This window comes from Sebastes umbrosus, chromosome 7 (genome assembly GCF_015220745.1).
Source record: "Sebastes umbrosus isolate fSebUmb1 chromosome 7, fSebUmb1.pri, whole genome shotgun sequence".
Lineage (NCBI taxonomy): Eukaryota > Metazoa > Chordata > Actinopteri > Perciformes > Sebastidae > Sebastes > Sebastes umbrosus.
In genome coordinates this window covers 20,538,781-20,610,869 of record NC_051275.1, presented here as the reverse complement: position 1 = coordinate 20,610,869, position 72,089 = coordinate 20,538,781, and the positions used below count along the sequence as shown (strand labels likewise).

Genomic DNA, 72,089 nt, shown 5'->3' with positions numbered 1-72,089 from the left:
GTGTGCACTAGGACATGCATTATCATAATAGAATGATAGTTCACACAGGGTTATTCTATTACTGTGCCAGTCAACCACAGAGTCTATAACTGCCTCCTAATTTGAGGTTCTTCGTCCTTTGGAGTCCACATTTGAAGAATGAATGCCTCATAAAGGCTTGACAAGGCTGCCTCACTCCAAATGCTGGTTCAATTTTAGCAGAAAAATACAACCGTTTGCCCGAATTCACAAAATGAAACCGGTGTATCCTTTATTCCTTTCAGTATAATGGTGTATTCAGCAATCCTTGTTATTTTTTGTTGGGAAATATCAGTGACAGTGACAAACAGCATTTACCTTCAAGTGGTAAATACATCATTTGAACTGGATCAGTGCCATAAACGCACAATTTTTTTTTTCCCAGCATCTGAATACACTATTAATCGTGGGACATTACAGATAAAAGTAACATGGTAGTATTTTCCAATAACTTGGTGAAGTATCCTTACACAGTGGTTCGTCTCATTCCTCATTTTTTTTGTGCTTCTATACGAATGTCCAGCAACAAACGTGTCAATTTCCGCTCCAGTTTTTTCAAAATAAACTTCCATCTTCACATGAAACAACTTAGTTAGGTTTAGGTTTAAATAACTGCGGAAGTGGCGTAGTTACGTGACAAATAAATCAATGTTGACTTCTGGTTTTACACTAACTTTGTCTGCACTTTGAAGGCAACTAAGAAATAGATTTGGGCTGTGTCCTTTGAAGAATGCAATCCCTGAATTGGGATGTTGCTTAAGGGAACGGGGTGTAACATTTAGGGGGATCTTTTGTCAGAAACACTGGCTCTAGATAGGGCCATTCGCGTTTTTGCGTCGGCCACCGTAGTTACATGCTTTGCACATGGGAGGAGTTTCAGATTGTTGCAGTCTGCAACCTCAAACCTCTAGATACTGCCAGATCTAACCCTGTCTCCTACAAAATTACATTCCAGTACAACTAAACTGCATTCTCAGTTACATTTCGAAGGAAACATATTTCCCCCCAGGATTCCGGTACAGTTTCAAACACGTGGTTAACGTTGTAAATTGAAACAAAACAAAAAAAAATTCAACAACACTACTTAGTTAGGTTTAGGCAACACAACTACTGGGTTAGTTTTAGTAAAAAGCATCATGGTTTGGCTTAAAATAACTACGGGACATGAAAAGCGGTCTCCTGGTGGAAAGTCCTGTGTTTGTTGGACCCATCCGCCTCCCCACCAGCCCGCCAGTATTGGACTTTCTCGCTTGTTATATTATACCACGTAACTTTATTAACGGTCGCTCGATATACTACGCCACTTTGCGGCTGTCCGCAAACGTAGAAACGAATTTGTGATACGTCAGAGAGAGAAACGACAAAATACGTCTCCCTCCAAACATAACTGAGAATGCAGAACGTAGTTTTTAGGAGACAGGGCTGCCAGATCCTACACACTGCACCTTTAAGTTGTTAAATTGGTTACATCATAGGCCTGTTAATGTTGTTTGCCAGGATTCAAGGTGAAGTCTAGTGCAAACATACAGAAAACAATGTGCTCATATTGTTCTATGTCTATGTGTGTGTAAATGTTATTGATGCGTACAGCTTTTGAATTTGTCTGTCCTGTCCAGAGAGCTTTGCAATGCAGCGCCGGACGACACAACTGGCATTGGACAAACACTCATCCACACAGCATTGTTATTTAAACAGACATGTGGGCACAAGGAGGCATCATGCATTTCAAGTTGCTCCCTTGAGGGACAAACTCGCAACCTCTGGATTAATAACGCAAACAGACACTCATGCAGCTTGGCACACATGAGCGCGTGCACAGGGAGGGACGTACGAATGTCCACACAATCCTAACTCCCAAACACACATTGGCATATAATCCAGATAACACATGCTGCTGATACAGAACATATGGAACGCGGACCGCAGAACTCCAGGGAAACCATAGCAACCACTGATTAAAGAATCTGCATTCTTAATTGAGCAGCTGTTTTCCCACAATTCACCGCCCTGTCAAATATTGAATATGATAAGCCAGCACAAATATGGTGACTAGCCAGCCCCATACTATAGTAATGCAGTAAAACTATTTAGTTTTTGTCTGTGTTTTTACTGGTCCGCTGCCCATAGGCAAGGACACATCTTCACACTGTCCTCCAAACCAAGCTGTTGTGGTGCTGAATTAGTTCTGCTGCGGCGTTAAATTTATGATCAGATGGGAAGTCCAGTTTGGTCCACTGATTCTCACACAGAAAACTTATATGTATAAATTATCTAAGAGCTTGGATGATATAAATCATCTTTAATGCCGCAGCACAAATAAAACTAAGCACAGACAGCAGGGCTATGGAAGGGAATGCAGATTGATTTAACCAGAGTGGCAGCCATCCAGCTATGGTAGGAGTTCCCAACCATACATACAGTACAGTAGGGCTGGGACGATACACCTATCTCCCGATTCGATATGATCACAATACTTGGGTGCCGATTTGATATGTATTGCGATTCTACAAGTATTGCAATTTGATATTACGATTTATTGCAATTTTTGTTAACTTTTTTAACACTAGACCATGGTAAAAGTTGAATCATACACTTCTAGGGACTTTTAATTAGGAAAATATCTAAATGATACAGTAAAAATGTTTGATTTTCAGCCTGTATGTAATCAGAGATGTCCTGAAGTCAAATATATCAGTCATTGTCAGACATATTATTTTTTATTTCTTTTCCAGCAATCCAAAAATCAAAGAATAAAGACATTTCCCTCACAAACTAGTGGTATTTTCTTTTTAATTTATAAGGGACATGTAGTGTTTTATACTTCTGGTGAATATAATCCAATCAATCTTATTTCCATATATGTATTTTGAATATACAATTCCCTTTGTTAACACCTTATTTTGAAAACCGGACGTACTCACACGTGTATACTTCCTGTAACTTCGCCAAGTTCATCACTAGCTCTCCCGTCAGCTCCGTTCTCTTTATACATCCATGGTGAGCTCCGTCGGGGCCATTTGAATGCATTTAACATACATGTCAGTATATGGGTGCTCTACAGTTGTAGCGTCGGCCGATTTGACCACGGACATGAGAGTGACGGCTGGCTTGACTGCGCGTTACAATACAATAACATTTTCTGTCAATGACAGAGTTAGCATGCAGCTTTAGCCATGATGTCTAGCTCTGCTTTTCCTTGCAAAACCCAAAGTGTTTCCATACTTTACTGTATGTGTAGTGTTTACCACAAAATTTAACATGTGAGGGTGCAGGTCATATCCACGTGGATCCTCCGCCGTTTTGTACTTTCTCATTGTGGCCGGCTGCAATTTGTTTTGGTGATGGATACAGAACGGCTATGACGTCATGTTACTCAGAGTACAACAATAAAAGCGGTAACTTCCTTCTACTTCTGCATAGACTAAAATTAAGCACATATATCGATTCTGGCATTAATAAATCAATTTAAAAATCATAACCAAATAAATTGTGATACATAGATGAATTGGTTTTTTTTCCCCACCCCTACTGTACAGGATACCCTCCACTTTTTTAATGCTTTTCTTACAAACAGCTGCATGTGTACGCTTAAACCACAGGTCCAGTTTTCAAACTGTGCTTTACAAAGGTGTAACACACCACAGGGCCTCAACCTAGCAGTGGATGAAGGTGCTACAGTAGCTGTTTGTTTCTGCATGAGCTGCTGGAAGAATCGCATCATCACACTGCAGTCCTCCACCTGGCAGTCGATGAGAGCGCTGCCCTTATGACACAAAGCACAATAGGTGCTGACCGAAGTCTCATCCTCTTTTACCCTTGTGCTGTGTTGCCATCCTGGATACTGACACTGCTGTACTGTAGCATCATCTCTTATACTGGCATCATCTCATGATAAGTTTTCCACCTCCAACTAAAGATTGGAGAGCTGCTGTCCTGACTATAGAGTGGGAACAATTGAGTTCTTCAGTCAGAATTGGTGGAAATATTCTTGGCAAAACAAGAAAGACATTGCAGAATGCTTTAATGCAATGCAATTTAAACGTACCATATGGAAAAACAACGACAAAGATACAATTTAACCCTCCACAAGCTAAACAGAAATGAAATATAATCAGATGTTGACACTGACAACCCTGTGTTTTCACATGAGAATCTATTTTCTGTAGCCGGGGAACAAATGCATAGTAAAATCTGAAATATGCTTTGAATCGACTTAAAAGGTTTCTTTCTGGCAAGAAAAGAAAAACAATATTAAAAATGTTGTTTAATTACATTTTGAATGAGTTGGCTACATTTCATAACATCTTGTTAGGGGAAACAATAGATGGAAAGTTGTTTTGGTTTTTGGTGCTAATTAGGTGTTCTTAGGCTATAATTCCCTGTGTGTGTGTGTGTGTGTGTGTGTGTGTGTGTGTGTGTGTGTGGGTGTGTGTGTGATGCTCTGGCCACACAAAGGTATTTCTTTGTTCATTTAATCAGGTGAAGGAGGTAATTTATTTGTAGGATTGGTGGCTCTAGAAACAAATGTGCAGTTGTACAAGGCAACTTGTTGCCCTGATTCTGTCTCCCACCTCCTCAGTAGTACATTTAAATACATGTTGACAGAGCGACCACAGAATGACATGCTAACATTCACACTGGGGGCTGTGAACCGTGCAAGCGTATAGTGGTTAAACCAACCAATTTCTGAGGTTGGGAAATAGGGTATGATGTTGTGATACTCACTCAGCCCCATTGGTAAATTCAAATTAGTGCTGACATATGAAGAGTAGTGTACTTAGTAGTAGTGTAAAGGGTAAAAACAAAAAAATTGTATCCACTGCGAGGGTCGTAAAGGACAGAGGGTGTCATATTTCTGATTTGTCATATTAGCTACATGAATATAAGTTACTTGACTATTGCAAATTACCATTAAATACAGTAAGAGATTGCTCTTCACTCCTTCACCACCAACACCAGTGCCAAATTTGATCGAAAATGACTTTATTATAAACATTATTTTCCGCTATTTCCCAATAGCTGGTCATTTATTTATTTAATTTATTTAATTTCCAGAAAAATAATACTAAGTTAATTGATATGCTTTATTTCCATAGATAATAATTAACAAATAACTTACTTGAAATTTCTTAAAAAACTTCCTGAATCATTACATTAGCTACCAGGTTATATTTGTGTAAACAATAAATTAGTCTACACATTAGTCTCCTGTTAGTTTTGGTTTTCCAATGAAGAGCAGCTCACCACCGCTTCTCAAGCCTAAGGGCCCTATTTTAACAATTCTATGCTATTTTTTAGCATATAATTATTAAATTATATGTATAATAAAGTAATTTTTGATAAATTTCGAGGTAAATGTTGGTGTAATTTGGCAGTAATTCCAAAGATATTTCAAATAGGTTACTTGCTAATCATCACCTAATTTCCATGAAATTTGCAGAGCTGTAAAATGAAGTGTTACCAGAAGAAGAATTCGTGGAATAAAAAAAAGACTGTATCTTTGGTTCTGCTGCATTGATTTTACCATGAAACAAAAAATATATGCCTGAGACTTCGCTCTTTCAGGATCAGAAAATACTTTATTGATCCCTGAGGGTAAATTTGGTAAATTCATTTGGTATGCAATTTTTAACAATATGATTCGTTGGTCCCAAGATATATAAAAGAGTGCAAAAAGTGTGACAAGATGCCCCAGTCTTCTATATCACTAATCATTACTGAGATGATTACTATGAAAGTCATATTTGCTAACACAATGAATATATAGTATGTTGTCATTTGGAGGATATCTGTGCATATTTTGATACAAAAAAAAAACTGGCTAACTGAGTTGACAGAAACTCTGCATTTAGAGAGAATTCGATTTCTTCTTAAAAACAAACTCAGAGAGTTTGACAAGATTTGGCACCCATTAATCTCCTACCTAAAAGGCCAAAATAACTCAAATCCTACATGCAACATTAGGTAACCCTCCTGAGGAGGGTTGAGGGCTGTACTCTGTGATGTGAAGACTATTTCTTAAGTAATTCACCTCACATACTGTATATTAAATACTGTGATGTTTTTTGTTGTTTGATGTATGTTTGTTTGCTTTAAAAATAAGGATGCATGCTTATCTGGATGCCATATATAATACACATTTTTCAAACAAAACAATTTCCATAAACTAGGCCATGGATACATGTGATGTTATGTGAACATATCCTACTGGGACGTTCAACATGACCAAGACGGGAAATAAAATAGCAAAAGGAAAGTGTGTTTCTGTTGCCAAGGCTCAGAGGATTCCTGGAGGGAAATTGAAGGTGGTGCATAAACATTACTGCTCCAGACACAGTGGAATACTTTTCATAGAAACTACAGTATACATACTGTATCCCATCAGAGGAAGATAAAAAGTGCAACTCCCTTCTCACTATTTATTCATCCAAATCAACAGCATCTTCAAGGAGTCGTGGGCGATGTCATTTTTCACCGAGTTGACTGAGATTAAGGAAAGCTTTTTGTGTATTTAAAGACTATTATAATCAGTGCAGTTTCCATGGCAATACCTGCTTTAAAAAGAACTAGCATCAGGAGGCTGTCGACGCCGGGGTTAAGCACAAAGTTAACACACTAACTCATTAATCCCCCTTCATGAGACTCCTGATGATTGTAGTTTTTACCATTTTCCTTTGAGGACCTACTGTAAAAAATAGAAAAAGAAAATAGATAAATTTAAAAAGATTTCAGCCCATTGTGCTCTCTCGGAGGTGCTGTGGGGTTCAACAAACACACCACAGTCCTATTATCTCAAATCTAATGGCCAACCACTGACTATGTATGTCAAGGTAGTATGTTTTGCTACGGTAGAAACGAAACACACAGAGCCAATAGATAAGAATGTACCACTCTTTTTTAGAAGGATTTGTAAAATCAACATAAAAACTCAAATGAAAAATAAAAATGCTTTGTATTTTACAGCAATCTAAACCATAGTTACACTGGGTCCACCGGGTGTGTACAGTAAAGGCATGGTAACACGTGTGAAATAAACATTTGCCTCCCGTTTATTCCCATTCTAAACGAGCGGAGGGGCGAAAAATAATTTGCTTCCGGTTGTGAAGCAAATTCGCATCTTTGCTTTCGTGTGGAGTTCAACTTTGGTGAACTTTCAGTTCGAAAATCACCTCGGCAGGCAATGGTCGCTCACCTGCATTCGCATATGTGTGACAGTGCCTTAACTTGTGAAGACCACTGTGTTCTTAAAAGAATTTGTTCCAAGCTATTTCACTGAATAACTGAAAACCTATTGACCCACTGATGGAACTAGAATAAAAGTCAGTCAGTCATCATTTACCACAAATATAGCTAAAAGCACATGAAGCACGTGTCAATTTCTCTTCGAGTCTTTTCAAAATAAAAACTACTTAGTTCGGTTCAGGAAAAGATCACGTTTTGGGTTAAAATAACACCGAAAGTGGTGTAAATTAAGTACGTAAGTTACGTGACAAAACTAGTTAATTAGGTTTTGGAAAAGATCGCAGTCTGGGTTAAAATGACACAGGTAGTAGCGTAGTGTTGTTTTTTATCCACACTGACGTCCACCTGGCGTTTGTCTCTCTTTATATTTCCTGGTTCACAATTACGTGGAGTACATGCAAATTGATTTTGTGTGATATATACAAATTACAGTGCATTTAAAGCCTCCACTTGTGTTTCTCTATCTTTCATTCACTCAGCATGAGACAGTATTCTCAGTCTAATTAGGAAGGATTTCCATTTTTAGATGCAATTAAATAGATATAAATAATAAAAAAGAAGCCTTTTTTTCTGCTTGGAATTGAGCCTCAGTGTTTCTTCTGCAGGATTCCCCCAAGACAGCGGTTCTTTATTCCTCATCACTGATGAAGACAACAGGGATGCTTCATCAAAATCAACCTCCCAGTCAAACACTTTTTGTTTTGCTGATGAAGTCACTGGACAGATAATTAGATGTTCCTGCTTCGGGAATTTAACACATTGAACACTTATTTTACGCTCAGCTTTGAGGATAACAAGGTTTTTCCCTCAAGTGACAAACTATCACACTTTTTAAATTGATGTCGCTGACAACACGTTTTACCTCAGTGTGTTGTCTTCTACTTTCTTGCTCTGTGTATTTCCATCTCTATATGTTTCTTCAGCAATCTGATTGATAACATATCCACCTGAGATTGAACAACACACACACATATTCTCTCAGGGTTGATAATGAACAATCTGTTTCTATATATTTCCTTGTTTGGGAGTTTGTTTGCCGGCTGTTTGTCTGCAAAGTGGTTGGTGTTTATCGGAGAATACCGAGAAGGGAAGTAAGATGTGCGTCAGTCTTGCTGCAGATCGGCACGCTCATCTGTCACTGCTAATGTTTCGACGTGTCACTGCAGATGTTCAGGAGAGCACAGGATATTAATGGAGTGTTGTCTCTCCACCTCATTTCATCTGATGAATATCAACAAAGATTATAGACAAGATGGAGAAGAGAGAAGGAAAGGAAGGAGAGCAAGGGGGCAGATAGAGATAACAGGGGAAGTAAAAACATGATATTTTGATGGTGCCATGTCACTATTTTTCAAAATAGCTTTCAATAAAATGTCATTGATTGTGATTTCTGCAGGAGTTTCAAGGAAATAGTCCTGGAGAAAGAACGACACTGATTCCTGAAATGTTAGAGTTGCGTGTTCCCTGCATCACGCCATGATCCATAAATTATGAGGGATGCATGTCAGTGCTTCAATTAAACATTGTATTATTGCCAGTGCCAGTCAACCTTAGGAAGGGAAGCTTTATTTAAACCTGTAGTAGGCAGAATATTTTTGGCATCATTGGGCAAAAATTCCATAATAACCTTTCAGCATTTTGTAATTCAAGTGTTCTGAGAGAAAACTACACTCCTGCACCTCCTCATGGCTCTGTGAAATCCTTCAGATGCTGTCAGGAGCACAGGAGGACACAGAGGCATATGATTTTTTTTTTTTCAGATTACCTGTCTCATGCACTACTGTCAGGATATAGTGAGCGTTTTATAAAAATAACTTTTTTTAATCATATTTGCTCCATTCATACCCACTACAGCTTTAAGCACAATGTAAGTATACGCTGACAGACGGGGCATTTCACTCAATGTCAGCGTGCTACTATTAAACAGGAGGTCCTGGCATGGACCCTTCATTATACTTTAAATCTCCTGATGCATCAATATTTAAACTCTTTTCTCTCAACGCAGTCAGCCAGCGCAGCACGCAAACAGACAAAAGAAGAAGACAGCCCTAAACAAAACAGACAGTCACGCAGCTTTGATGCACCGTTTGCTGCCAGGCTCGTTAGCCACGCTCACTAAAAGAGACTTTTATGTATTCCCACCAAGCCGTGGCTCTCAGGAAAAGGTGATGCAATTTGAAGGTATACACACACTGTGTATTTATTATCAGTCATCCTACGGGGACTTTTTCTTCATATACTGTCTTTGAATGAGCAGTTTGTGCAATTAGTTTTGCGTCCGCGCAACAAGCTGGATGAGAAAATCGATGTTGGGAAGTGGGACCATCAATTCATGACATTAGCCTGCAGGTCCACCGCGTGTAATTGCTGTGCCTGCCGGGGAAAAATCCCCCTGAGATCTCCCTCTGCTAGATTAACCTTAACCACATACCAGTCCATATCTCCACACGTCACAAGGATTTAATTTATGCAGCACAAACCGTTAGCAGTTAGTGAATTGATTAGTGACTGTCTCTATGGCTTAGTCACAGTCACTGTGACCACTGACCACTCATGCTGAGCCAATGAAGATATTGATATATGTGTTCCCCAAAGTTTTGCTCTTGATGAATCTACAAGCGCTAGACTTTTCATGTGGCAAAATGGGTAAAAGAGATGAGATCAAATTAGCAGGTCCATCCACAACAACTTTCCTTTTGCTGTTTCTGTAATAAAGATAAAATAATAATCAAACAGAAGAAAACAGCCAGACACCATGAAAACACCAGCAGAGCAAACATAACAAGAATAATACGAAAGGGGTCACTCCTAGTGATCCCATAGAGAATTATCACCCGACTCACGCGATTCCATTTAGGAGCGTTTTGGTGTCTTTCAGCTCGTTGTTTTTGTTTTACGGTCTGCAGCTTTACTGTTTCGGCTCACTCTCATCAGCCTCGTCTTGAGGGACCAGCAGGCGGGCAGCTCCTCTGTGATCACTCAGTATTCATTCATTCAGTCTGCTCAGTGACCTTGCATTATTACTAACTCTCTTCTCATTCCAGACCCTGCCACTGCCTCCTGTCCTCCAGTGACCCCTTTCCACGCCAGTTCTCCCACCTGACCTGCTCCACCCACCAAATCACCTGCTTCCCATTCACCTGATTACCCTTCGCAGTTTACACCGGCCATTTTCACCTGCTCTTTGCCGGATTGTCTTTTTTGTTAGCTTAGCGTTCCTCTTGATCCTCACTACCTGAACATCTTCTTGATTTCTCTGACTTTGATTCCTTCCTACTCCCTGCGTGGTGAGGTTTGCCTTTCTTTGTTTGCCTCTCTGGTTTTTGACCCCTGTCTGTTTTTGGAATTAACCTTTTGGATTTAGAATTTTACTTGTGTCTCTCTGAGTCGTGCTTGTTGGTCTCTACGTGTTCTGTGTCCAGTGATTGTTAAGTTGTGTTCACACTATACGAGCGACACAGCAACAGGCTTCAAGTCATTTTCAATGGAAGCCGGTGACATGAAGCTACAAACTGATGCCCCCGACACTTGACGTGAGACGCTACGAATCAAAGTTGAGCTGGTCTTAACTGGATGTTGAAGCGCCAACCAACCAATCTTTGTTCACCCTGTTCCGTTCCATGTAAAAGAAATACTGTTAGCCAGTTCCCAGTGCTATTTAACAACAAAACACATCAACAAGCGCTTGAGCAACTCGTAGTGTGAACACAGCATTATAGATAAACCGTACGCCACCTGTCTAGCAACGGCGGGCAGAAAAAAAGCACTAAATCTGAAAAATATTGGAGCATTAATCACAAAACAGCAAAATATTTCCCTCAGGAGTTGGAGATTAGAACAGAGTTAATATGAGAGTGAAATATTGCACTTATCTTTGCCATATGGACAACAATATGGCTCCATATACAGTAAATACTGATGCTGCTCTTTTTCTGCTGCATGTGTCATAGCATTTTTTTTTAGCTAATAAGTTCACCACATCAACTTTATCAAGTGATATTATCTTAACGTGTTTCACAGCAAAATACTCTGCCTTCAAAGTGGCTCAAAAAATCTAATAATGCCGGTTTAACATTTGAATTTCACATGTGTTATGACATAAATGTCCACTTTGGGGGTCAACTATCCCTTTAACAGCATAATTAAAGCAATACTGCACTGTTACAACTTCAGGCAAATCTTGTACATATATAAAGATGTCTGAACATATTGTCACATTGTGTTCATGTTCTCTGTCTCTTCCTTTCTTGCCCTTCTGGTGAACTTGGATCTCAGTTTTGCTTACAGTTATGTTCTGCCTGTCCTCTGGAAAAGTGTGCCGCCCTGCCAACACATTCCCAACACACAGTCTCTCTGGTATCTCACACGCACACATCAATATGCCTCTATGTCCTCGCTCCCTCTGTGTTGTCTCTCTTCGCCTCTCACCCAGCCACCCCTTTGGCGGCAGCTCGTTTTTTTTGTTCAGCAGTAGTGTGTGCTTCTGGCCTTTGTTGTGTCATAGTGTTGCCAACTGTCTCCTCTCTCTCCAGGCCCGTGGCTATCTATTCCCCGTGTCCACCCCCAGTGTCCCTCCTGCTCTTGTTGTCTCTCTCTCCGTCTTTTGATCTCATGTCCTCCACTGTACTTGACTTTTTCCTAGTGCTTTTCTCTCCTTCATTGTTTCCTCTCCTCTTACCTCCCGTCTGCTTCCTTTTCTTTCTGTGCCTCACAGGACCAAAAATATGTATAGCTCAGACACAAATGCATTGTAATATAATAGCAGACTATAAATTGTATGGTGTGCACGTAGAGGTGTGGGTGTAAGTTTGTGAGTTTTTTAAATTATTTATTAGTTTTATTTGTCGCAAACAAGTCTGGAAATAACACTTGACAGATATAAAGATCACAGCCCATCACCGCAAGAGTGACATTTAATGAGACATAAATAGACATTCAAGGAGGCATAAAATAAACATGATTTAATCAATTGTATTTCTGCTCTATCACAGTGACACTGACAAGCACTTCTTGCTCAAAACAAAAGGACCATTACCGGGGACTGATGCAGGTGTTTAAAATCCCACTTGATAATATCTGAAGGCACCTGACGTCACTATAATGTGTAACCGTAACATTTGGTGTCCGTCACATTTATCTCTGTCTTAAAGATGGCAGCTTCTAAAAATTGGTTGTCAAGCTGCATAGGTTGTTTGGCAGCGAGGAAAGGTCAACGCATGTAGAAAAAATTCTGAAACGCCAGAAATGTCGATGCGCGTTGTCACTCTTATCAATCCGGCGATCTGAAAGCTGTGTACCATGAAAAAGATCACCATGCACCATAACCGTAAAAAACATGTCAAATATAATTGCCACATGTGGGTTTATAGTTTAACAGATGACTCCTCCATTAAATCAGTTTGGTGGATACACATCTGTATTTCACTGAACAGATCAATAAAAAATAAATCACAACATACAAAGAAGTGAGCTGACAACTGGTTGTCACATAGAACCTCATCACTCATCTCGCTCCATTCTTTGCTGTGTCATTCTTTACACAGTATTACTGTCATCATCCGCCGCCTGTTAGTCAATAATCCCCTCCTTTCTTCCTTCACAGTCTTTTAGTTGTGAAAGTCTGAGTCAATTCAGCGGAAATCAACGATTCAGTGAGCCGACATGAACCCTAAACTCTAAAATAACTGTAATTTTAGGTGACAACCTCCAGTGAATCAGGATTCCTGCCTTTTCTGTGGCGCTCTCCGCTGTTTGCACCGACTGTTTGGGCCAGTGGGACTGATTGTATCGCCTGCACTCCGCTGCGCCCCACTGCACTGTTAAGACTCCATTTTAGCTGCAGGGCCTACTGTACTCGAATAGGAAGCCTTTGTCACTTAAAATAACACTTGTATTGATCCCTGAGGGAGGAAATTCAAGTGTTACAGCAGTGCAGTCTTTTGTCAGTTTCACAGTTAGTGCAGAGGCTCGTACAGTCGGGCCAGGGTCAACGTGAAACCACCTTGGAAATCATCAATGACAGGAAGAGATTTAGTGTGAATGTTAATGTTAGTACAGTATGAAAAGACCGACCTTCCTCAAAGTATTCATATTTTCTGAGTGTAAGACGTATGCAGAAGACGTTACCCGTGGCCAGTGTTGGATTGAAGCTGGAAGCCAGGAGCAGACGGACAATGACTTGGCCACCAACTGGAGAGGGTGGTTAATAATATTAAAGCATCACAATTTATAAACCTTTTGATAAGGTTATTTGGACTGTTGTCAGTCACAAGAGTGTGACCAGCTCAAATTGGGATCTTTGTTGATTTGCAACATATGTTACAATTAGCCTAATAATTTCATTAGAAACATTTTAAAGAAGATCTGGCACTTCATATTGCTTACTATAAAAGAACTTTCAAACCAAGCAAAACTGAACCGATTCAGTCCATTTAACCCTGATCTAGGTCAGGGTGATTTTGCAGTGTAACGTGAATCTGATGTTGAATGGGTTTCAGCTCCAAGGACAAATTTCTTCAGAATTCTGCTGGGCTTCATTCAAATTCAAACTCTTAAACATAAAACCATTTGAAGGGACTATTTGTAAGATTCAGAAATGCTGCTTAACAGCGACACCTGCAGCCTTGAAATCAACGAAAGTCAGCGTCGAGCTCGCGCTTGCTCGCTCTACATAAACATGAACGAGCATCGCTCAAAACAGTGAGGCGACACACATCAGCTAAAACCACAATATCACTCTATATTTCACCTGTTTGGCAGTAATGTTAGCTGACCAGACGGAGGTTTCTCCATGAATCAATGCTGATCCTAGTGTTGGCTTTTCCTGCTCAGCGCAGGCTTCAGCAGCGGGGCTCCTCAATGAGTTACGTTATCGCCTCCCGACCGCAGCCGGCAGCCGAAGACACCGGCACCCGGTCGGTAACGAGACGATAACGTAACTTCACAAGACACGGAAAACCTCTGTTGGTCTGGAGGAGCTGCAGCAGTTATTTCTGCACAAACGTCCACTCTACATTCACTAGATATTCTCAGAGCTAAACTAACTCTTCTGCAGTGTGGAGTGAGCGCGCGTTCACGTCTAGAGGTGGAGCGAGATAGCGAGGACGCGCGCGCTATCTGAGTGAAGGAGAGCAGGCAGCGGAGACGAGGCTCCGGCCACACGCGAGCGCGCATATGCGAACGCGCATGTGTGCCGACCCGCTACATTTATACGCTTAAAAAGTTACAAACAGTCCCTTTAAAAGACAGTCACTTGTAATTCTGAACCCTTTTTTACAATCAAAAACACTTCATAGATATTTATTCATCTCCATCATCAAAAAAGTTTGCAAATATTTGCATTTGACATACATCTCCTGTTGTGCAGCAACCATTTGACAACACTTGAAAGTTCACTTGAAGTTTATCTCAGACGTAATTAGCGATACGTACAGTTTCAGCGATTTATGCCAGAAGCTGAATTACTAAGGTCTCTCATCGCCTTTCTACTTCCTCTCCTCTGCCTCTTGTTCTTGCCAACCACTATTCTCTGTTGAGCAAACTAACGAACAAACTACTGCTGCAGCCTTCAAACACATACTGTACACACTGACACTGAGAAAAGAGCCTCACCCAGATTCTACGTCTGACTGAACCACACTGGGAAATACAAATATCTGCACGGTGCATAAGAGGAGCGAGAGAAAGGGGAAAGTGTGTGTTGAGATCAAAAGCTCTGCATATATGTGTGCATGTAGTTATTCTTTCTGTTTGGCATCTCATTTGGCTGTAAATGGGCTCCCTGCTAAATGAGAAGTTGGGCGTTTTAATGCCCACCATAAAACCATAAAACAAATGTTTCCCAAACTCCTGCCACTCTAACATCATGTCTCTTTCTCACTTTTCTTTCTTTGCTACCAAAATAAAAGTCAAACAATTACACACAATCTATATGAAGAGTAGAGAACACCTTTTTAGCAAACTAATGACAGGAAATCTTCATAACAATAAAAACAATGACAATATTCTTTAACCATAACTTATATTTATGTCGTGAGTTCAATTAAACACACCCATTATAAACACCCGAACATTTCTTTATTACTTTGTTTTGGGTTTTTTACCTTTTTTAAACATCTACATTCTTGTTTTGGATATGGACTGACATCTTTGTAACAATATGCTGTATTAACAAAGATAAACCGTGGATCAGTCGCAGTGACTGGGAAAAAGTCCAGCAATGAATCAACAAAGTTAATGACTGTGTAAATTAAGGGCTTTCTATTCAACCCCATGACTCTTTCCATAGCACACCCAAATCCTTTTTTGTCTCTCCTGTTCTGTCGTTCATCCAATTACCTCCCTCTCTCTCTCTCATCCCTTTGTTTCTTCTCCTCATCTCGCTCCCTCTTTCCTCCTTTCTCTCTCTCATTATTGTCCACTCCTGTTTTCTCTCGCTCTTCACCCCCTGCGGCTAAACCTGAATGCCAGTATGCATTTGTATGGCCTAATTTGTGTGTGTATCTGTGTATTTGAGGGTGTACGTGTGTGGTTTGCATACTCACATGCGGGGTTTGACCTTGTGCAACCAACCGTATCAGAGCTTCTCTTTATTTTCCCACAGGTGTAAACTGTAGGTGTGTGTGCATGTGTGTGTGTGTGTATATATATATATTCATGTGTGTTTGTGTGGGCATTTGTGTGTGTGTCCTTTGTCCTTGTGCATTCACGCATATCAGCACTTGTTATAATTTTTCACAGGTGTGTTTGTGTGTGTGTACGTCTGTCTTTGTGCACGGGCTTGTGTGCATTTGTTTGTGCGTGTGTGTGTGTGTGTGTGTGTGTGTGTGCTGTGATGCTTACACCAACGGGGCACCTGCAGGTGCAGTCTATTCAATTTAGCAGGTTTGGGAGAAGAGCAGGTCACCAGTCAGACATTGTTTAGTCAACACACACCACGCTCATACAGATGCACATACACATCACAATGCAAACAATAACTGGAGAACAATTCAATATGAAAATATGAGATTTCTATTTTACCTGACATTTGATTCACTCTTTATGTTGGATTTTCTCCTTGCATACTGCATACACTGCTGGAAAGGCAAAGTGGCCCACAATTTGGTCCATAGACTGTATGGACAAAATTCATATAGATGGATGACGCGTCTCCACTTCCTCTACAAAAGTCCTCTACATTTTTTTTCACAATCTATACACAAGAACAAGTAACACTCATATAAGCAGCAAGAACATCACAATAACATAACACAAGTCTATTACAGTGTGCCCAGGCTGTTTAAAGCAATGGCTGAGGGCACTAAACTCTTCCCCTCCGTGAACATACATCAGCGTGATAAGAACTACCTAAAATGACAGAAACCATCTTTGGGAAAAAATGTATTTGACGTGTTCTTTGACTTTTTAGTTTGGCCCGTGTCCCATCCACTAACATGGAGGGGGCGGAGCTTTGTGGCCTATACTGCAGCCAGCCACCAGGGGGCAATCAAGATGTTTTGGTTTCACTTTTGGGGAGCTGTCATGTCGTCCATCTTTATATGCAGTCTATGACTAACACCTGTGCTTTTCCTAGTTAGTCAAAATGTCTGCTGTGAAAAAAGGCCTTCTGTATGTGTGAAGATTCTCAATCTGGCCACTAGAGGCTGGCTCCAGAACCAAAGTCAGTACGTTATGGTCATAAAAGCTACTTCGACAGTTCATCCACTGTGTGTCTTTGTCAGTTTCATTGAAAATATTAGGGCTTACAGGTATGTTTGGGAGTATGTGCTTGTTTGATGGGAGTGTTATGATTATGATGGTTGCACTTGCTCATCCCTCTTTAGGGCACCCACTCAGGCTTTTATGGTCCCAGTGATGCTCAAAATCCAGGTTTGAAAATGTCCTCTCAAAAACCATCCATCCATCCAGGTCATTTTGTCCTAACACACCTAACTTTGTTTACGTGTTTAGATTCTGTTACCAGAAACCATTGTAACTTTGGTCATTTTATTTAAAGGGGTAGGATTGGAGTTAATTTGCACTTCCATTAAATTTGGTGACTCACAAGAGACAGATTAAAAAAAAAGAATGATCAAAATCAAAGCAGTAGAGGCTGAGATATACAGACTTTTAGTCTCTCGCAGGGTCTTTTTATCTAATGCATCTTGATAGAATATTTCTTTAGACTCCCCTGCATCATGAATACTAACTTCTTTTAAAACCCATATCCCTGGGTTGTAATGCGAGCTTCCTGTAAACAGTCTCAAACCCAATCAGAGATTTTTTTTCCACCTGAGGAAGCTCTCTCCAGAGCCCCAGAAGTTATTATACAGCTGTTTCTGCAGGCTGAGAAGTAATCCTCATGACAAGTTAACTGAACTCTATGTGTAAAATCTGTGGAGTTTCCTTTTAACCAGTAAACGGCCTCACAAAAATAAAAAAAAATCTCTTTTACAGCAGTTTCTTCACAAAAGAGGTCAAATGGCCGTGCTGCTGAAGACTCTGAATCCCTTCCAGTTTCAGGAGTCACTGCGTTGAAAAGAGTATTCCCTTTGGGGATCAACTGGAAAGGTAAACTATCACATCAGTGGATGCTTGTGCTGTAGCTGTGGAATCCATGTGTGTGTTTTGATGTGCTATAAAATGATGAGATGGGAGATAAATGTGAAGCTATCTGCCAGGCCGTTCTTGTGAATAAGAATTTAAGTGACCCTTCTGGGCAAGTAAAGCGAAAGGCGAAAGCTGAGCAAAATATGCTTGTGATTGAATTTGTATGTGTGTGTTTGTGTGCTTTTAGCGTAACAGAAGCTGATGTAATCTGAGGAAAATGTGGGTGTGTGTGTGTAGGCATCCAGTACTCGTTCAAAGCAACACAAAAAGTGTGTTCACATTGTTTATGTTTGGAACAGTTTAGTCAATCTCTTGAGCATTTTCTCTTTTAGTTTGGTTCAATTGGAGGGTGAGAAAAAAACAAACCCATAGGAACATTGTACACCCACTGCAGAGGCCACATGAAAATGTGAGTCTCAGTCCTTGATAAAATGAATTCGGCTTGATCCATGAGGAGTATCTAGTGCTCACCTGAGGGCTTCATTTTCCGCTTGCGTTCCTTTTTCTTGGTTTTATGTGGTATCATCACCACAGAAGAAAACATGCTTTTTTACCTCACAAACTGGCGTCAAAGGTTGCCAACCCTTGTCTACCCTGGCAACATATTTTCACACAACGGTTCGCATGATATCTTACGAAAAGTTATTCCTCATTTTTTGAGCGTTTTCCTACGAATTTCCGGCAACACGTTACAATTTCCACTCCAGTCTTTTCAAAATAAACTTCTGTCTTCACAGGAAATAACTTGGTTAGGTTTAGGCAATAAAACTACTTAGTTAGGTTAGGAAATGATCAACTTGGTTAGGTTTAGGCAACAAAACTACTTATTTAGGTTAGGAAAGGATCGACTTGGTTAGGTTTAGGCAACAAAACTACTTAGGTTAGGAAATGATTGACTTGGTTAGGTTTAGGCAACAGAACTACTTAGTTAGGTTAGGAAATGATTGACTTGGTTAGGTTTAGGCAACAAAACTACTTAGTTAGGTTAAGAAATGATCGACTTGGTTAGGTTTAGGCAACAAAACTACTTAGTTAGGTTAAGAAATGATCGACTTGGTTAGGTTTAGGCAACAAAACTACTTAGGTTTAGGAAAAGATCAACTTGGTTAGGTTTAGGCAACAAAACTACTTAGTTAGGTATAAGCAACAAAACTACGTAGTTTTTAGGAAAAGATCGAGTTTGGAGTTAAATTAAGTGGAACTGGAATAACTTAAGTACGGAAGTTACGTGACAAATAAATCAACGTTGACTTCTGGTTTCGCACGGGACACAAACACTGATCTCCTGGTCAAAAGTCTGGTGTTTTTTGACCCACCCATCGAAAGCCGACCTCCTCCCTGTGGTATATATACGAATTACAGTGCATTATTTTTTGTAGGTATAGCTTTGAACGGTGTATGAGAACAGCCTGACCCTGGTGAAACCAAACAATTTGAATATACAATTGCAATAGAGTCTTGTGCAGACAAAGAGATTGTGCCCAAAGCTGATGTCATAACATCAATTACAGCTATATGTAATACATGTCGAACATTAATTTTTGGTATTTTAAAAAATAATTTCAATTGCATTGCCTTGTCAGGAGTAGCTCCATAAACCTCAAACTGAACTTGTCAAATTCATGTTTTTAAGCACCCTATTTCCATCAAGTGTTCACATCCACTGTTTTATTGCAGGAGAAGAGACGGAGAGGGAGAGGGAGTGACAAAGAGCAAGAATCAAAGAAAAAATAAATGGATAGAAAATGAGAGGAAAGAGGGGGAGAGGAAAAAGTCAAGTGCAGCTGCTCTCTCCCCTGTGCTGTATTGTTTTCCCCAGAAAATCCTGAGAGAGGGCATACATCTTGCTTTTAGATTAATGAATCTGCATCCAAATCTCCCAGGGAAAGCTCTATAAAAAACAATTCAACAATTATTTCTCTCCTCCCTGCCATCTTTTTTCAGAGAAGCACACACACACACACACACAGGCATAGTTATTGACCAGCTTCACCTCCACCGTCTTTCCCTCCTGCTCTCTCTTCTGCTCTTGCTCACTCATGCAGAAAACCAGCCGAGCCCAGGAGGTGTACTGCCGAAACAGCCTTGCAGGAAGACACTTTTTAAAGATAGCGCTGCTGCTTCTGCCAAAGGAGGACATGCATCTTCTAAATGTGTTTTGTCACAAAGTTTTAGGTCAACCTCTTAAATCTATCACTAACAAAGAAACCAGGTTACTGGGAGAAATAAGGTTAACACAGGGCATTGGAGGACGTGTAGTACATGCTCTGAAATAACCTGATTACTACACTGCTGTATATTCGGGAGACAGCCCAACTCTTAGCAGCAGATATCTCATTGTAAACACAATTATGGGTGCAGGAAAATATATCTTTTGCGGTTGGGTGAGCTGGTCCTTTACGTGCATGTAAACACGCTTTGTTTTGTCTCTTTTGAGGGAAAAACAAAATCTCCGATCAATAAAATGTTTCAATGCGGAACTGAGACGTAAACATTTATATAAGACAAACTAGAGGATGAATTGATCGAGCTACTTCCATCTCATCCCCTTATTGTTTTTTTCTCTCACATAGACACAGTTTATGTCTTCCTCTAGCTCTTTATTTGAAGTCTTGTTTTTTTTTCGTCTCTCTGTTCTCTCAAAACTCAGACACTATACCAGCTTATAGCCGTTGGGGTGTGGAGCACTAAAATGGTGACTGAGAAGTTGAAGTAGACAATCAAAGAGAAAATGAAATGTGTTTGGTTCTGTGAAGCTGCAGAGAGATGAATGTAAAAAGGACCATGTCTTGATATTGAGTTGCTTTTGCACATCTGTCAGTCGTTTTAAACATTACACTTTTTTTTTTTGATTGATACATATAAAACCATAAAAGGTAATAGCTCTTACCTTGATTAATCTCATCATAAAAATACAAGTGGCCAAGCATTTGGTGTATTGGCTACATCATTTACAGTGTAATTATAACTGACTGAGTGTGTAATTGTTTGCAGATCCTACCGACCATATGGTGGAAGTGTTTCATCACATCTGGTCGTCATCTCGCTGCCTGCTCCAGATCCAGTTGTCATAGTGTTTATGTTACATTATTATTTCTCACTTGGTTATTGGTTTTCTCAATGTTTACCTACAGTACAGTACAGTCTGTTCTCTGTGTCTGATAGACAGTCTGTGTAGCACCAGAGAAAAGCCTATAGAATTAATCCAGGGATGTTTGTTACGGTACATATTTCTTTTATGTCTTTACTTTTCTTTCTCTCTCGTCGTTTTTTTTCCCTGAAAGGGAACTGAGAAGTCAGCATCTTCAAGACCTGACCTGTGACTTTGAAACAAACTTTCCTTTTCTCCCCAGTGTTCCTGCCTCTCCGTTGTTTCTCTTTGTTGTTTAAAAATCCATTAAACACTCCAGTCTGCTGCCTCAACTTCATTATTTTTGGTGCAATCATTTGTATTGTCTCTTTTAAATCAATTAAGGTCACATTGACATGGGTATCTTTGCAAATGTGTCACATTTGAATCAGATTCTACTGCTATAACGGAAAAAAAACACATTCAGCCCAGGAGTGCACTGCCTATACAGTGTTATTGTTATAATATTATAGTGATATTATCATTTATAATATTATGTTCTATTTTTTTGTTATTTTGATTATTTTATTAGATGATGTGGTTTTGTTGGCGTCATCGGACTGTGACCTTCAGCATGCACTGGGGCGGTTTGCAGCCAAGTGAGAAGCGGTCGGGATGAGAGTCAGTACCTCCAAGTCTGAGGCCATGGTTCTCTGCTGGAAAATGGTGGACTGTGCCCTCCGGGTTGGGAGTGAGTCACTGCCCCAAGCGAAGGCATTTTAAGAATCTCGGGGTCTTGTTCAGGAGTGAAGGTAAAACGGATCTGGAGATGGACAGGTGGTTCGGTGCGGCCTCTGCAGTTATGCGGGCGCTGTACCGGACCATTGTGGTGAAGAGGGAGCTGAGTTGAAAGGCAAAGCTCTCGATTTGCCAGTCCATCTACGTTCCAACCCTCACCTATGGTCATGAGCTTTGGGTAGTGACTGAAAGAATGAGATTGCGGATACAAGCATCCAAAATGAGTTTCCTTTGTAGGGTGGCTGGGCTCAGCCTTAGAGATACGGTGAGGAGTTCAGACACCCGGAGGGAGCTCAGAGTAGAGCCGCTGCTCTTTGGCGTCAAAAGGGGCCCGCTGAGGTGGTTCGGGCATCTGATTAGGATGCCTCCTGGACTCCTCCCTTTTGGAGGTCTTCCGGGCACGTCCAACTGGTACGAGGCCCCGGGGTAGACCCAGAACACGCTGGAGAGATTATACTGTATATCTCTTCTGGCCTGGGAACACCTCGGGGTCCCCCAGGAAGAGCTGGAAAACGTTGTTGGAGAGAGGGACGTCTGGAATTCCCTGAGCCTGATGCCCCCGCGAGCCGGCCCCGGATAAGCGGAAGCAAATGGATAAATGGATGTTTTATTTTATGAGTATTTGCAAATCATTATTTTATGAGTGTTTAAGTCATGTGACTTCCCTAGAGTAATAGTTCATATTCCTGCAGGAAAAAAAGGTTTTGTTTCCTCTTGCACCAACAGGTGTCCTGGAAATGCAGAAAAATGGGATAGGGAAATCATGTATAATTTGTATTTAAGATACCCGTGTAGTACATTTTCAAAGTGCCATCTTTACAGCCCTCTAACAAGCCCTCTGATCTTATTAAATGTGTTGTTTAATGGATCCCCTGCAGACTCTATTAACATGAGGAATAATCCATTCAGCATTGGCATATCCCTTTTGATGTTCTTTGATATTTTTATGCCATTGTCTTCACACTCGAGGTGAGTGTTCATACACCTACACTTGCTGGGTTGAATAATAGCTCTTTTGAGTTGATTCAGTGCAGCCTGGGTGTCTCAATCCTCTGTGTGTATATTTTTGGAAATGGAGATGGACAGCAATATGTGTGGAAATTCATTTTAGGGGATGTTTCCCATGCAGCACGTCGAAGTCAGTTGGCAACTGTCGCAGGATTGTCAACAGAGAAAACCTCACATTGGACATAATGGGCTATACAAGAAAAACATCATGAAAAAATAAAGCTATGATATCTGACAGTTCCCCTTTATTCACAAGCAAACGTAGAATGACACAGGCCTTTTTTTCTTCTTTTTTATTTGACATAAAACACTAAAAATATCACAAACTCCTGTAATATAACTGTTCAATGCATTATAACTCAATAAAACCACAGACTTCATTATCCAAAGTGACCATTTGAGTCAACACCTCTCTGAAACAGTTTCAACAAAACTGCAACATTATAATCTTTAGGTTTGTAGGACGGCTGCTGCATTAGACTGTATTACTACAGGTTTGGCTAGGTGTACCACATAAACTGGCACCTGAGTGTATATAAATATATGTTTCACGTGCGCAGGTACAAAAAAAGAAGAAGGATCAAGAAGGACATAACATCTTGAGAGGACACAGCGATGAGTTATTATACAAGTTTCAGAAAAGTAAGATTTAAAGAGACAGTGTGCAGGATTTGCGACATCTAGTGGTGTGGTTGCAGATTGCAACCAACTGAGTACCCTTCCGCTCTGCCCTCTCTTTTCAAGCATGTCAGAGAACTACGGTGGCCTTCAGGTAACGTAAAAGCGCGAAAGGCTACTGTAGAAACATGGCAGTGCAACATAGTGGACTCTGTGAAGAGGACCCGCTCCCTATGTAGATATAAAGGGCTCATTCTAAGCTATAACGAAAACACAACAATTCTTAGTTCCAGGTGATTATACACTAATGAAAACATCAATTCTCTGTTAAGACTATTATATTTAATTTCTGCTAATATATTCCCTTAAATTCTACCCACTGGTCCAGTCATTTAAGAGAATTAAAAATAAAACAAAAACAGTTCGGACTGAGCTGAGACGGCCCATATGCCAGTGAATATCTTACAGTAATTACTTATTGAAGGGCCGGTGCTCAAGTGAGCATCATGGGTCATTAAGAGAGCCTCATTTCGAGAAAATGAACACAAATAAATTAGTTACAGTAGCATACTCAGGGATTAAAGCTATTGGAACAAGTCTGGCACTCTCATTAGCATTGCATACAGATTCTGGCTATTTTATCACTCCACACTGGTTAGATCCCTGAAGAGTTCAGCTACGCTAACTGGCTATCAGTTGTATCAGTCTATTTTATGCCTGGGTGATGCAATTTAGATAGCAGCCAAAGCAAACAGAATAATCTACACTGCTAACTCCACGGCAGCCCACCAGGATCCAAAACAGACAAACAGACGACCTGCAACATCACTGTGGTTGTGAATTCACCAATAAACCCGACGCACCTGTGGTGTCCCACCCACACATAAAAGGTCCACCAGCACAGAGGTATGAAAAGGTGCAGCTGCCGGCTTCTTCTCTTCTCTATTTAAATGAGCATTAACTAATATAGGAGGGAGAAATGACGATCCCAGCAGTAACATTATGTACTGCACACAGCTGTGTTTTCTTGTAGACATCAAAATGAACCCATGAGGCTGTGTGAATCTTTGTATGGATGGTAAAAAAAAAACAGCATGAAAATCAGTCTAACGCTTTGCTTGCTGAATATATTATAACAAACATCAGACGCAGTGACTCAAAGCCAGGTTACTGTTACCTTGTATGCATAAAGAAGACGCTGTCTTACTGCCGGCGTCCAGTTAACACATTATTAAATTTGCACATTCTGCCACAGCATCCTCTTAACATCTGCGTGTGCATATTTACTATGATCACATTGTTATTCTAAGCAACTCACATCCAAACTGCTGATGTGTTTGTGCGTGTGTTACAGCTCCATAAGCTCATGACGACCTCTTCCGTACACAAAGCAACAATATCACTGGCTTAATGGACCCCTCGGGGCTCAAACGCAACATGCACCAAATGCAGGGTGCGATTACTCTTCATGATTCCTCTAATGAAGCTCCTCTGCTGATTTGCAGATTTCAGGGTCAGGGTTATGTGTGCGTGTGTGTGTGTGTGTGAATCCTGTGATATTTAAAAGTGTGTCATGATCTGGACAGCCAATTAAAACAATCTGCAGAAGAAACCCCATAGACATTTACTGTATGCATAGTACAGACAATACGTGATTTTTTTCCCTCTCTTCTTACACTTATTTAGTATTCTTATTTTAACAAGAGGATTCCACTGAGGCTGGAGTCTCTTTTGTACGGCAGCCTTGTGTGAGAATAAATGAATAAAAAGTAGTCACAACAAGGATAAAAATAAATCACAAAAAGAGAACAATATTTTATAACGGAGTAGTTCGAATAATATTCTCAGTGGAACACCACTTTATTTTAAAATTCAGACGTGTTATTCTCAGGGCCGTGGCTAGTTGAGGGAGTGTGTAACTCCTCTGGCTAGTTACAACTGAGAATGAGGTGTTGTAGTGGTGCCAGACTTGACAATAAGAAGATAGCAGTTTTTACTATTTTCCCATCATATTTTCATAAAGTTACAATGAATTTTGGATATGTTTTATAAGCGGTGTTAGAAAGATGGAACATACATGTGATATGTGACTTACAGATAGTGAGACCTACTGTGACCACTGAACTAGGAGGACATTTAAGGATTCTCTGGGTCACAAAACTTACATAAGACTTCTGCACAATTATTCAAATTTTATCGAAATCGCAATATATCCTACTGCAATTTTCTCATTGCAATATTTGTTAAAGCATTTTAAATGACATATTGTGGTACTTCAGAGATGTCCTGGCCTACACATCATATTCTGTAGACTTAAACATCTTTGTTTGGTACAGATCCCTGCAGAAATCACACTATAATCGTCTGAACATGTTTTTCAATAAGAATAATGATTATCATTCCCTCTAATATCGTAAATCATATCCCAAACACAATATCAATCAAACATAATGGCAATTAGGTATTTTTTCAAAATTGTGCAGCCCTACATAAGACATATATGAAATAAGAAATATATTATACATGAATTAATGTTTTAATAATTACTTTTAAAGAAGAGTATTGACTAAGAGAGTGTTTTTTATCCTGTCAGTAAGACTTGGTGTGCAAAAACTTTGTTGTAAATGTTTAGCAGTAAAACAGTACAAAATGTTCAAAACTAATATACTGTATGTTTGCAAGAAGAAGTAAAAATGATACCTCCTAAGATACAGTTGCATAAAGGGGTCTTTGGCTTAAACTTATGGGTGTCTGCAAAAACATTATACTGTAAAAGCAAGTGAGGTAAATAATAGGCCATTTTCACTGAAAACATTTTGACATGTCACTATACACTGTAGGAAAAACACATAGTGTAATAGTTGCATCACTAAAGCAGTTGATACAGATAAATGTATGGGGATGAATATGATTTAACCAGAGATTGCTACTCTCTCACAAACTTGATTACTGTTTATAAAAAGCAATATATTAAACTGCTTTAGGCGGGTAACTGGAATTTTCCCTGCATTATCTGGACAAATAGACAGGAGGGAAATTCTTACACAGGTTGTAATTATAGTCTCCACACCTGCCCAGAGCAAGTGAGCAAGTCACAAGCAAAAATGTCTTTTTCTAAAAAGACATCTTCACTAAAGCTTGCCTCTATTTCACTGTTGTCTGATTACCTCTGTCGTTGTTATTGTACTTTTTCCTCTCTTGCTGTCTTTATAATGTACTGTACCTCTCTCTCTCCCTCTCTCCCTCTCTCTCGCTGATGACCTAGATTTCCATTCACCGTATTCTGCTGCAGTCCCTCTCTCCTGACACACACATTAACACACAGGGACACACACTCCTACCTAGTGTACATGTTTTATTAATCGCTAGGCTGAGCCAAGGTCGATGCAAAACAACAAACGGATCCCATGGACACACAAACTTAATACACTGACACAAAAATATAAACTTGGACACACGTCAATACACAAATATTTTTTAGCACATACTAAATGTGCATGCACTTATATAACAGCTACCATAGCAACAGTTGAGGTCAATTCATAGCTAATGAGATTATGGGTGTTAAGTTTTGAGTGGAAATATTTGAGAAAGCACAGCTACTAATTCACGGATCCATTCAGCTACATCAGTGTTAAATATACTCAGTAAAGTTTCTCCAAACATCTGCAGAGTGTCACTATGTAATAATGATTACTGAATATGGAGTCTGGACTGTTGTGTTCTAGCAAGCTGTCTACATACACACATGCACTCTTAGTTTCAGAATTGATTTGGCTGGCCCCAGTGTGGCCCCTCTAAAGAGGCCAGAACTGCTGCTTCTTCCACAGAAAGTTAGTTCATGCAGTGTTTTTATGCATGTGGGTTTTTATTTGTGTGTGTGTGCATATGTGCATTTTACCTTGTGTATGTGTGTTTATTAGTGCAATTCATATGTGTACACACCGCACCACTGGCTAATCGCAATGGGCAGATGGGGTTCGATTTATTTCATCTTGTAATTCTGCTGCTTCAGGCTATGGTATGTTTGAGCGTGCATGCTTATTCATGTCTGTTTTGTCCATGCAGCAGTTCTTAGTATGCTGTGCACATCTGCATGTGAATGTATGAAACATGGACATATCAGCCAGCTTTTGTAGAGATAATTTGTGAACTTAACACACTAGATAATGGGCCTCATGCAAAGACTAGGCAAACACAGTACACAGATGTATTCCTAGCAATGTTGGTAAGATCAACATTTAAACAGTGTTTGGGAGCATTTTATCTTATTATTTGGCTCTAGAAAATAAATAATATTTTTGCAACTGTTTACATCAAAGTAAACAGATACAGTATGTCAGTCTGTGAAGAGAGGCACACGACTGAGTCAAAGATAATTGCAAAAATATGTCTAAAAATGGACTGAAAACTGTGTAATCTTTGAAGCCAGTCACAGTCTGAACTCACAACAAACAATTTCAAGTTGACAACAGCAGTTGTTTAAATGAAACAACCAGGAGAGCTAGTTTGTTTTCTGGTGTTGCTAATGATATTAGATCCTGTGAAGACAGCTAGCCGCGACGGAGAGAGACGAGGAACTCGGTCTAAAGCAGTGGTCTCAAACTCAATTTACCTGGGGGCCGCTGGAGGCAGGGTCTGGGTGAGGCTGGGCCGCATCAGGTATTCCACAAAAAAAGCTTTGTTAAAAAAAAAAACAATCTTCTCAAACGTCATTATTAACAGTTCTTTAACTTGAATGGGTTCTTCTGAACATGAACTGTCCTGAACATGAATGGAACATTGAAGAACATGAACGGTTCTTCTGAACATGGCCTCTATTGCGTCTCCCACTTTTCCTGAAATTGTCTGTGCTCGTCACCAACCTTTCTCTTCACTGCAGGCTTTGAAAAAGACATGATATATGTGTGACATGATATATATTCATTCCACCTGGTGTCACTCAGCAATAAAGTTGTGCCTGCTGTGTTTGTGTTGCTCTGCAATTACACCACCTAACCGCTAGTTGGCGGCGGCGTCTCTATGAGTTTCTTCTTCTTCTTGTACTACAAACAGAAACTGAGCGGCAGTTGGAGCTAATAACTGTTGAACCACAGAGCTTTTACTGACATTACTGCAACGCCGAAAAGAGAACATATATGTGAGTGGATTTGTGTGAACAAACATTGAACAGATGGAGGCAGAGAGAAGTAGAACTTGGTCCTGGCCGCTCAGCATCGCTGAGAGACTGGACCAATCACAGCTGTTGCGGTCTGCGTCGCCGCGACGTGTAGTTCCATGTCTGGAGAGGTGACGTCAGGCTGCGGCGTCGATTCAACGCAGAAGTAGAAATCAAGCTTTAATCAAGCTTATGCGATGTTACACGAGCCGCCATAGTTGTTGTGAAATGTTTCTCTGCTTGTATCAAGCCCGGCTGATTGCCCGTCCCCGGGAGCCACATACCCCGCTGTGATTGGTAGGTTCGTTCAGCTCGGGCTCGCGCAGCAAAGGGACCTTCCACGGCAAACTGCCATTCACATAGAACTCGCGGGCCGAGGGCGCGTGGTTAGCTCAGTTGGTAGAGCGGGCGCCCATGTAACAAGACAGGGGCTGTTTTCGAAACCGCATACTATACTAGTAGTACGTACTGATTTGGCCAAAATGTAGTATGTAGTATGTAGTATGCGAACAAAAGCAAAATCTCCAGTATGCCAAAAATACCCGGATGACGTACTGATTTGGAAAAATTCTCCAGTATGCATCAGACCAGTCTACCTCGCCTACTGTATCCCACAATGCAATGCGCTGCGACAGTCACTTTTTGGAAATTTTTGTAATGGCGGAAATGACGGACGTCAACATCCCGGTGACAGCGGTGGACAGGGAGGAATATAAATGTAAAAATAGCATATTATTTTTAATATAATATAAATGTAAAAATAGCATATTATTTTTAATATAATATAAATGTAAAAATAGCATATTATTTTTCTAATTTAATGTAAGGACAGCAATTCATAAGTGCTACTGTCTATCTGTAACGAACGTAATCTGTCCTACTAACGTTAACTTTACCCATAGCAAAGCCGTAACTTTTAAGTTTTTTTTAAGCTTTCCAAAACCGGAAGCCCGCGAAACTCGGCCTCGCGTACTACAAAATAAACCGATTTACGTTCCATACTGCATACTACTGAGGATGCGCAGTATGTACTGCATACTGCATACTGCATACTGCGCTCCTCAGTAGTATGCAGTATGCGGTTTCGAAAACAGCCTTGGTCCTGACCGCGGCTGCCCGGGTTCGAATCCGGCCTGTGGCCCTTTCCGCATCCACTCTCTCTCTCCCCCCTTTCCAAGACTCTATCCACTGTCCTGTCAATAAAAATTAAAAAATGCCCCCAAAAAAAAAACTTTATAAAAAAAAAAAAAATTTGCGGGCCGCACTAACATTAAACTTTCATATCAAGGTGGGGGCCACAAAATATCGTCTTGCGGGCCGCAATGGGCCGCGAGTTTGAGACCCCTGGTCTAAAGGAAGGACCGACACAGTGACAAGTGCAGTGGGATATTCTGGATATGGACCACTTCATCTCCATGAAAGGTGACTTCAAATCAGGTAGGCCTATTTAAGTTGGATACTGCCTGTCTCTGTACCTGTCTGCGTCTTTGCTCGCTGGTTTCTTTCCTGATGGTTAAATGGCCCGCCGTGGCTCATGCATTGTGCTTGCTGATTTTATGAGTTGTTGTTGGTCTGGATTGTCAAACTGTTGTGTTCAGTCACCTGTTGGTGATGTGTGATTTGTGAATGGGCCTGTGCAGAAGGTCTGCGAGTTGGTGGTGAGCATTTCGTCATCCTTGTTTTGTTTTTAAGCTGTGCTATATAATCACAGTCATTAGCTTTAATATCTAACTAGAACACTGTTGGCTGTTTAGGGTATGTTTTGCATGGCAAACATATCGAAACAAATGTGTAAGTCATGTATTTGATACATGCATTAATACCTTTTATTGGTGTATATCTATTTTTAGATCTGTGAATGTGGATCAAAGCATAGGCTTTGTTGTATTTTTGTAAACTAAGAAGATGCATGTGCAAGTCATATATCTACTGTATGTGTGCATTTTCTTTTGATGTCAAAATACATCTGTTGTCTAAATGTCATCCTTCTGTTTACTAATTAAATCTCATGTTTTTTTTTGTACTACACCACAAAGCGCTGGTGTACTACAAGTCTGAATTTCTTAACCTTTTTAGTACAGCATCTTATTTTGTTGGATGATTTGACTTTTTTTTTTTAATACTCCACTGCTAAAATGAGCTCTTAGTTTCAGAATTAATTTGGCTGGCCCTAGTGTGGCCCCTGTGGTTTAAAGGGACCAGAACTACTGCTTCTTCCACTGAAAGTTAGTTCATGCAGTTTTTTTATGTGTATGTGCATATGTGCATATTTCTGTGTGCATACATGTGTGTTTATCAGTGCAATTGTGTCTGTGTTTACACTCCACACCACTGGCTAATCCCAATGTGCAGATGGAATTGGATTTATTTGATCTTGTAATTCTGCAGCTTCGGGCTATGTTATGTTTGAGTGCGTGTGTTTTGTCCATGCAGCCATTTATGCTAAGCTATGCATATCTGTATGTGAATGTGTGAAACATGGACATATCAGCCAGCTTTTGTAGAGATAATTTGTGAACCTAACACACTAGATAATGGGCCTCATACAGAAACTAGGCAAACACAATGCACAGATGTATTCTTAACCATGTTGGTAAGAGCGACATGTAAACAGTGTTTGGGCTTTTAATCTTTTTGGCTTCAGTAAATACTGTACAATAGCAGTATACCAATATGAAGGAAGAGGACAGACATTTTGGTGGTGTATATAGGATCATTGGATCTCTTACAACACCTCTTAATTGGTCCAGCAGTACACTGTTTGGCTCTGTTTGTCCCGTGGAGAACCGCAGATCAAAACCATCAGCGTAACCCTCTCAGATTATATCTGCAGTGCTCTCATCTGCGCCTCTTTGTTTGAATCCTGTCCTGCCTCATTAGGCATTACAAGCATGATATTATGTTAAAAAGGTCAAGTATCAGAACCGCTTTTGATCATTTTACCCATTCTGCATGAAAGGTTATGAAATCCTTTGAACATCATGGGGCTGTCAGTGACCATAATGGCAGGGGAGTGTGGTAATGCCGTGGCATAACACCGTACGACAGCTGCTTCAAATTCAGTTAAGGGATACCCATACAAAATGCTATTTTCTTTATTTTTTCTATTTTCTGCACTAAATATAGAAGATCAGCCTGTGAATCTTTCTAATCCACAGTATATAACTTGTAGCAAAAGGTCATTATTCATTTCAGTTTATGGTTCAGATTGATATAAAACCAGGAAATCATTCACTATGAAATGAGAACGTCTATCCCTCTCATAAGCAGGCCTTCTATACAGTATGTAGCCTATACAGTATCTGTTTCTGTGTTGCCGCAGGACTCGGTGTCGCATCGGCAAACCGGTATTTTCCTGGGGGCGCACTGATGCCCTTAGCTGTGCCGGTTTGGTATCTTGGTAACTTGCTGTGCGCCCCAGTGGGAGTTAAGGGATGTGGCGATAAGCATCCAGAGGCGTATTGCAGTCTTGGTGCCGAGGATGAGTGTGATTCGGGGTTTCTAACAGCAAAGTTGTCAGGCCCGGCAGCCTGCTGAGCAGGGGTGCTGAGCAAAACTCTGAATAACGGCTTGCCACTAAAATGAGAATAGCTGGACCACCACTGAATTATTCCTTTAAAGGAATTCTCGTTGTAGTTTTATAGGCCCAGTGGGGAGTCAACTTAGGCCGCCGGGCTTGCAATACACTTGCGAAAACCCTGCATTTTGCACGTCCCGCTGCCTGCCACAGATCAGCGCACTTTTATTCCATAATTTTTTGTTCACTTTATATGGTGAAGGCAAACCCATATAAACTTCTAAAATTACACAAACCCCTTTTTCATTTTTGTCTGTATCCGTTCCATCGGCAGTCTCTAATTGGAATCATGTTGTGCACTGTCAAACCATAATTATGTACAGCAGATCTGCTGGTTACATTTTGTGCAACCAGCACCAGACTGTTGCGAAATAACCACAGAAACCTCCACGCTAATATGCACATGACAAATTGTCATTTTGTTGAATTATTCTACAGTTTCTACTGTAAATCAACAGGTGTGTGTGTGAGAGATGGATGCATTGAAAACCGTTCCAAACACTTTCAAAACAGCAGAAGATTAAAGAGCAGCAATCATGTCTGCATGTAAAACAGTCATATCTAACTGAATTAATTTGAGGAATACCGGAATACAGCATGAAAAAACAAGACTGCTTTTTAATCCCCCTTTCACTTTATCTATGGCACTATTGTGGTATTTTGCTGAGCTGTGGTATTCATATTTAAAACTCTGCATGTCCCAACCTCGGCAACTAAAATGTATTCTTTCAGGTCCCATCCCGTACCCTATAGTGTACTACAAGTGCGCCAGACGAGCCTGGTGAAAATTCTCAAAGTGCATTTGGCATTGATTAGGGCACTTTCACAAGCCATAGTCCGTTTGGCTATTCCGAATCAGAGTGAAATTGATACTTTTGGTTTATTTTCTATTTAGTCTGGTTCGGTTTTTATCATATTCTATATGTTCTCTTCAGCCCAGATGTCAAGCAAACATCCGCACAGGCAGCCTGTGTTTTGGTCCGCACTGGAGTACGATTACTGCGTTCACAACCGCCCAAACAAAGGGGTTGAACCGCACCAGGGTTTGATTAAAACAGACTAAATATTGGCTTGTGAAAGCACCCTTAGACATTCAGCTGTATCGACTGAAGTAAGACTATTTTTAGTTCAACTTCCATCCAAGAATGATTCTCAGATGCAGGATAAAGTTGAGTGATTTTAATGGCAGTAATCTTCTGATAAAACGTGTCGTTGTTTTGAAACGCACTCAGTGTTTCACTGTAATTTACACATAAGGCGTTACTAAAAACTAATAATACAAGATACCTGGTGCAGCATTACGATAATGCACAGATAATCAGCAGAACTCAGATTTATGTGTCTTGATATTTTCTTTAAATATAAAGAAAGTCAAAGGAATAATATTAATTATGAATGAATATTATGTTAACAGGGAAATAATAAGCTTAGTCTCCCATATTACCACCCTCTAATCATACTATTTGTTTTTCTTCAGTCGGGAACTTCTATTTTACTCTTGTGTGATTCCATATACAGTAGCTTTACAGTCTGAGGCTCTGGCCTCAGGAATCATTTTCACTACTTCTCAAACCAGATGCACTTTTATCTCTCTCTACCTGACGGAATAGGACTGTTGCCAAGTTACATGATCACTAGTTTACGATGACCCATCCTGCACATTGTAAAGTTCTAAGAGGGTACTCCATATCCAGCCCCAATCTGCAGATATATAGAGCACTTTTTTATTGGCCACAGAAAGGGAACGAGCCAGTAGAGGTTGAGCCGCTCTGGCTGAAATATTTCTCACCCTTGGGTGATAAAAACACTTTTGCTTACAGCAGATTTTTCGCTTTGAAATATTGCTTCTGGTATGTTTGAGCTGACATTTCTCTCGAGTCTTGGCTGGAAATAAGTAAGTGATAAGTATTTTTTCTAGCGTGCGTTATGCTCTTTGAACTTTTCTAAAAAGCTCTGCGTTAAAAGCAACAAGAAACAGAAAGCAAGTTGTGTAAAGAGGTGTCTCTCGTGGAAACTGCAGCTGCGGTCCCCTGTGAGCCCTTTTGACATCTGGGGGTGAACACTGTGTCATCTCTACGGCACCAAAATGGATGCCGAGATAAAATATCTACCAGAGATCAAAGCACAGAGCCTGTCAGCTGTGCTCTCTTAAAGGTCACATCAGACATCAGTACATGATAGAATAAGATGTTGGGGCGGGCGGAGTGAGATGGGGATGGGGACAAAGATAGTGGAAAGCGAGTAATAGTGAAATAAAAGAGCGAGCTAGGGGTTACCAAGGAGATGGGGGAGATAAGAGAAAAAGGTGTCTGACAGAAACTATGAACAGATTCACAAGGTTTTTTAGGCTGGAGGCATAAAATCAGGAAAGAAAGAAGCGACAGAACAACTACATTTCATATGATCTGAGTGTTGTCAGAGAATCCTTTCTTTCTTCAGGCCCATAGCCTGATAGCCTGACACACCAGATGCTTTGTTACACAGAACCATCTGAGAAGCCATCATTGGAAACTGTTTGAAAAAGGACAGGCACTTTAAAAAGTTGGGAGAAGCCTTCAGTGCCGTTCTTTGCTCTTCTTTCAATAAAGAAATACTCTCCGGTTCTGATATAACTGATGATATTGCAGCGTCTATGCTAACCCATTTACGTAATGCCATTGTTATTTTGAACAAACAGTTACCTCTCCGTGTCGTCTCACATGCACCAAAGCCACGCCTGTAGCTGCCAGTAGCTCCTTACAGGATGCTGATATCCTCACGTGATATCGCAATATATATTAATTTATTCCTGCTTACTAAGAAACAAACAGGCAAACAAATGGGACTAAAAACACACTCCTCCTGGAAGAGGTATGTTAATTGCATCATGAAACATAGACCCCCTTTACACCTGGCGTTTTGGGTGATCTGATTGAAATCGGATAGTGCTTGACAACATGAAAGTACAGGTGTAAATGCACCCAAAACCTATAGAGGACTGATTATAATCCAATCGGCCAAACTACCTCCATAGGTGGTCAGGAATGCATTGTGACCACATTGAACACGAGTGTAAATGTAAAAAGAGTTTTCAATCCACCTACAGCAACTACATGGGCGGAAATACGGCTGTTCCGAGTACCATTTTTGTGCTCCGGAGCTTCGATAGTAATCAGCAGCGAATATTTTAATCTTTGGCTGGGTGTGCAGCACGCTCCCAGCGCTCCTACAGAAGGGATGCACCAATCTGACTTTTTCAATCCCGATACCGATACCTGGGCTTTAGGTATCGGCCGATACCGAGTACCAATCCAATACCAGTGTTTAATTAATAAGCTGTAAGCCTCACTGTGTGGAAGTGACTGGGATCATTCTTTTATGTGTAACGCAACATCAGGCTTGACTTAAACATTGCTTTCCTAACTTTGTAAAACAAAATATAACAAATAAATTAATGTAAATATAAATTGTTATTAAAATAATACATTTTACACCAACAACTTCAGAACTTAAACAGGAATTAAAATTTCAGTATATAATGTATATAGTATAGAAACATAGAATTCAATTTAATAGATCGGCCCCATTGTCACCGATATCCGATCCAGCTATTTGAGACAGTATCGGCCAGATATCAGATCCGGTATCGGTGCATCCCTATCCTCCGGTCGCTGTACCAGCGTGACTAGGGAGGAGATCGCCACCACTGCTCCGTATATGCTCATCGTCTCCTCTCCTCATCCCTCAGTGCGTGTCCCTCTAAACGGCGGTGTTTTGAGGCTTATGTGTCCGCGCATTACACACAGTGCTCGGCTGCAAGCCCGTGCTTATATGAACCCTCCAGAGGCTTCCTCTCAGCCTTTTCAGACAGAGCGATCGGATCTCAACCGGGGATCAATGTGGAAACTGGAGACACATATTAATACCAGGTGTAAATGTAATCAGGTTAAATCATATCTAGATACAATCTGGATGTGAGACACATTTTAATTCCAGGTGTAAAGCGGGTCATAGACCAAAGCACTTTAATTTCAGTGCTCAACAGTCACATTTCTGTCAGGCTGCTCTGTAACCACATAATCTGTAACACATCATGTAATATCTCTAAAAAGTATGGAAAGCTGTGTATTTTACAGCTCACAGATGGTAGTGTGTCTGGCTAGACCATAGGCTTGAAAAAGGACTGGCATCATGTCCAGCTGCCTCATCAAGCGGACACATCGGCACCGGATACAATCGCTGCTTGTCAGCTCCGACACATGCAAATCAGAATGCCAGGTCAGGCTGACATTGGCCTGTAATTTCCCTCGCTAACTGAGCTGAGCTCTCTGTTTCTTATCATACAGACTGGCAATATAACAGCATGCGTAATGGATTACTGGCTTATCGTGGTGAAAATGTAATATTCTGGGCAAAGAGAAAATATCTCAAGAAGAAGAATGCAAGAAATTAGACAAAATAGGACGATTTGTTCCCGAGAATGTTTTGAAAAAACTTCAGAAGACAAGGTAGGAGGGATCTGAGGATACAAAATTTCAGTGTAATACCTTCGATTGCCCTCGTTGTAGGGCTGCATCTAACGATTATTTTTAATTTGTAGGCTGATGTTTTACTAGCGCTTGGTAGTCACTTTCTGTCCAAAATGACAGAAGCGTAGCTCTGCTGCTGGGCACTGATGTTGCAATGGAATGAACAATTTACTTTCACTTCTTAGCAATATACGTTCTTTGGTAACATGATGAAACATGTGTTTTTGATCCTATCATGCTTTGGTTGGGTAAGGTCAAAAAGTAAATGGGACACTGTGCTGTCTTGACAAAGCGTTCTGGGATGCTTTTGCTTTTGGGAAGTCCTTCTGCATAGCAGTTGTAGCCTACTGCTGTGATGAGCCATATCCAATTTGCAGAGTTTACACAGCGCCATATTGTTGGGTCTCTGTCTAAAATACTGCCAGACTTTAGAGGATCGTGGGCGAGGTTTTCTAGCCACTGCTTTCTCTCCGGTGGAATGCATGCTTTGACCGGGTGCAGCCATATTTCTTTTGATGCGCCGATGCATTTTATGCAATCAACATATATTTGTGTCTGTTATGTCAATGATTCTCCCCAGCCCTACCTAGTTGTCAGTAATTGATGGTATTTAATGGGTCCATTACTGCGGCTTCATTGTTATTGGCTGAGAGCATATGATACTCTCTGCTGCTCTATCATCTACATTAGGGGGTAAAAATTACTTGCCACAATCATTTTACATCTGAACTTCTAGACAGGAGAAGACAGAAGGGGATAAGTCAAACGAGCACTGCACAGAGCTGAGAAGAGGCTTATTTAATTCAGCTAATAGCTGAGGATGGAAAAAAAAAGAGATAAGTAGTACCACTACAGACACCGTCATGCCAATGAGACAGTCACTTCTGATCTGTATATCAGTCTTCAGGGCTGGTGTTCACAAAGTCCTCTCTACCGTACTGAAATTGGCCAGTCTGGTTGTAAATTCAAAGAATAATGAATTCTTTTCAATGCTAATTTTAATAAGTTCCTCAATAAGATTTCTCAAAGCAAAGAAAAGAAACATGAAAGACATGACAAGTTGAAGAAGAGTGTTAGGAAAGATTTTTCCTACCGAGGAAATTCTCGCTGTAGGTCCTAAGCTGTCATCTCCTCGATTTGTCACATGCCTTGTTACTCCATAACTTTTCTGGGACACAACTTAGTCTGGAGTGCATTAGTCTTAAAAAGTTTCAAAACTTGTCACTCAGTTTTTATACATTTCACTTTGGTGTAAAAAAGCTCCCTTGAGATGCTTTATGCTTGTCTCTTATGATCATTAAACGGGACGTCACGTAGCCCAGGCTTTTCCTAAATGAAACTCTTGATGAACCTTGTGACAAAATCACTGTGGATAAAACGTTTATAGGCAAATCTGATATTCCTGCCTCTGTGCAACATGAAATTAATTAAAAAAGTAATTGGGAACAGTTAAGAAGAGATGGGAAAAAAAGCGTTTTCACCTAGACTTGACTGATTGCATCATGGACGTTGGGCTGTGCTAATGCTGTAGTGTTAGATGTTGTTCAGAAAAAGGTTTCCTGCGATCAGAGGCTGGATTCACACTGGAATACAAACCTGAACTTCTTTATTCTCTCTATATTTCATGATGAAGCAGCTACAGAGTAATCAGTTCTGGGCCACATAGGATTAACAAATCAAATCTCTCTGTTTTTATGTCATACCAGAGGTAAAGAGAGCTAAAATACTGACGGAGCAGTTCTTCCTCTGAAGACCAGGCGGAGGCAAAAAACAGGAACATGAAAAAAGAACAGAAGAGTTTCTGCCTTGAGGCGAGACCAGCACAGGAATCTGGCAGCCAAAAGGGAAGTGTCCAATCAAATAAACTGCTTGTCTGGAAGACTTTACTGACTGACTGGTTTGCCGGCTACTTCAGACTCCAGCTGCATGTGTCGATTCTTTAACTGTCTGTCATGAAGGCTGCTGGTGCATTGTGGAGCTAAACAAGTCTATCTGTCTGAGGGAGCTGCAAGCTGAAAGCTGTGAGCTAAAGGTCTGTGATGTGATGTGATGTGATACACTAGCTGGTCGGAGTCCAGGTTTGCCTGTGTTTTTTATACCCTTTACCTGTGTGGGCTGACGCAGGTGGTGCTGCAGGCTTGCGGTGCATGACCACATGACTTTTAATGAGACTAAAGAGTCTGCAGCCATGCCAGCAGCTTTTGTGAGGCTTGGGCACAGCGGTGCTTTGAGCTAATTACTTATGCTCCCGATGACAACATGGTGGTGTTTTAAAGTTATAATGTTTACCATGTTCAATATCTTATATTTAAACACAAAGTACAGCTGAGGCTGACGTGAAAAGTAAACCAACGTATTGGAAAATGTTTAATTTTGACCGGATGATGTCGCTACAGGAAAAGTAAGGGGATCATTAAGATGTTACAAATCACCCTGAGGGTGTCTTAGCCAATTTGTTTGGCAATCCATCCAATAGTTGAAATCACACATGTACTACATGGTGGTGCTTGAGGAAATGTCAGGGGTTCACCAAAGTCAATAAGATACATTTTTGGGAAAACATGAATGTCTTTACTGTTATAATTTAGTTTGCAAAAACGTGGACCCAAAAGCAGCACACAACGAGGATTTTTAAAGAGTGAACAAAAGAATATTTATTCCAAAAAGGTTCCAAATTAATCCATGAGCAGAGTGCAGGAGTGAGCAGGCAGGTGGGGAGCAGCCACAGCTGGCAGGTGACAGACCACTGAGGGCGACGGAACGATCTGGCGAAGAGTAGTAGGAAAACCGGGGTATATATACTGCAGGTGTGATGATTGGTGGCAGCTGCTCCAGCCGAGCCCGCCCAGAGGAGGAGGAGGAGGAGGAAGGCCACACCTCCCGACACACTGACAAACTAGACAAACCAGGGGAAAACACACAAGAGACAAAAGGACAGGGAAACATAGGAAACAAAAGGAACTCCTAGACTAAAGGTAGTGAACATGACATTTACTGCTTTACAGCAGTGGATTGGGGCGACGACGACGACGACGACGACTACACAAGCTGTCAAACTTTCCTCACTTGCGGTCATTTTTTACTTATATTGTACTTTGCTCTGTTATTATTATCTAATTAGATATGAGGACTTGAAGGATCTTACTTTTTTATTGAAACTAAAACGGCAACAAAATGTGCAATAGTCACATTAAATAACCTAAACCTAGTCCATAAAAACAAATTTGCTCATGTGTTGGCCTACAAACAAATGAATAAATAATTATACTGTAGCCTATACCAACATGTAAAATAAAAGACCTGGCTTTGTTGAGACTGTCTGTTGATCTTCTCTGCTGCGTTTCAGCACCCGGAACAGCGCCCCGCGCACACACACACGCATCGTCTACACACACAACAGACAGTGCTATCCATCTGAGAACTCATAATAATTAATGTTGATGCATACTCAATAATGTGGGATTACGCTTGGAGTGGCCGCATCAAAAAAATAAAAAATGAACACTATATGGGCACTCAGCCTTAATTATCATTTAGTCAATACTCTGTTTTGTGAAACAAACATGCATAATATGCCCAGTTCCTATTTACACAAACTGTTGTGCTTTTATGATAATTATTTACCAAATTTAACTCTTGAGGAGGCAGACCATTAAATTAGAAAAATGAGATGACAGAAGTTGCCCCCAAAAAAACAAACAGCGATGTACTCAGGCAATCTTTGAGAGCCGATATATTTGTCCAAACCCCAGACCCTGGTAACAGCACGACACCATTCAGCATCTTACATGACTCATCTTGACATTTGAGTAATTAATGACTAGTTTACCGGCCATCTGCCCTTATCTGCCTTACATCATTAATGAGTACACTTTTCTCCGGGGATGTTTAATTGCTAGCTCACCAAGCCAACTTAGGCCCATGTCATAGGCTGCTGTCTGGCTGTCACACCGGTGGTGAGTGATGGTTATGGCAGTGAATATAATTGATAATAAGATATGCGGATCCTTAATGTCGAATTAGTGTTTGTCGATGTATTAAAAGCATTTGTTTTAATCAAGAAATCCACACATTTGTGTAATTACATGCAGCTAGTGTAATATATACACTACCTGCTTTTTTTCATAATTGTACTTGTCTCTTGTTGTGCCGAAACTGTGAGTAAATAATCAGTATATAATAAGTAAGCATACAAATCCTTATAATCACTCACAAGATTCTCATCATCAGTTATTGCCAACAAGCAACTTGTTTTGTGATAATCACCATCACTCTGCCTCTACTGGTATTAAACAACCTGCGTTTCAATCGTGACTATTGGGAAACCCATCAGGAACAAAAAAGTAAACAACATATGCCTTTGTTGCAGCCCAATAGCCAAATATGTTGGCAAACTTATTTTGCAAGATCTAGTGCTTGTTGCATCAGATTTAATCTCGATAAGGACAAAAAGCAAAAACAAATCTGTGAAAGCAGTGCTTTTTACAGCATAGTTATTGATCAGGAGGTCATATGTTAGCTGTCTAAACACAGAATGTAAGTTATAAGTCTGTAATACAGCCGGCAATTTGTACAGTATTTAAAATATTCTGTATAGATATCCAATACAAACACTTTATAAATATAAAAATAACAAAAATAATGACTGTCATAGCAAAAATAACATAGCAAAAAATTGTCAGTTTGATGTTTAATCTGTCTTCACCTGTACTGTATATAGTTTGGTATAATGAACCTCTGGGGGAAAGCTTCACTTTAGACTTTTAGTCTTGTTTTTATATTTAGTTTATTTTTATTTATAGTTCTGACAGCTACGACTGAGCCATCACGTTAACACACTTCATGACAGGAGCACAGGCATCTACACTGAGTTTACTCCAACTGGAAATTAGTCTAAAACTCTAAAAGTGCTTCAGATGTCATTTAGTTTAAGGTCGGTGTTAGCCTGTCTCCAGCTCACCTCCATCTTTGCTGTTGGTCCTTTCTGCATCTGCCACTACATGCCACAGTGTGACTCGGTGTGTTGCCTCATTACTGTGAGCTGCAGGAGCCTCCCACTCCCTAAAGCTTTAGTTGTCTGTGTCTGATAACCCTGGCTAGCTGGGACACACATTCAGTGAAAGGAGCTAATAAGCCAGTCCATACAGAACAAAGGGAATTGTTTAGTACCAGGGGGTCTGTAGTTGTTGTTTCTTTTGTTGTTTTAATTTGCAACACAAGACTTTGAGATAATGAAAAAAATAAGAAATGTGACAGGAGAGGTCATGAAGCTACAGACTTATACAACAGACTTCCTTTCAACTTATAACAAACAATAACAAAAGAAAAGAAACTAACAGAATTTAGAAAAATAAAACAAAAAATAAAAAGGCTCACATACTACATGTGTGCATCTTTCTGGCTAATGCTGGTTCATCTATGTGACGTAAATGGTGTTCAGAACTTAAAATTAACATCAGCCAAATGGAAAACTTTACTTTCTTTATAGTAGTGACTTTGACCAGTGATTTTAATCGATACAGTTCCCTCATTTAGTTTGTTTATTCTGTATTCCACCTGTTATTTATGTAATTGAACAAAAACTCATTAGACAAGTCGAGTGAATTTTATGATATCCTGAATCGGTCCCCAGAGGACTTCAAAACACCCATTCTCTTAGACAATAAATGAAAACAAGAACAACAGAAGCTTGAAACATTGTCCAAAAATTCACATAAATTCCTCGATGATTCGATAAGGACTGAATGAATGCTGGAGCATGAAGGCTTTACAATGTGGCATCAATGCACATTCGGTCCCCACCATTGTCATTGCACAATAGGAAATGTACATATTGGACAACAACTACATTGCCATCAATTGGTAAATTGTCTGGGAATTAAGTATTGCAATCTGGTGGCATAATGTTCCAGTTGTTTTTTGTTATGAGACATTAAGAACATTAGTTAAATCAATTAATACGTCCAGCAGACGGATGCAAACACCTTTTTTAAAGCCAGATTTAGACCTAGCTGCCAGATGTTAAACCAGTCCTTTTATATTATATTCATTTGATAGACACTCTTGTCCAAAACAGCAATCAATAAGTGCACTCAATCTCTGTAAGAGCGACATGTCCCTTGACTGATAATTTAGTTTTAATCAACCTTCAGTGCTGGTGTCGGCAGGAAGCTACTGTACTTTTAACAGACTTAAAGACTTGGATGAAGAACTCCTAAAGATATCAATCTTACAACGGCTACAAACACAAAATTAAAGATATGGATGAATAGGTTCTTGACGTAGTGTCACTGTGAGTGATGTACCACTCTGTGATACATGTTAGGATGTCTTTCATAAATCACAGATAATAATAAACTAATCGCTTGGTAGACAAAAAATAATTATTTACAAAGAACTATTAATATTAATTCTTTCAAAAGGTTACCAAACACAAAAAGCCAAGCAACCTCAAACACAGCACAGATGTTGTTAATGCTGTGAATGAGCCTAGACTGATGTATGAAGGTACCATTTCTGCCTTTTGTTCTCGTACAAGTGGAGCTGATTTATGCATTGATTTTACTCTATGGACTGTATAGTTTCATCAGAATCAGACTAATGTTAGGCTATGACTACTTTTTTACTAGAACCTATTAATGTCAACACGGCGCTCCATAATCAGGTCATTAATCAGCATTGCTTCGGTGTTCTATCGATCAGTCCTGTACGCTCTTTACTCCCAGATTTACTGACTATATTTATAGCAGTACCGCTAGGTATAATTGCAATCAAGCTGCTATAATTAGTCAGGTAGAAAGACAAGCACATGCTGTTATTTGCCAGTGAGCGCAGTGAAGCAGACACACTGCACTACAGTTTCAAACTCAGAAAGGGCTGCAATCAGAAAGTGTTATCAGCTATATTTTTAACAGTATTCTGATGGAGGACTGTAAACAATATTACCAGTGAGAAACTCAGTCTTTATCTGATGTAATATAACATACATAGTTCACATGTTTAGAGGATTTATGCATAGCAGGCTTTTTATAAGAACCAATACAGTACCTGAGACACGTACCATGCTGGACTTAAACATACTATGTCTACATTTTAGACAAAACAGTTGTATCTGACCCTACTAACCAGGGGCTTAAGAATACTCAGTTAATTTTCTTTGCAGTACTTTGTCAGCCAGTGATTCATACCTACATGCTACAAACATTGTTCCCCGTCTTGGTTAAGAGGTCTGTCTCACTGTTCAAAAGGAAAGTGACCGTGAGGCTTAGAGAGACTCTGTTGCAAGCTCATTTCTCTGCAGCACAAGAGCGGCCTTCTTGTAGCGGAGGTATTTACCACTAGAGTGAGCATGACTAACATTAGAAAGAAGAGATCAGTAGTCCAAGTGGATATAAAAAGTACATGTTCATAAAAGCTTCAGTCTTTTCTGTAATGCTACGAGCATTTACAAGCAGGGACAAGTGGTTTTACGCTTTTTAGGTGCTCGGAGAGTATGCATGATTAGAGTGGAACTACACTGACCTTAGATGTTCTACTTGTTCTTAACAACATGTTGTAATTGTATGGTGTTTTTGTTAACAAGACTCACTGAAAAAAATATTTAATTCATGGGTTGACTTAAGCGCTGTAGAGAAAAGTCACTAAGCTACATCACTTTAACGGTCTACCAGCTTATTAGGCATCGATGCTTGTTTGATTTGTACCATACGGCCTTGTGAGCAGGCGTACAGTGAATTTTTCTCGTTTGGGCTCTGCAATCCTAATTGATACTTAGGATAAAAACAGAAGGGTTGTTTATTTTACAGGAGGATAAAGAACATATGGGAAAGGTAAAGGCCATCAGGATCCACAATGATCATAGTGTCATAGATTTCTGCCCTGACTTGGCCGAGAGACACGGCAGACCATGACTTGCGTGACACATATTGGTCAGTGGTTCCCAACCTTGTTTCTTAACGGACCCCTTTCTATCATTGAGTAACGACCCCTGACTTAGTGAAATGTTTTATGGATATTTCATATTATAGTTAATGCATAACAATAACAGTACTGATAAACTGTGCAATTAACCCAAATAATGAATGCAATATCTGCAGGAAGTTTGTGTCAAATGGGCGATTTGGATGAATTTTGAGCAGATTATTTCCTGTGACTATTGCATCAGAGATGAGTTTTCCTGATATTTTTAGGAACTTTTAACACAATTATTGGTCTGTATTATGTATTTTTGGGAATTTTTAACAATCATTCTTATGGGCTTCATTTTTGACAAATCAAATTCAGTGTTTTCTTCTCCCTGACTCTTGGCCATTGTTCAATCAGCTCTTTGGTTGTATTAACTGCATACTTTTCTAATGCAGGACGAGAGAGGAACGACTCTGTGACTATAACTTGTGTTCAGGTCTTCACTGTGCCCTTGTCCTATATCTTAAATAATAATCCAAGATTGAATCACAGAAATGCTGAGACAAAGGCCAACTGTATACATTTTGTTTTTAGTTATAGTTTTCTTACTCCCCTTAAAATAAAGAAGGCCTCGCGACTCCCTGTGACGTTTTGGTGTTCCCTAATGGGGGGTCGAGACCCCCATGTTGGGAACCAATGGCCTAGGTGATTGGTAAGGTGCCTGGGACTTTACTGTTCCACCTGACAGCACCAACATTGAATGGTTTTGTGAATGAAGGTGAACCTCAAAGTGTTCGTTACTCAACGGTGAAGGTCAGTTTTGCCTTTTTTTCTTCCCAGTCGGTATAGGAACCCGGTGACTATGTGAATCTGCAGCATACACGTGTGTGCAGAGGGTGAAGTTGCACCCACAGGTGTGATTAAACTGGTACACATACAGTAACAACATGTGCTTACCTTCTATCGCAATGTGGGTGGGAGGCTGAGGATAGAAAGCGGACTCAGTTCGTGCTGTGCCAGCTGGTACACCTGTTTCAGGTCATGTTTATTGGCTCAGGACAGAATAAAGCATGGTTACTCACTTCACACAGGGACACAGAGAGAGCGAGGAAGGGAAAGTGACAATGCCCCCCCTCTGCAGTTGTCTAGTCCATGATTTAATGAACAAGTATTCTGTTAGATTGTCCCACACAAGCAGGGTCAGTGTGGAGCTCCGGCACCCCCCCGTGCTGTGACGGGGTTGGCGCCCCCGTTTATTTGTATCCTGCGCTCATGACCTCGTCTGGGACGTCCAGATTGTTATCAAGCTGTTTGATATTTTTGTCAAAGTCCTCGCAATGCTGTCACTCAACAAAGAGAAATATTCTAACATCATATCGCCTCCTTTTTTTTTTTTACCAGCTCTCTATTTTCTGACAGGAAACAATTTAATGAAATGTGTGCTTTTTTTCAGTAACTAATTATTCTCAGGAGGCGAGTAACACTGCAGCTGTAACTGACTCACTAATGTGCTCATTAGACTGCTCATCCATAATTCAATTCAGTATTCTATATACAATATTTGTAAAATACATGTAGATCTTTTGACATGCAAGAATACTCATTTTGATTTCATGCTTTGCAAGGAGAAAATAAGCAGCCTAAACAAGTTTCAGTTGGGGACAATTTGTCACGGACACTGTGTATAGCATAAAGTACACAAGGATGTCTCATATAATTGCCGTGGCATTTTAGAATGTAGTAAGAGGAATTTTATTATCTAGCAAATCATGTTCAGTAAAGTTCAAGTTATTCTTTCAACAAACTGAAAGCTCAAAGTTATTTTGTCCTCTTTCACACATACAGTACCTTCCATTGAGTTAATGTAACAGAAATCAGACCTAAGAGAGTCACTTTTGACTGCTTGGACTATTAGAGCTGATCTCAGCCTCATAAGTGAACTCACTTTAGTGATTTTCATAATGTACTCTACTTCTTTTACGGCTCTGTCAGTCTGTTTTTTTGCATGATTCTTTTTATTGTCCTTTATTTAACCAGGTTAGTCCCATTGAGATCAAATATCTCTTTTACAAGGGAGACCTGGCCAAGATAGCAGCAAGGCAGTTACAGTGAAAGTAACAGACAACAGATAAATTAACAACATTAAAACTTGCTCATACAAAACACTTGTACACAAACAACCTGGACTGCAGCGATTTCACCAGAGCCTTAAACTCATTCAAGGTAACTAAGTTTTGAAGTTGAAGATCAGATTGTACATTATTCCAAGCAGTAGGTGCCGAAAAGCTAAAAGCTTTCTTTCCCAATTCAGTTCGTACTTTGGGAACAACAAACTGCAAAATGTCCATAGAACGAAGATTATGACTTCCAGTTTTCCTTTTTAAAAGAGAAGACAAGTAAGAAGGAGCTAAACCCAGAATGCTTTTGTAGATAAACACATACCACTGACTGAGGCGACGAGCACATAAGGATGACCAATTCACTTTAAAGTAGAGTACACAATGGTGTATTCTGTCAGCAATGTATCCCCCACCATTCACACCGCCCCCCCCCCCTGAAAGAACAAAACAAAATATTTTATTTACCTAATTTATTTCGTTTTATTTCAGCTCCATGTGAGAGTCTTTACTTCGTTTTGCTGTGCGCTAGTTTCTTTCCTCCCCTCTTCACCAAGGGTGGGGCAGAGCACCACCGGCGGCCCATCCGCCACCCCCCAGTGCCGTGATTACAGCACCTCTCACCAAGCTAATGACCCAGAGGCAGAGGTGGACACCTCTAATCCTCTTGACTGGTGGAAAGCTAATCAGACGTGTTACCCACTCTAGCGAGGCGCTATCTCTGCGTTCCTCGGTACAATATGAGCAGTTTTCTCCGCCACGGGTCTCACAGTCAGACTGGGCACCAGACTAACCCCACAGCATGTCGACATGTTAGTCTTTCTGAATAAAAAACAGTAATCTGTCCAATATTATGAAACAAATGTTGTATTGGTAATGTCTTAATGGGTCATACAGACATTAATCTTTTCTAAATAGTACATTTTAATCTTGTCTGTTAACGGTTAATGATCAGTTAACGAGGGGCGGCTATCTGTCAGAAAAAAAAATCTTAATTAGCATCCCTAGAAATAAAACTTGTCAAAACTGTCATTGTTTAGTGAATCATCTGATTCCTCTGTTTCTCTTTTAGCTTACAGAACTCAGTAAGTATGTGTGTGCTTGTTTACTTGTCACTCTAAGCCATCTGTCCCTTACCCTATTTAATTTACCTTTCTGTCTGCCTTTCTGACAGTTTCCCATCCGTATGAATAAATCATCAGATGCCAGGTGAGGCAGGTCAGAGGTCACAAAGTTAAGTGTGGTAATAATATTACCTCATAGCTGATTCACTTCACACTTCCAGGAGTCAAGAGTCCATCAATATTAAAGACAGGGAGAGTGCTGTGTGTGTCCTGGGCACCACCTTTTACAGTACAGCCATGTTAATACACTTCCACAGTCACCCTGTACCATACAGTCTCTGCTGCTACAGAGAAAATCCAACTTACGACAGAAATTTAGATTTAAAATACTTGAACCGAATTGCTGTGAAACTGAAAAACACAATTATTGGACTTTGCTTCTCATTTGCCACATTCGTGTCTCTTTACTGTAGATTGTTTTCCGCAAACTCCAAACTATAATTGGGTTCCCACTTCTCGAAGTTGTTTTCAAATTAAACATGTTGACACTCATCTAAATACTGTGAGGTATGCACAGCAGCGTGCAGTTTGTGAAAAAAATCTGAGGGAGGGGAGGTGGGATGTTTTTGAAACGTTATTATTCATGAAAATAAATCCCGAACCACAGTCGCTCTACCATATGTAGACTGTAGATATGGCTTTTTTTCCTTGCAGCTGTTAAAGTAACATTTATAGTATAATTGTGAACTTTGATAAAACAATTTCAGAACATGAACTTAACCAGTGCATCAGCAGGAATATTTTAATCCAATTTTATTTTATTTTAAAGGGACTGTATGTAAGTTTTCACACATATAAACACTTTTTAATTCTTTTTTATTGTCAATGTGTGAACAGGTTGTAACCTAACCTAAAAAATGAGATCTTCCGCAACTTTCTGGGTTTCCTCTATCAATCTATAGACTGCTTTTAATGTGAAGAATGTGGGACGTTTTTTTTTTTCGAGGAAAACTCAACAGATGTGATATCATGCGCACTCGCGAGTGCCTTTAATTTCCGCTCCACCACAGGGCTAACAGTGTGCAACGATAACTAACGACTAACCAACTCACAAACAACCAGCCCCCACCACAAGTCAGACTCAACACAAACTCCACGGAGGCACAACAAATGCAAAGTTATATCCAGTGAAGCTCATCTGCAAAACAGGAATGTGACCGACTTTGGGGGAAAACTAGTATCAACATTGGCCTGGGCTTTGATTCATGGAGGGACCGTCGTTTGGTTTTGGGTATCAAAACGGACCGCGAGCTGGCAGAATTCCTATTGGACAGGTAAGCTAGCATTACGGCCAAGCATGTGAAATATATAGTGATATTGTGGTTTCAGCTGTCAATCACATTCAGTCTTGTGTGTGTCGCATCACTGTTTTGACCGATGATCGCTTGCCTCTACGTAGTGTGGCCACAGGTGTCACTGTTGGCAAGTAATTTCCGATCTTACATATAGCCCCTTTAACCAAGGTTGAATGCTAGTTTATCATGCCAGAATTAAATAGCCCTCTCAGTACCACTTATTTTATTAACGTCAATATTTAATAGAAAATAATCACAAAATGCAATAGCACAATGTGCTGTAAACATACAATTAAATATGCTGGTATCTGCCTACATGTCAGACTAAGAAAACAGTCTGCTTTGATGACAGACTTCTGTCTTCTTTTTCTGATTTCCTGTGGAGCGGTCATCTGTGGCGTGTAACTCCTCTTTTACCCACATCCCTGCAAGTCTCCGGGCAGAGATGGAGGCAACCCCTGGTCCATTTACTGAGATGAACAGCAGACTGTTCAGCGTGGAGATGTTCATCACAATGCGGTGTAAACGCTGATGGTGAAAGTCAATTTCTGATTTTATTGTTGTTTGTAACATAGACTGTTCTCACATTGCAACGCTTTACCTAGATACATTTTAAAAATATCTTTATTTTAGGTACTTTATATTTTCTGTTAACCAATAGCATTAATCACTTTAGGGGGTAAAAATAAAGGGAAGGGAAAACAATGTTGAGCCATAATTGTGAACAGTCCAGCTTTGTTTCTGTTTGATTTCTACGGCTGCAGAAAGCATGTGATTCGAGTGCTGGCTTGAAGGAGTTGTGATTGACAGGAGGGTTCGGCGTAAGGTTTCTTTATTGATCAATCAATTCATCCATCTCTACCTTTCCACAAGCACCTAAAAGGACCTCCCGACATAAGTTTAACTTTGACAAAATAAAACATGTTGCTCACTGTGATGGATTACCTTTCTAAACAAGTTTAAAGTTTTCATTGAATAATCTTAAAAGCTCCAGTCTGCTTTAAGATGCCCTGAGTGAATCCAGACTTTTTGTGACATTGAGTCTAATTCATTGCAGGATCAAGGTTAGGGACTTAAAAGTTCTCGGATAAGGTTGGGCAAAGGTTGTCATTTAAAAAGAAAATCCAAGATTCATTTTTGGTGTGGATTGTGGTCTCACTTATTCACCACCCCATCCATACCTTTACTTTTTGCTTCAATGAGGGCACACTACAGTACTTCCTGCATTGGCACTAAACATTGGCATTGGATGTAAATCATGTGCTGCAGAATCCTCCAGTACAAATATAATTCCTGGGCAGACTGGATTTAGCTCGGTTCCTCGCTTGGATGTGAGAACTGAGTTGAGGAAAATATGCCACAACAGGGTTGCATAATAAATATATGCAGTGTTGCTGACACTTTAAATTGCTATTTCCACCTTTTGCATGTTTTTTTTTTTGACACAATTCTCTCACACAGAAACCACCATCCCACTGAACAACCCATCTCACTATACTCCTTACAGCCTTATATTTGCTGCCTTCTGTGTACTGAAATGACTGCCCTACATTTGAAAATGCCACATCAACTCTATTGTTGTTTGTCAAATCAATTTGAAATTCAGTAGAAGCCAGCCCACCCACTGCCTGCACCCTCCTCTTTGAGCTCAGAGCGCCGTCAGTGTGAGCGTTAAAACACAGGCTCTTTTGGAGTGGAGAATGGTGTGTTTCTGATTTTCTGTCTAGTTCAGTTCCTTTATAGTGAACTGGGTTGACAGCTTGAATGCTGTTACACTCTGCACGCCTCAGTTAAACCTGGCTATAGCCCGCCACTACACACACACACTGTGTTTTACTGAGCTCTGACAGAAGAAGAAGCCTTTATACACACCACTTTCTCCTCTGAATACACACTCAAGGAGCATGGGGTACACACAGGTACCCACTAGGGTTGGGCAAAACTCAGATTACAAAGGAATCATTAAGAAATTTTAAATTTCAATTCTATCGGTTCCTAAACAACTACACATTGACGCTCTTTCTGGACTGGATAATGCTACCCAAAGCCATACATTTAGTTTTTGTTTTGTCTAGGCAGGCACTGTGGAAAGATCAACAAGAGTTGTGAGCACACAAGAAAGGCTGTGGCAAGTTTTCTTCTCTGCTCCGATGTCGGATTTCCAAAATGTAATTTCCTCTTAATTAATTATAATAATACAGTTAAAACAGGTAAACACCATTGTTCCATATTGATGCCTTTTTAAATGAGCAGTGTGTAGGGTCTGGCGGTATGTAGCGGTGAGGTTGCAGATTGCAACCAAGGGAAGCTTCTCCCGTGTGCCAAGCATTTAGAAGAACTACGGTGGCCAACGCAAAACCGCAAACGGCTCTATCTAGAGCTGTTATAAGAGTAGAGTGTGTGTGTATGTGAGAAGAGAGTGGTGAAACGAGAGAGAGAGAGAGAGAGAGAGAGAGAGGCAGTGAAGGGAGCCGGTAACGTTTTTGACTCCGGCTCAAGTAGGAAAAGTTAACGGTGTTTGGTTTGTCCATTCTGGGCTACTGCAGAAACATGGGGGTACAACGTGGCGGACTCCGTGAAGAGGACCCGCTCCCTATGTAGATATAAACGGTTCATTCTAAGTTAACGAAAACACAATGAGTCTAATGTTACACGCTGGTCCTTTTAAAGGAATAGATAATAATGGACATTTTTAGAAAATACATGCCCTTTTTATGAAGAGTTGAATGTGAAAAACCGATATGACTCTCATGTCTGTACTATAAATATGAAGCTAAAGCCAGCGGCCAGTTAGCTTAGCATAGCACAAATTGGAAACAGCTAATACTCCGTTTGAAAGTAACAAAAAAAATGTCTACCAGCACCTCTAATGAAATATAATGTGTACTAATGGCCTTTAGAGGTGCCAGTAGGCAGATTTTGTTACCTTCTAATAGAGCCAGGGGTGCTGTTTCCTTCTGGTTCCAGTCTTTGTGCTAAGCTAAGCAAACTGTCTGGCTAACGTACGGTGACCTGACGTCCCGGTTTGTCCGGGACAGTCCCGGTTTCAAGCTGACGTGTCCCAAGCCCCAACACATATCTGTAAAACACTCTAATGTCCCGGTTTTCAACAGTCACTAACAAATTGTCCCGGTTTTCACTACAGTTATACGGTTGCCGTTCCGCCTTTCACCCGGATGGTGACTCCATCCTGACCAAGATGTCGTCTGAGCTCCACAATTATAATCATAATAGCCTGAGACGAAACAAGTTGAAAAGTAATGTACGTAGGCCCAGACAACAATACGCTTCCTCTGAGGGAAACTCTACAGGACTCCCAAACTGTCAGTGCGTCATGAGGGGGATAGCTCTGTGATTAAAGGGGAGAAGAAAGTAGTGAATGTGATAAGTCACTCACAGCCTCTAATGCATCCACCTATAATAATACCTTCTTTCTGATCCCACGCCGTGCTCAAATGTGCCACAGGTGTGCCAAGTTAGCCATCCTGATGGAAACGCCTATGGTGCGTGCATATTAGTGTGTGGACGCGTGTGCATGAACGTGCGCGTGCATGAACGTGCGGTACATTTAAGTGTCCCGGTTTGGGGGTTTAAAAATATGGTCACCCTCGGCTAACTTCATGTTTATTGTACGGTCTTCTCATAGAGAAGATGGACAAGTTTCCCAAAAGTCAGTGTTCCATTAAATATGTACCAGTCCAAAGGAGTCAATGTAGAAAAGAGAATTGGACAAGAGTAGGCGCACACACACACACACACACACATACACACACACACACGCACACACACTCACACACACACACACCGAAGCTTTTCTTACTATCTTCTTGCTTGCACGCAGTCTTAGTAGCCCGTAAGTGCTAATGTTAAAAGGCTTTTCAAACCCTATTACACCCCTCTCCAAATTCTCTTTATCTCTTTCTCCTGCTCTTCTTTCCTCTCCTGCCTCGCTCCTCTCCCTTGCCCCGCCTCTTTCCCCCGTTTCCTGCTCTCTCTCTTTTCACAAGCTGTCTTTCACTCTTACTTATACACACAATCACACACAGTGACATTCGGATTTCCAGCTTTATTCAAATGCTGAATTATTAAGGGAGCCAATTTTAAAGAGGTCTGCTCTGCATTGCAGCGAAAACACAATCTCCATTTCAACTGCGAGTATGAGAAGAGACGCGAGCGAGTGAGCCAGAAAAGGGAAGAAGAGGGAAGAGAAATTAGGGCAGTGATTTGAAATTCCATTTATGAATAAAAAGAAAGTTTAGAAAGTTGTTCACTGGCATTAAACATTCTAAGTGTGTGGGTATTTGGCAGTGTGAGTGAGTATTACAGCAAGTTCGCATGTGTGCATTTCTGTGTGTGTTTGTTTGTCTCTGTAGGCAGCGGCTGTCTGTAGTACGTGTGCGTGTGTGTTAAGGGTTTCACAGAAACATTGGTTGTTTAGATATGAATGGTCATGACACGGCAAAAAAAAGCCACACCCACAAAGCATTTTCAAGGCATCGGCTCACTGAGGACAGTCCGCCCCGGTTGACAAGGGTTGCTGTAAAGCTCCAATATCAGCCCGGGCCTGTCCACGCCGACCTAGAGCCGGTTACGGTGCACTACTACGGAGGAAATATGCTTAGCGAGGGCCAGCCAGCGCCGAGCAGAGTTTCCACGAGGGGATCCTCCCACACCGAGCAGCCGTCCTTGACCTGTCAAGTGAAGCGAAAGTGCAGCGCTGTAAAAGAGAGGGTTTGCGCTGGATTTATAACACAACAAATCTAGAGCGTCATTACGAAACGGAATGCGGCACAATAACCGTTTTATGTGGATTGTCTTGTTTTCATAGTTGCTTGGTGACAAATTCGTAATTGAAATTGAAATCAAAAATGTTATTAATTGCAAAGCCCTAATAAAATCCACTAGTCGCCACTGTGCATAGTTGTAGACTAATCGTTCAAACAGTATCTCCAGCTCAGAAAAGCTTGCTAGGTTTAGTCCAATCAGATCACGGGTCATTTGTAAACAGCCTCTCAGAGCCTAGATGGATCCAGCCTACATTAGTTAACCCTATACTGGTTGTGTTTGAGACCTTTTTGATGAGGATTGATCATTGTTGTTGGATGAAAAAAAATATCTCACGCGATTATTCGACCAGTCGACTACTTAAAATGAAGCTTTCATGAATGCCCTAGTGTGCGTGTGTGTTTGTGTGAGCATGTACACTGTGTGTCTAGGTGTCACTTAGGTATCTGCTCCAGTCCCTGACCTCTACTGTTTCACAGCATTTTATTGACCTACTCCAGTTTTTGTCTTCAGGCCAACATTTTCATCTTTATTTATTTAATGTTGTTGTGACTGCAAATAGATTTTTTCTGTGCGTTTTATTCGAGCAACAGTCCAAATGGTGCCAGCATCAGCCTGCTAGGAGGGTGCTGCAGGGGCTGGGTGCCAGCACCGAACTCTCTTCAAAGTATACGCCGGATTTATTCTGCACATAGAGACATCTCTGCACCGCTTTTCACGCCTGGACACATTTTTGTTCATTCTCTACAAATATGTCACCACATGCAAACTTGGCTTTATTTTTGTGAATCAATGGTGGAGAGTGCAAAGCATATTGAAAGCATATTTCCTAAGCTCTTGGGATGTCATTTCTGATCACTTTGGGGTACCAACACACCTGCAGTGCATAGTGCAGTTGCAAGGCAATCCAATCACTTACTTTTTTCTCTATAAAACTGTGCCCTCCACATCACAGTGATAACTGCTTGATGAAAGAGAAGTTTGAATCAGCCACTGAGGACAAATAAAGTTAATTTAGCTTGAAAATATATTTGCATTTTCATGCATCTTTGTATTAATGTGTTTGACAGCATTATACCGTATGTGCTGCACTGCCTGATAGTGAAAGTTTTCAACAGGTCCGTAGCCTATTTCACGCTTGTACTGCATACATTTAAAGAATTGTAACATTTAAAATACTTGATATTTTCTATATGTTCTACTGTTTGCACAGCCTAATAATACAATACACATAATTTATTCAGCTAAATTTATATTTCTGCTCTATTTTTCTGGTTGTCCTTTGTTTTTCTTTGCTCTATCCTGTTACTTCCGCTGCCGCATTGACCCACTTTCCTCACAAATCAAGCTTATGTTAGTTGTGGCAGGCACTTAGGTTATGTGCACCCACACGAGCTGACCGTGAGCTGATCTGTAATCATGTTTGACACCTCAACATGGTGCTCCGTTGTAAGCTGCCAATGTTATATTCTACCTCATGAGTACTGCTCTATGCTGGTTACTCCCTGCACCTTCATGATCTCCTCTTGTTCCAGTGTACAGTATGCAATATGTTCATTTTGACAGTTGTTGCCTGTGCATTACAGTATGTGCAAGCTGTTTGGATTCATACAGAGAGCTCTGAGTCTCTACAATAGTTAACTTGATACTGAGTGTTCTTGACAGAAGGAGCATTAAGTTTTTCTTATCTTTTCTGATAGAAATGTATTCTCACTCGAGGCACCCAACTTACAAATCGTAACATTTTGCTCAGCGCCTTAATCTGAAGGCGCTCAGTGTTTAAAAAGTGTCTTGTTTTTGACCTCCAGCTTCAGCGATTCTTCTGTTTTTGTCTCATAACTCCATCTGGAACAGTTACCAGATCCGAAGGTGGACAGACACGTGGCAAAGAAACTAGGAAGAAACACACACACATACACACACACGCATACACACACACAAACACACACACACACACAAAGCACAATGAATCTGTGAATCATGGGTAAAGAAAAAAAAAAGAAGAGCTTAAAACGGTTATCACACTGAACAGGCATGTCTATCCCATTATATTATCCCTCACAGCTCACCCTTAACCCGGTTCACTGCCTCCTCAAAAACCTTTTTAGAAATGCGTAGATGCTTGGAAATGGCAACGTTGCCGGTAGGATGGCTTTCATGTGGGGATGGTGGTGGGTTTAAGACACTGTGATCACACAGATTGCCTAATAAATAAACCAGCTATTAGGAGGTATTTTGGCACCTACAAGGAGCACTATAAATGATTTGGAAGCTGTATTGCATATAATAAAAAATAAAAATAAAATCAAATAGGAACTAGCTCCACTTTGAGCAGCTATATCAGTGAAATATACATCAGTATTACCAATCGAATAATATAATATGTAATATTGTATTGTTCACAGTGGACAATTTACTTTTACTTTTGATAATTTTTTACTTTTACTTAAATTTGAATGCAGAACATTTACTTGTAGTGGAGTGTGTTAATATTCAACACACTCCCAGTTCCTCAAATACCGCCGCTTGGTCAATATGGCGGTATTTGACAAGTTGGGAGTGAGAATGGGTTGTAATATTGTGGTACTTTGGTGCATGTCCTTAAGTAAAAGTACTTCCTCCACCACTGGAAATGTCTTCAATATTAGCACCTGATTCACTGACATTTCAGGCATTTCTCAGTTTTCCTTTTTTTGCTGCATGTACTTGTCAGCCAAAAGGGAAAGGAAATATTTCCAAGTGAAAAAAAAAACTTGATTTAAACTGATTTAAAATGCTGACTGATGATGTCTCATGAGAAACTGTTTACTGCTTCAGTGATGTAGAAATACCCAACCAAACTTTTTTCTTAAAGGTGCTAAATTTGATATCCAGAGCATTAGTATAGCAGCAAACAACTATCAGCTATGTAAAGATATATAGGAGTAAAGTCTACCTGAGCAGAGAATGAAGTTGCTCTCTCTCTGTGTGTGTTGTAATCTGAGCTTCTCTTTGTTTTGTAGACATTGCCTGGCTGGACGCGTGTGCTTTTAGTGCAAGTTTGTGCATGTTCGTGCGTGTAAGCGTAATGCCACTCTGCACTGCGCTCATGCGGTGGTTAGAGCTGATAATGCGGTCTGGACTGACGCCGTCGTAGTGGAAGTGTAGCACCACCCTCAGGTTCCCCCTCAGGTAAACACTTTTATCTCTGTCAGCACTTTTGCCGTTGTTTGCACTGTCAGCACCGTTAGCTGCGAACAGCCAGCACGCCCTCGACCATGTTGAGAGCCATGCAGAGGCAATAGAAATTCTCCCAATCCCGTATTCAGCACCTTTTAAAGTTTTTCATAAATGTCACACACTCTTCCTGTCATTTAATTATCTACATCAGGGGTATATGTTGTTATTGCTGCATATAGGCCTACTGGTTTGCTCATGGCTGAGTTACCATATAATTGGGTTCCTGTTGCTCCTGATTAGAGGCTTTAAAATATCTCAGTAGGATTGGCCATTTATATCTTAGGAGGAAATGTGAAATGTGCTACCATCCCTAAACATATTGTACAGACTTTTACAAAATGTAAAATCACTTGAACACTTTTATACACACTTAACACACAGGGCGTTTACATATTAGGTACGATTGATTTGTACCGTGCCCGAGTACGATTGCCCCTCCTCCCCACGACCCCAATGTTCAGTTTTCACATTATTAAAGTTGTTCCGTACCCGAGCACACTTGCGTCATCATCCACATGTATTCGTTCATGTTGAGATCAGCTGTTCTAGCGGCGGAGCAACGTAAAACACTTCATTCAAACTTGACGGAAAAAAAAAAAATATTCATCAAAACGATGAGAGAGAAAATTAGCCTCATAAAACTTTCATTCTCACATGGCAGGTATGCCACTCTGTTCCTGCCTTCACTCACGCAACAACACACCCATTTCCTCACATTCACGATATGAAATTAGAAGTATTACGTCTTCCTCAAAGCTGAGCTGCCTCTGTGCGGATGAGAGAGGAGGAGAGCACTCGGATAAGTTTCTCATATGCGGGTCATACAGTGTGACAGTGCAAGACATCAATATTTAAATGAGAGTATACTGGGAAATCTGTGAAAGAAAAACTTTCTCCACACACCACATATTCAGTGAACGTGAATGTTGTGGCTGCGTCTGAGACCGTCCACCTCAATGGAACATCTACATGCACCGCTGCAGTCACATGCACAGACAGAAGTGTACACGCAGTAGTAGTGAGATGCATTGATGCATTTCATGTGTAGGAGTTTTATTTACCTCTGCATCCGCTCTTCCGCCTTCTCAACAATGTTGGCAGTTCTATGCATTGTTAGAGCTCGGTTATGTAATGTATGGCGACTAGAGCCCAGGCATCTTTTAAGAATGATTTTTTTTTCTCCCTTTGTTGCAGTTTGGATGCGAAGCATGAGGATATCCTTTTTAGAATACTGCGGAAGAGGGGGAGATGAAAGGAAAGGGGAAGCGGAGAGCGGAGAGGAAGGGATAAGACAGGAAGCAAAAGAAGTGAAGGAGAGGAGAAGAAGCAGACAGGGTAGGTCAGGGGAGGACATGCAGAAGAAAGAGGAGGGGAGGAAGAATTAGGAGAGACAAGTTGAGAGGCGAAGAGAAAGCAAAGGAAGGGGAGTAAAGGGAGTAACAGGAGTGTAAATGTTTGCTTTATATCAACAGCAGCTCTTATATAACACTCTGCCAATACACAAACAAACACTTGCATTTTCTCTCTTTAGTGTTAGATAATACAACAGAATAATCAGCAGGTATCTGCCTCCTCTCACTGGCCTCTGGATGAGAATAAAACAACGCATGACATACTGTTCCTCCTCCATCCTTCCCACTGCTGTTCCCCCCTCCCTCTTCCTTCTCTCTATACTCCCACCATCCTTCTATCATTCCTCCATCTCTCCCTGCATCCCACCCTCCCTCCTTCCTCCCTCCCACCTATCTTGCATCATCCCTCCATCACTCACCCTGCCCTCCCGTTACACTCCGTCCCTCACCTCCGTCATCCTTTCCTTTTGTTCTTCCTTCATGCGACTCCCCTCTCTCGCTCTCTCTCTCTCTTTCTCTCTTCCTCCATATTTTTTTTTGCTACTGTCCAACTAAGCTTCTCTCTATCTTCAGATTTCAAATATCACTGAACCATTTACACGCATACACACTCGCAGTGCAATGCAGCAGAAGAGAAAACAAAACATCTTCCCACAGATGATTCTAGGTTATATAAATGTTTTTGCCGGATTCCTTGACATTTGCAGTTTATTCTCATTGTTGTTTTACACTGATTCTACGAACACCAGAAGGTTGATGTGAACCGAAGCAACCCACGTTTATTCACTGTGTGACAGAATTAGTTTTTTTCTTATCAAGAAAATCTGTGTTGAGAAAATTGAGAAAGATACTGGCTGATGTTTCAATTGATATTTCTGCACTTTTCGCATTATACAAATGCTTTGATATTGATTTCACGGAGACTAGGGTTATGGCTTTTATTCAGTGTGTTAAGGACCATGAAAATTCAAATAATGAACTTAAAGAGAACAGAGATGTTCTGAGTTACATCAGTTTGACCTAAAAGTAGCAGTATGCAAAGTCTTTTGTCAACTTAACATTAGAATCTAAGGTGTAACGGAAATTAGCTAACTGTGTTTTTACCTTAACTGGAGGATTAAATAGTAGAATCTCAAGCATGCATGGATGCACACACACACATGGCCATTATTTTATCTCATATACTGAATATGCAACATGTAATGCCATGTGGGATGGGATGCTTCTTGTGGTTTTAAAAAAAAGAAGATAACTAAGAATAGACTCTTACTGTACAGCAACACTCCTGGGGGGAGATGTTATAGCAGAATAGGTTGCACACTAAAACATAAACACGCATGCACAGTTGTTTGAATTCATATTTTTAAGGAGGGGATTAAAAAACAGTGTGTTGCCCTTCACGTTCCTTTTCAAAGCATGATTTTGTGAGTGTGTGTGTGTGTGTGTGTGTGTGTGAAGGTTTGGTTCATCAAAAATGATTGAGGGGACATGTCACGGTGTTGTTCATCATTTTGTCCCCCCACCAAAAAAAGGTATTGTTGACCAGGGACTTCTGCATTCAGGGCACACTGAGAAAACTCACTCAAAATCTATATCTGGAAAAAATCTGCCATGGAGTCATAGATCCTAAATCTTCAAACTAGTCTGACACAAAATCGCTGTTGCCTGTAATCTGGGGAAAAGAAAAAAAAAAAGATCCTTCTTTTTCCTCAAGGCCCAGACAAAATCCTTTGAATACTGTGTGGGCTGATATGTCTGTTACAACTCTTTTTTTCTATTAAGCCACAAGACCAATACATGCCAGATTGATAATTGGCAATGCTGTAGATTAAGGTAATTCAAAAGCATGGTGACAGCAGGTCACGCAGCACTGAACTGCATTTTATCTACTTCCTTATCTTCTCTGATGTCACAAAGAGCTCAAGAAGAAGGAGCATGAACATTATTATTAGTCGAGACTGCAACTTGAAGTTGTGTTTTGTGATGTTTTAGCTCCTTTTCGTTTTCTCATCCCTGCACTCAATTGATGACGAACATATGTGTCACTATGGTTACCAAGTGATGCCTAATTATATGAATTGCTTATACATGTCTTGACAGTCCCCTTGATCATCAGAAGGATTTGATAGTAGTTAAGCTCTGAATTCATGCTACTATCACATCTACTATCACAAAATCCTGTGGTTGGTCTGCTTTGATAGTTTGCACTAGAGTTCAATTTACAACTTTCACACCAATCTAACCAAAGCAAACCAAACAGGAAAGTGCACCAGAGTTTGTTTGAATCAAACCAAACAGATTGGATGTGAAAGGACCCGAAAAATTACATGAATCCCCTCATCTGTTCTTCACAGACCACTAAACGCCAATGGTTAAAAGGTCCATGATGGTGCCTGCTTCCTGACCAATCCATACAATGATCCAGTGGCAGACTAGGGTAGCCTATATGGCACTGCATCATGTTTTCTCAATTGCAAGGGCACCTTAGAGCGCACTTCATCACCTTTTCTCCACTGGAAGGGCAGCCTAGTGGGCACTTCATCACCTTTTCTCCACTGGAAGGGCAGCCTAGAGGGCACTTCATCACCTTTTCTCCACTGGAAGGGCAGCCTAGAGGGCACTTCATCACGTTTTCTCCACTGGAAGGGCAGACAAGAGGCACTTCATCACGTTTTCTTCACTGGAGGGGCACATTAGAGGGCACTTCATCACATTTTCTCCACTGGAAGGGTAGCCTAGTGGGCATTTCATCACATTTTCTCCACTGGAAGGGCAGACAAGAGGCACTTCATCACGTTTTCTCCACTGGAAGGGCAGCCTAGAGGGCACTTCATCATGTTTTCTTCACTAGAGGGGCACACTAAAGGGTACTTCATCACATTTTCTCCACTGGAAGGGCACCCTAGAGGGCACTTTATCATGTTTCATCTACCATATCCAAGGAGGCACTTTTGCTGCAGCTTGTTCAATGATCAGTAAATACCCAAAATGTTATCAATCCTGAAACAAAGAAGTAACAAATGTTAAAATGCTGAATTCAAACTATCATTTCCTAAAAGTGGAAGTTGGAGCAGAGTGTTTTGTCTGAGGCAGTGATACAGACTGATACAGTATTGTAAGTGAGAAGACTTAGAAACACAGACGACTCTGTTCAGATTGCTTTAGGACAGAAACTGCTCAATTAAGGAGATATTCCTCGGTTAACAGAAAAGAGACTGCACTACTTTTTTTAACCGGCTAATCAAAGCTCAAAGAATAATTGAAAGTAGCTGCTGGCTGCAGCCTTTGGTCGGCTCATGGAATCGCTTATTCACAGTATATCCATTTAATGGAACTGCGTGGGCCAGAAATGATTATTTTTGGTTTGGTTGCAGTGTCTTGTAAAGACTTCTGTAACTTTCAACACTCAATATTTTAGACCTGCAATGATTAGAAAATTAAAAAAATTGATCTGCAACTATTTTAATAATTGATTAATCAATCTCTTGTTTCAGCTTCTTAAATGTGCTGTTTTACTTAGTTTTCCACAATTTCTAAATTTTTCACATTTTCCCACAATTTATAGACCAAGTGATTAATCAATCAATTGACAAAATAATCGGTAGATTACTCGATAGATAAAATAATTGCAGCCCCACAATATCTTCAAAGTGGTTCTGAGAGTGGTCACAGTTATTTCAGGTAGATACTACTTTGTGATGTCGAAGTAGACTGCCGACTAGACTGTTATCAGGCCATTAAATACACCTTATCGGTCGCTATAAGCACCATAGATGTGGGTCAATAGGGGCCTACTACACCCAATATTAGGTTTTGTCATCTAGTCACATGGTAGATCACCGAAAGAGGGTATAAAAGAACGCAACAACCTTTAGTGACCGTAGTAATTATGACGGGAGCAGAAGCGGAATTAGGCGCTGTAGTATAGACAGTATGAAACTCTATGAGGGGTGCAGGTCGTGGGCGATGCATGGGACACAAAACAGAGGACTTTCAGCCAGGAGACCAGAGTTTGCATCCCGTGTGAAACCAACGAGTAGTTGTCTTTGTGTCCACAAGCTTTAAGTTTCACTTTCACTTTTGAAACATTGGTATTTTAAGCCAAAACCCAATAATTTCCCCTAAACTTAACTATGTGTTTTTGTCGCTTGAACCTAAAGAAGTTATAGTTTCGTTGCCTAAACCTAAAGAAGCCTCGTTTGTGTCCAAAATGTAACGTTTTATGCCATTTTACAACCTCTTAGAACTTGTTGTTTTAAGTTTTGCTTTCACTATTACAACATAGTAGGCTTAGTAGACTCTACTGACCCACATCTATGGTGCTTACAGCGACATATAACGCCTATTTAATGGCCTGATAACAGTCAAATCGGATGGTAGAGAGGTGGAAAAAACATTGAGCCAATGCTGCCACCAGCTAGTGATCCAGCTAAGCCCATAGTCGCTTAGCTGAGAGGTTTTCAGTCAGGGCCACTGTTTTAGCCCCCTTATCCTCTGCCCTGCTAGCACTCTATTGACGGGGTCACTACACCCACACACACACAAACACACTCACACACACCCGACCCATTCATCATCAATTGGATGCTTGTCAGAGTACTCAGCTTCTCCGAGCCCTGGCAGATTACTTCCTGTAGCTGATTGTGGTTTTTGTTTTTAAAGCTATCTTTCAGCTGTCTTACAAGCGCTGTGCTGTCTCGTAACCAACAGTGCATGGAAAAAGTGTGTTTTATATATTCCTTTTCCAGACACTAGAGGAGATCACATGTACAAATTGTTCACCGGCTACATACAATTTCACCACACCACAGTGAAAATGAGGCCAAGGTTGTTGATAACGCCGTGCTGTGTAATAATGGCACACGTATCTCTTTTGTTATAAAAACATTAACTTCATGCTGCTTCCACACTAACAGCACTGGCTTTATAGACACTAACTGTGTTTACATGTTGAAAATGATGAGACTGCACTTCAGCAGAGTTGTTATGCTTGTTTACTATCTGCTACAAATCCCACCAACAGCCACTTCATTAAAGCAGGGTCCTAGAAATCTATGGCCCTGTGTCGTCGATTTCCCAGTGCTCTTTGCTCATTGTTGTCAGCTGAAAGCACTGCAGCTGAAAAAAAAAACAGGGACTTAGCAGTAGCAGTGTATACATGGATTTAAAGGCATGTTGATTTTATATTGTTTAAGTAACGGTTGAAACTACAAATTGTCTGACCAATGGCCTCCTACTGTGTAGACCGTCTGCTGTATTCCCTTGAGACTATTAAGAATTTGTATTCGTGATGAACACAAACAGGGCTGCTGTTTACCTATGTTGCAATGGTGGCTTCTGAAAGCAATGTTGCAACACTTGTTGAAATAATTGCTGATAAAGTCCCTCAGAATTAATTAAATTGAATTGCAAAAGGATCTGTACAGCTCAGTGTCTGCTGAAAAGCCTTCCCTGAATGCACTTAATATTAAATGTCTGTTTGCCCTTGAATGAAAATCCTGTTCTGTTCAAGAGTCAGCTGCATACAAAACGGAGACACACTTACAATCTGAGACCGTTAAATTACAAATGTGTGTGTGTGTGTGTGTGTTTACCCACCTTTATTTTAGGGATGCACCGATTGCAAAATTCTGGGCCGATACTGATGTTTAAAATAACAATTTGGCCGATAGCCAATACTGATACCGATGTTTTTGTTTTGTTTTGTTTTTGCTGTTATCGATTCCCCTTTTGTGCCAGGGGAAACAAAGACATCTTCGTTATAAAAAAATAACTGAGCCGTTTTAAAGTCATTCAGCATTTCATTACACTGCCTTTGAATGACCACAAATTCAATAATACAAATTTATGAAACAACCTTTAATTTAACCGTCTTTCACATGAAAAACATTTTTAGTTTTTAAAAAAACAACTGCTTCAAAAGCCTTTTGAGCTGCTATACACCTACCTACTGAATGAGAAGAATGTTTCTGTACTTACATAGCCCAACAAAAATATTTCAACTTTTCGTTGAACATAATGTTCTTGTCGCTGATCTTTCTCCGAGACAGAGTAATACTCCCACGCGGCCGACTTTTTCTGTCACTTTCATTTGCAAACAAACCACACATGGGCATGGCGTACGGCACCCGCCATCATGCCAGAGTCCAGTCAGTGGCTTCTAATCTGAATCAGCAGCTGGTTACTGTTGCTCGGGACTGACCGCAAATAACCAACAAAACAACTAGCCGGCGCAAAATTGATGCAACACAACAGATTAACATTGGGCACTGCCAACGGCAAATGTCATCTTATTTGCTGATAGGCCGATGGCAGTCAACAAGGCGAATATTGGCCGATACCGACGTTAGGCCAACATTCAGTGCTTCCCAACTTTATTTCAATCAACTGTCTCAAAACTGTTCACATCCCACCTTACTACTCACTGAAAACACAACTACAAACAGCAGGAAGTACTTCCATTTACACAAAATAGGGAGTAAGGGAAATTATGTTCATCTAGAGATTCTTGACTAGAGTCCAATTCCAAAATGGACCCCGCTATCGTAACCCATACCTATTCTTGACCTCATTTTAGTGACCAGACGATTCCAGGTTTGTTGAGGTGGCAAAAAACAACAACTATATGCACAAAATGCTGTAATAATAGTTTTGGCTTGATTACAAAATGTCTTTAAGTATTGTCACTTGACCATACTCCTGTTCTGTGCTCTTCATCAGTGAGCAGTTTAAAAGGGTATGGCAAGTGTGCCGGATGACATAATGACATAATAGATGTCATCCAGTATTTTAATCTCAGCACAGACACTGAATTACCGATCAGTTAATGTCCCTATCAAGCCCACACATTGCCATTTCGTGTAATGGAAAAGAAACATCATCTGTAACACTTCTACATTTGTTTAATGCAAAATTTTGCTTGCAACCTAAATGTTGCATTGCTTCATGTTTCCATATTCTTGTTTTCTGATAGACAAGCTGCACATCACATAGCAGGACTAATTTTAGTTTTATTTATCATCAATCTCTTTGAATAGCCTAGATGGACTTTAGTGTGAGTGTCAACATTTACAATCCATAAATCATTCTGTCTTCCTCAGCTGTGTTTTTAACTGAAACTGTACCTCTTTTATTCACCCCCACTGCAGGAAATCCCTTAAGTCACAGATTCTCCCCTAAACCACAACATTTACTAATTCTCAGTCTCTTTTATCATGTATTTACTCTAGAGCAGTGGTGCTTGTGTTTATAGAGTCAGTGCACATTCACACTTATATTCCAAGCAGTGGCATAAAACTGCTCTACCTTATCATGTATTATACAAGACGTGGCTTGTGCAACTTGACTCATTTTGACAAAATCATTTAATTACATGCTGATTAAACTGGATTTCAATAAACACATCTATAGACTTTCTTTACATTTGAAGTCACATTGGGTTTCCGTCTGCATTTGGGTTAAGAAAACTCTTAAAACATTTTGCAGGATTAAGATCTAAAACCTCAACAACACACACAAAGTCAAATGCTACAAAAACGAAAGTGAAGTAAAAAACTGCAGTTGTATCACGTTATTGTTTGTTGGTGCTAATGCCGTAATTGCAGCAGCTATTACTGCTGTAATGACACAGGTTACCTGTTAATAGCACAGGTCTGTTACCTTAAAGGATCATTTCAATTTATTACAACTTGGGTCTTATTTTCATAATTTTGGGTATCATTCCTGTTGTCTAGGGCTGGGAGATATGGAGAAAATCAAATGTCATGATATTTTTTACCAAATACCTCGACATCGATATTGAACAATATTGTAGGTTTGACTATTGGTGCTTTTACAAAATATTTACACAGTGAGATTTTTGATAAATAATCCTCTGTAATTTGGATATAATGACTAAGTGGGTAAAGGCAAATAATCGAACAGCTAGAACAGTCTGGTAAGTTCAGATATATTGCCGAGCCCTACCGCTGTCTATGATATTGTTGTACTCACCAAAGTAATTGCAGAGACCTGGAAACACTTTGATATCGCGGCAACATCCAATGGGGCGGTTGTGATCAGACAGATTGTAAACAAGCCAACCATTTTTCTATGTTTTTAGGCATCCATACTGTACGACTGATTGATAGATATCAAGGGACAAAATGTAAATGTAACATACAGTACATGTAGAGGACTATACATTCACCAATTCCGGCTAAAGTTGTACAGGTTACAACTGCAATGCCAGCATGTTTTTGCTGAGATGGTGCTTTGAGTTGGCATGTCCATGACTTGTATTGTCGCTCCCCTCTAGTGGACTCCTCCACCCATTTCGGTGCAATTGATGTCAAGGCAAGCCATGAAATTACGGAACTGGCGCAGAAGTAAAAATCACTAGTTCCCAATGGAACTGCCACTTTGCTGGGGAACAGTCACTCTGCTTGATCTGTGCTGCTCTTAAATTAGGACCCTCTCCATGAACAAGACTGCCCTTCACCTCCAGGCAGCAGCAGTCAGGCAGAGCTCACACATTCAGCACTTACTACATCCTCTCTTGTCTGCCACACCACATATAGGGAAACCTCGCTTCTGGCAAGTCTCCATCAAATTGTCAGCCAAAGATTAGTTGTTATCTTGTTTAGGAAGCTGTGAAATACATGGCGTGCTTGGTTTCGTGATTCTTACTGAGAATATTCAGCACGTGGGAGGAAGTGCCAGATGTGCTTATGTGATTTTACACTAAAAAGGTGAACATAGCACTTTCAATTAGTTGATTATGTTATTTCTAGAAGAAGGCAGAGTCGTGACGTAGCAAAAACACACACACACAGTACAAAAACACATCCTTTTTGGAGCTTAGCTAAGGAACTGCTGGCTAAGTGAGGGAGAGGCTATTCTGCAGATAACAGGAGACAGTTGTACACTCCTTTATGCTGCCATGTCCTCTGCCTGACTCTGTGCAGTGAATTAAAGTCGTCAGCGTCAAGCTAATCAACCAAATCAGCTGATCAGCTTCTCTCCGCTTCACTCCCTCTAATCACGGGATTTAAGTCGCAATTACACCCTAGTCTTGATTCTCATTCTTTCTTGTCGAGTGTGCATATGTGTAAGCACTATGCATATGAATGTGTGTGATTGCGAGTCGTATTGTGTGCATGTATGTGTGTTCGTATGCTTGTTTTTTCAGAAGGTAGAGGATAAGGGAAAGTAATTTATTCGCAGCTAAAGCCAGACTATAACTTTTTCTGATAGCGCCCGCTGTGGTCACAGTTGCGGGATAATTACGGGATCATAATAAATGCTAAAATGAAGTGGAAAAGTAGCACATGTAAGGATCAAGACTTCAGCAAACAGAGTTGGGCTGGGAAATATAGCCAGAAAATTAAATCTTAATTTTTATTTGTTTTTTTCTTCAGCTTGGGGCCTGATTCACTATTGTAATTGTATTTTTTTTTTTTTCTTTTTACTAAAAATCATACCAGACCAAGTAAAGGTAGAGCAGCAGAACCCCTGAGTGTATTAAACATAGCAGCAGTGTGATTTATTGCTTATGAGTTCAACTTCCCATTTGCAAGAGGAACATTGTGTTATTTCTTCTTTCAAAAGTTTCATATAGCTTTGCTTTAAAGTTAGTTGGAACTTACTTCCTGTTTCCAGTACAAAATGAAATTAGCATTAAACTAAATGAACGCTCTTCAGTTTCCTGCACTCAAAACCACACTTTTTTAATTCATTGAGTTTAAGACAACTGGAACGACGGTATAAATAAAGGTAGGACGGAGCAATATTGACAAAATCCTTTATCCTGATATAGGTAATTTCATATATTGATAACAATGAATATCACGATATAGCATGTTTTCTGGTAATTCAATAAATAAAAAATCTATATGAAATAACAACATGGTAAAGCCCATTTTTGTATACTCCTGTATGAATTAAAGGGACTATTTGTAACTTTTTAAGCGTATAAATGTAGCGGGTCGACACACATGCGCGCTCGCATATGCGCATTCGCGTGTGGCCGCTGCCTTTCCTCCTCTGCCTGCCTGCCTTCACTCAGAGAGCGTGCGCGTTCTCAGCTCGCTCCACCTCTAGACGTGAACGCTCGCTCACTCCTCACTGCAGAAGAGTTAGTTTAGCTCTGAGAATATCTAGTGAGTTGACGTTTTTGCAGAAATAACTGCTGCAGCTCCTCCAGACCAACAGAGGTTTTCCGTGTCTTGTGAAGTGACGGAGCTCTTCAGAGAGTTACGTTGTCTTCTCGTTGCCGACCGGGTGCCGATGTCTCCCTGCTCTCTCCGGCTGCGGGCGGAGAGAGCTGGGAGAAACGCTGTAGAGCCCCGCTGCATCAGCCTACGCTGAGGCAGGAAAAGCCAACACTAAGATCAGATCTAAATCATGTTCATGGAGAGATTTTCGTCTGGTCAGCTAACATTACTGCCAAGCAGCTGAAATATAGAGTGATATTGTGGTTTTAGCTGACGTGTGTCGCCTCACTGTTTTGAGCGATGCTCGTTCAGGTATATTTAGAGCGAGCAGGCGCGAGCCCGACGCTGGCTTTCGTTGATTTCACGGCCACAGGTGTCGCTTTTAAGAAGCATTTCTGAAAGTTACAAATAGTCCCTTTAAACATAAATGAAAAGTGAAATGAAAAAACATATTTTCTGAGAAATTTGAGTTAGTATGCATTTTTTTAATATTATCAATTTAGTTGACGTAATTTTGTATCACTATATCCTGATATATGAATGCATCGCAATATGATTCCATTGAAAGACGATAGAGTTATCATGAATGCAGACCTAAACAATGGTAACAGTAGTTACTTTCAGCAGTGAGCTCGCTATGACTTGAACAAGCTGCAGGGGTGACGTAGCCTCACTCTTTCTCTTTCTCTCTATACTCTATGTTACTCTCTCACCCAGATGTGCTGTCAAGTTCCAAAATTTGGCACAGATTTGATTTAACATGAATTGGTCCTAGTAGTAATTTGGTCTGTACCCTTAACAGTACAGAGTTTGGTACCCAATTCTATCCGGTATAGGTTTTAAAACATTACACAATTTGTATAGTATTATGTGCATGAATTCTATGACTCGATCATAAACCATTGTGACTGGTTACAAAGGTTATCTTGTATGTATTTATCATAGTCAGAGGTTCCTCTATCACTATCACTACTACACTACATTACAGCACAGATGGGACAACGTCATTGCTTTGTCAAGTAAAGTAAATTGTAAACTACTGTTGACATGTTGAGTCATATTACAGACTTTATTTAACCAGTGTAGTTTTGCTGTGCATGAATGCTCTTGCACAGTAATATTTTCACACATGGAAGCTGCCCAGTACAACAAGAGGCTGATCTGTTTATCACCGAGCAGCCCCACTGGAGCAACCGTGGGTTAAGTGCCTTGTTCAAGGGCACCCACCGCCCCCCCCCGATTTATCTCACTGGTCTTGCCGGGAGCAAACCGGCAACTATCCAATCACAAGAAGCATTACAGAAGCTAGAGAAGCGCTATAAAAGTGGACTAGAGAAATCTAGAAGCACAGATGAGATTGGTTTTAGACCATCACTGGCCAACACTTGTGTTTTTCAAATATTAACTGGTGCATCTCAGGCAGCAATTGTTTTTTCCAAAATGGTGTTTGAAAGTGCGAAATGTTTCCAGGCAACATGAGCTGAAGGTTACACAGTCGCAAATGGCTCGGAGGATTGTGTAAGTTCCCCAGCAGCAGTGCCAGAGAAAGTGAAACTCTGTGCTGACTGATTGAAACAGCAGCCAGGTGGAGTTGAAAGATGCGACCCGAGCTCGACCCTCCATATCAAGGCCTAGGGGGAGCTTCAGAGACTGGCACGACTTCACTAATGATGGGTGAAATGTTTCATCTCGTCATCACATCCCACCCACCAAACTCCGTCGGTCTGTCTTTCACTCTGTTTCGTGTTGCCTCTCTTCCACTCCGTCACTCCCCCTTACTCATCATCTCTCACTCACTCCACTTTCCATCTCGCATGCTGTCCTTTGCCTCCTTTACTCTCGCCTTATGTCTCACCTTGTCTTCCACGCTGTCTCGTTTCAAACTGTGTCTGCAGTAACTTAATGGCCCGGTGCTGCAGGTAGAAAGCAAGGGGCTCCGGTCCTGCTTCTCTATTATCTGCCACACCGCCAGGGAGGAGGCTAATTTATGTGTGTATGCTCTGCGTTAAGAGAGTATGTGTGTGTGTGGGGGGACATAGAGCTGGTTGATCTATTATCTGTCACTCGGTGAGAGAGGAGACTCATTCTGCAACAGTTTTCTGTGTATGTGTGTGTGAGGCTGTGTGTGAAGGATGGATAGTGCTGACAGGGATACAGCAGCAGTTGAAATGAGAAGCACATGACAGAAGGAAAGGCAGGATGCAAATAAAGGATAAATTACTTTTACACACAAGCATCATTTGTGTCAGTGTGTGTATTTATGTATGTTATGAATGTGTACATTCTGTACTTGCAAGCACATTTGCAGGCATGCACATCTGTACGGGTGTCTGCATGCATGTTTTGATGAGCCACTGGGTAGCACGCTGGCCCATAATTGGGTGATGAATGGGCTGGCTGGTCAGTGTTCTGCAGTGTGATTGGTTGATTTAATACCAGCTGGTCCACTGCTACTGTGTCGTACATTGATCCATGTTATTCAGCTACGGTGTGGCTCATTGGTTGGTGTGTGTGTGTGTGTGTGTTAAAGTAGTTACTTGCCTATCCGTGTGCCAATACAAGTGGAAAAAGCACATACTACTTATTTAAAACTTTACTTATTCATATTTTATTCTAAAAATCGTTTAAAGAGGACCTATTATGTTTTTGTGCTTTTTTCCCCCCTTTCCTTTAGTGTGTTATAAACATTTTAGGGCTGTCAAAGTTAACGTAAATTATTTTTAACGCCACTAATTTCTTTAACGCATTTACACAACTTGTGTTTTTTAGGTGGTAGCAGGCTTAGTTTTAAAGCTAGTGAAGATATTGGCATCATATGAAACTACAAAACCTAAGGAATCCATTGGTACCAACCATGTCATACTAGCTTGTCATGAAGGAGGCTGAATAATGCTCCAAATGTACACTTAAATTTGGTGAGGAAAAACAGGCATGACCATTTTCAAACGGGTCCCTTCACCTCTCAAGATATGTGAATGAAAATGGGTTTTATGGGTACCCACGAGTCTCCCCTTTACAGACATGCCCACTTCATTATAATCAGCTCAATCAGAGCGTTTCAGACAGATGGTGAAAAGAGGTGCTGCAGCACAGCCGGTATGAGAAAAATAAAACGTTTTACATGCTCTAATGTTCAAAATACAAGTATGCACCTGAAAATGAGCATAATAGGTCCTCTTTAAATTACTGTGTTGCTAAAATATTCAAATGAACAAATGATAATGTTTCTCTGTAACTGCTGCGTGGGTAGAAAACAACTGTTTCAACTTTAAAGGTGATGTGTCAATATGTTCACAACTTCTTTTTTCACTGCCCCCAAGTGGCACACTACCCCAATAGCAATCTCCTCCTGTCTTATTGTGTGTCATTGTAAAGGTTATTGTTGATGTATCTTGCAGTTTCAAGCCCCCAATGTTTTGTAATGCAGCTTTTGTTTTTCCAGCAGCTACAACGGACTGATAACAGAATTGATAACAGAGACGTGTTTAAGCTAATAAAGCATCACTGCTGGA

At 40.5% G+C, this 72,089-nt stretch overlaps 1 long non-coding RNA gene across 1 annotated transcript; it reads right to left on the bottom strand.

Moving 5' to 3' along the window:
* Positions 1-35,555: 35,555 nt before the first annotated feature.
* Positions 35,556-56,450, bottom strand: LOC119491728. The gene is made up of 3 exons (XR_005207644.1): positions 56,438-56,450; positions 38,069-38,078; positions 35,556-35,715 (listed from the first exon to the last, which is right to left on the bottom strand). It is a non-coding gene; the product is annotated as an uncharacterized LOC119491728 (long non-coding RNA).
* Between the last annotated feature and the right edge of the window lie 15,639 nt (positions 56,451-72,089).